Here is a 72,089-nt window from a genome sequence, read left to right as displayed (position 1 = left end):
TGTGTGTGTGTTTAATGAATGCGTCTTTTAAGTCTGTGACAGAACAGGGGAGCTTCACACAGAGGCTTGAAACTACCTTTTGGTTCGATTTTGTAAGATTTTTTTTTAGAAATTCTCTGGATAGTTCTTTATAACTTTGGGATGCTTCTTCTATTTGGCCACGTGAAAGAGCACTGAGAAGCAGCCTGTCTTCCTCCCGGGTTCATGAAGCTCTAGATATCTTCCCAACCACCCTCACCCCACTACAATGGGGCACTATTAATGCAGGCAAGTCTGAGAGTTTAAAAGCGCACTGTTTACTTTTATTACTACTTATGTATTCTGCTGATCTCCTGCCAGGGCTCTGCCGGAGTGCTCAGAAGGACTTCAAACAATAGGCAACATTTCTTTCTAGCATTTTGTGCCACCCTTTGCAAGAATTCGGTTCCTTTACACCCTTCTTCCACTGTGCAGTACTCACTCCCTTCCAGACGATCTGGAGCACAGGGGAGAGATGAGAATGGGGTTGCTCTCTGATGTTGATTGGGAATGAGGTCTAAAGCAATGTCTGCTGCTTGCCTTGGCCTTATGGCCAAGGGTTATATTTAATTTCAGGGTGTTCCTCCAACACAACCAGCACCACATTTGGCTGCCCACGGAGCATCCAGGAAAGGATGCTCCCATCAGCACAAGGACCAGAATCTGTGGGGATGTCTCAGAAAAACACCTGAGGAATATTGAAAGGGTTCTTTCAAACTCCTCAATACAAGTTCTCTTTAAAGTGAGCATTGCACTGGAGGAGGCCTGAGCATGACTCTTGCTTGGGGGAGAGGGAAACCTGACTATGACCAGAATGCTAACGACTCCGAAAGCCCTGTGACTGGGGGTCATTGTAATGGACCAGGAAAGAGACAGGCTCCCAAGTGTACTGAGATTCAGGTGTAGAAGAAGTACCTATTTGGAAAGTTAGGAATCCCATGCTCTGTTCTGAGTAACTAGCATTGGTATCAGATTGGGTTGCTATCTGATATTAAAATGTTACACAGCTGCAGGTTTTACTTTGTTTCATTTATAATATTAGCATATTTTAATTACAAGGAGTTGACGGTGGAAAGTTGCTCCAACATATTATTATTAACTACCAGGTGCATTTTAAAGCACAGAAATGTCTAAAATGTAGATTGTCTGTGAGTGTTAACCAAATACAGCAGCTAATGCTGAATTCCTTTCAACTGAAGGTTTAGATCAAATGCCAATATCTGCTCTTTCTTCTCCCTAGTCTGGCTTCGGAGAATTCCTGTCTATTTGAAGAATGTTGCACTGACAGTATACTTGAGGGTCCTAAAAACATTTTTATTTGGGGGGAGGGGTTATGGTATATGGTGAACTTTGCTGATTTTCTCTCAGAGTGAGCCTCACAACCAATGCTAAAATGAAAATCTGGCTTCTGAAGGAGTTGGTTTACAACTTTCGAACCTGCCTATACAAGATAATATGGCCTCTACCACCACAAATACTTACAGTTATAATAGCATTGAACCAAATCAACACAATTTCCTTAATGCATTATTCACATTGTTAAATGATAGTACCTATCCCCAAAGGGCAGACATTTGCATCATTTAGGTAAAAATGCAAGTAAAGGGTTCAGATAAAGGGGAGAATGGACAAGGGCTTTCTAGATAGATGAGTGTGAAACAAGCAGCTGAATTTCTCTGATGGAAATGTGCTCGTGGCATTTTGGACCTTGATTCGAGTCCCAAAGACACTGTCAAGAGAAAAATAAACACTTTTTGTGATACATTTAATAATTTCTACCTCATTTCCTTTCCTAGGACATTAAAAAAAATGTGAGTTTTTTTTTTCAGAATGAGAGCCACCAATAGTGGCCAGCAAATTTTAGGCAATTTTATGAACTTGTGATTCAAGTGCTACTATTTTGTTTGTGCTACTCTTTATTAGTGATTCCACCAGCCTTTTAATAAACATTTTTGAATTCCTGATGATTTAAAGATGAGGAGGACATTGTTCTGCAGCCTAATTCTCAGTCGGCATGGTATCTCCACTTAGATTTGGAACCGAAAAGGGCTTTGCCCACGGATAAACTCAGTTATGAGGAATCATTTAAAATATTCACTGGCATCTATATTTACTTGAAATGATGATTACTCATCAATGGGATTTTCCCCATAGATGATTAAAGGATTCCTGTTAGATTTTTATCACCATATCATTGGGTACATGTCATTTGTATAGCCTGGATCTTTTCAACCTGAGTAGAACTATCCAGTTTCCGTTGGGTTGATTCTGACTCTTGAAGACTTCATGTGTGTCAAAGTAGCATCATGCTGTGTAGGACTGTCACAATGGGTGATTTTTTTCAGTGGTAAACTGCCAATCTCTCTTCCAAGGTACCGGTGAGTGAACTAGAATCTCCAGCCTTCAGTTTGTAGCCAAGTATGTTAACTGTTTGTCCCACTTGGGGTTGAAGAACTCTGTACAAAGACTTCTTTTATCTCATCTCTGGCCCCTTGAACGGGGTAGAGCCACATGCTGTCTCAATCAGGGATGGAGATGAGTCACCTCCTCAGTGGCTAGCATCAGGGCCACTTAATGAATCATTGAGTCAGAAAGATGCATGGAGAAAAATGCAGTCATTGTCTCCCACCACTTGTTCTACCCCCAAGATAAAAAACAATGACCTCTGAACCTGGAAGACATTCGCAAAGCCCATGGGAATAAGTTGCCTGAAGTTATACCCCAAATCCAGGTCTCTCTAAGAGCCCCACTCACTGTTTTCAAATAATCCCGATGTGTGCTTTATGATGCAGCTAGGCTACTCAGAAGAAATCCAGGAAGCATCACCACTGAAGCCTAGGGTCTGATCAACAAACACTCTCTTTTGGTGGCTTTAAAATGCCTCATGTCCCCTGGAGTGCCAAATTCACCTCAGGAAACCATCACTGGCACATCCGCTTCCCCAGGGAATGCACCTCTCTCCTGGGAGGGGGGGTTCTCACTTGGCCCCTAGGAGTGGAGGGGATGGGGAAGCAGGTGGAAGCACTGAGAAGTGTTAACGCCTAGGAGGGAAGTAGGGCCAAGTGAGGGTGGGTGAGCTCCAGGGCCTGGTTTGCTGTGGCCTGTCCTGGCTGTGATCAGCTGTCATTTCCTCTTTGTGTATGACACTGTGGAACATATTAAAATTTCTCTGGGATGGTATGTTTGGAATTCTTCTGATGCCCCACCTCATCAACTTACTCAGACAATAAAAGCAAGGTTGTAAGCCTTTGAACAGCTGGCAGGCTATATATTTCCCCTCTTTCTTTCGTATAATCTAATTCAGAAAAGAATCCAGTGAGACTGGCAGTGCCATGTCTGGGCACTTGTTTCCTGCAAGCCCTTGCTCCCTCCGTCACCTCTTCCAGCCTGCTCCGCTGGAATCTTCCTGGGTGGCATGTGGCTTTTCTTTTCCTTCTCCCTCACCACCACTCCCACCCCGCCCCCTTTCCCCTTAGCCTGAGCTCCTTTCATTGTGAGCTCACTCTTCCACTCTGCCTGTTTTCCAGACAGCCTGGGTCCTGGTCCTTCAGGGGAGAATAGCCCAGTAGGTCTCCACATCTCCATAGTCTTCCCAAGATGTCATTCTTGGCACCAGTTCTGTTGTTCTGATAGGATTGGGGGGCTGTTTGTAGATCCTAGTCTAAGCCCACTCACAGCCACATGGCTCGGCTGCCCTTTAGGCTGCCGGAGACTGGGTTGGCAAGGACAAGCATACCAGCACAGTGAGCTGCACATCTCCAGCAAAGGGGGGTGGGGGGTGGGGGGGCGGGAGCGCTATGGGAACGCCTGGATGCACTTCGGCCTACATTAAGAGAAATGCAGTGATTCTGTCTGTTTGGGGTGGGGGTGGAGGGGAGACAAGTGACTCAAAACAAAGCTCTCTGGGTCCTGGGGCCCTCCCCTGGCCCCTTTCCGCGTCCTTCCCACGTCCTTCACTGTTCAAAGAGAGAGAGAAAGAGAGACAGGCTTTTTAATTTGCCTTGGAGAGACTTGAATGTCTTTGCAAAACCATTTGATGAAAAGAGGGACGAAATAGATCTTGGATTGAACCACATTGAAAATGCATGGGACCTCAGATATGGGGAAGGCTTTCTTTCTTTCTTTCTTTCTTTCTTTCTTTCTTTCTTTCTTTCTTTCTTTCTTTCTCGTAACAGCAATTTGGTTTATTAGCTGCAAATGGAAGGAACTGGACCTCTCAATTAGAAATTACCATGGAGGAGCCTCAGGTCCCCCCTGTGCAGCATCCTTAAAAGATGCTGCAAATGTCCTTGGGACCGAAACGTACTAAAGTGCACCTACAATGAGCTTTCCTATTTCTTTTCTTTTCCTGGGGGCTTTGGTAGTCCTTTCTGAATTAGCTCAAGTTCATTAAAAGGCTCAAAAGGAAAAAAATTAACACAGCTGAATTAAAATGAGTCTTTTCCTATTAGCTTGACAAGAAAATAAGAGAAAGAAAGAAGAAAGAATGAAAGAGAAAGAGAAGAAAGAACAAACTTCTCGGCCCCTTCTTGGGTTTTCATATGAATTATTCCATACAAGTCCCTGGGCTAGAGGATCTATTTAAAGACGCCTGGCAGCATGAAGGGAGAGGGTAAAAATACAACCACTCTTTTGTCCATCAAAGGTTTTCTTTGGGAGGACATTAAGAGCATTCCTATTTTCCTGTCTGCCCTTGCCAGTGGCTACATTCCAACTGGTAGTACCCACTCCTCACTCATCAGATCAGCAGTCACGAACTTTGTTCTTTGGTTGCAGGCAAAAACAAAGGGCGAGGAACCCCTCAGCAGCCCCCCATGTGTGTGCTGTGTGGTGGGGGCGACTGATAGTTAAATGAATGCTTACTTGGCTTCACAGGTTGCATGCTGCAAATTCACACACCCACACGCTCAAGTTTTTGAGAAAGATTGTGCCGATGGCATGATTTCTGATGCCAACTACCCTCACATCTGCAAAGCTTTTTGCTTCTTTCTCTGGCAATTGTTTGATTGGCACCCTTCATCCTTACTTCCCGCTTCATCAGAGGGTCCCAGAGCATAATGGCTGAGCAGATAGCCTTGAGAGTTATTCCCCCAGACCTTTTTGGATAATAAGAATTTAACATTCTAGATGGAGTTCACAGTCCGGAACAACTATTTTCTTGTTAGGAAGAGTGCTGACTCAGAAATTGCAAAGAATGGGTAACTTCAGCTGGCAATATCTCCCCAGTGCTGATAATCAGGAATTTATCCAATTGGCTTCCATTTCAACCCCATGTCAAAATCTGGACAAAAACATTGGCTTGTAGCTTTAAATGCAGTTCTATAAGATTTGTAATAGATACATATTTTTCCACACAAAATCTAAGAATTTTCCAGCAATTTTCTCTCTTACGGAGTCTGGCTCAATCCCAACTTTTTCTTTTAAGCTGTGATCCAACCAATTGCAGTATCCTTGAAAAATGAAAGGGCAACAGGTCAATATATTCAAGAAAGTTGATGAGCTATCACAAAATGCTTAAGGTAGTCTTTCTACAGTGCCACAAGGTAACAATGACCCTAAACATGGAGTCCCTTTCTATCCTCACATCTATAGAGAACCCAAATAGGAAGTGTACAAACCACAGAACAAGTAAAAAGGAGAAAGAGGAAGGATTTTTTTTATGTTCAAAACTGTCATGCTCAAATAGGACAATTTCAAAGGGAAACTTTCCTTAATTTCAAACATCCCCTCCTAGGAAGGAGAGTTTGAATTTTGAAGTTATCTTCTCTAGCAACATTAGAAAAAAGGTGTTAACTCCTTAACAGGAAAAACAAACGACTTCCTATTATCAAATGTACATAAAATGATGATATATGCTATTCTAATGTGGCTGTTAAGAGTCAAAAATTCAATTCTTAATCAAAGTTTTATCTCCTTTCTTTAAAAAATGGTGGGGATGTTTTATGATGATACATTTCTGTCATCCTCCCCCAACTTAAGGAAATCACTTCTCTTAAAAGTCAAATTCATCTATTGAAGTTTGAAACCCAAAGGCAACAGGAAAAGGTTATTGTTGGAAAAGCAGAAATCAAAAGATGTAACTATAGTATATAAGGTTTAAGCAAAGCCAGATATAGACAGAAAACCAACAGCCCAATACATTCAGGGTTCTTAGCAACACAGGGAAAGTTATTTTTGTGTGACTTAAGCATACCCTTGCCTTTTGGCACAGGTCTGCTTCCAGAAGTGTTTCCAATTGCAAGAGGATTGAATTCAAGGTTCAAATCCCACCATAGTGCAGAAAAGGCGAATTGAATGGGGAATGGAAAGACTGAGCTACTCCTATTGTTTATACCCCATTTCTAACTAAGGGCGCTACAGCTGTTAGGTGAGATCACTACCCACCATTCCAAAACACTGCTGCTCAGGAGATTCAAATACAGCTTTGGAAACACTTTGCTGGACACTTTGAAGAAAAGCCAACATACTCATTTGACTCCAAAGTAGCATTGGCTGCCTCTCTTCTCTGAAGGCTTTGCCACAGCCTTAGAAGAAGCACTAGATCAGACAAGAACTAGCTCCGTGGCAGTTCAAGTGCTTTATGATTTTAGTCAAGAGTCCCCAGAACATCTGGCAACATTTTCTTTTCCAAGGGAGAGAATATATTTATGTGCTTTGGCAGGACTTGAGTTGGGTATCTTATAGCTCTTCTGATTTATTTATAAAGGGTCTTACACGAGGTAAGGGGGTAAACTGTGTGTTATTCCTCACGTGAAAGTCCTTTTGTAGCAGGTGTGTGTGTGTGTGTTTGAAATTAAAGAGAGCTCCTTCTTCAGTAATGTTGCTATTTGAACCAACAGAAAGGTCACTGGCAGATTTTAAACATCAAAAATTATCTTTCTTCTTTCTCAATTATTTTTCCTGTGACTTGTTCACTTTTTAAATATTTTTTTCAAAATTAATGTTATTATTCTTTAGAGCTAGTGAGCATGACAGGGTACAACATTGGTGATAACATCCTGCTTAATAAAATAAAAATAGTAATATACTGGTTACAAGATCAAAAGGAACAATATTATTAATTACAATGTTCTGGTCTTGAGAACAAAAGAGTACATTCTAAAATCAATCACTAGTGGGACTTTCCAAGATTGTTCACTTTCTATTTCAGTCCCTGTGTATGAAAAAAAAAGGAAGGGTATTTGACATTTAGAGTTATTGTCAGTTTGTGGTACTCTAGAAAAACCGCACTAAGCATTTTCTGACACTCCATCACATATCAGTCACAACTTTTAGTGGGGTGGATAGATTTACATAAATAATCTCAATTCAAGGAAGAAAAGACTTCCGTAGAATAGTGCTTCTTATCACATTGGTAATTGGACCTGGTCTTTTCCAATTCCTGCAAGTTTTGTGTTCTAAAAGTTTGTTAGTGATGTCAACCATTAAAAACTTAGAATAAGGATTTCAATAGAAACTACATGCACTCTGTTGGTTCATCCTTAGAAACCTACCACAAGATCCAAGAGCCACACAATGGACAACTCTTTTAGACCCATGTCTTCAGGAATGTGTCTTGCCTAGCCCGGAAGTTCCATCAATATATTACCAAGTTGGGTGCCTTGCTCTTAACCACCTGGACCACTCTGCATCCATGAAGAAGAAGGCAACACTTCTAAGATAAGAAGTTCTAAGCAATCTTCTTCCCTTGAATTTACCCGAAGCATTAAAGGCAGTCCCACTAAGGCATGAGGATCTGTGGCTGAAACGTGGATTAGGAAGAGTGTGGTTCATACATTAGGTGCAGGAGGGTTGAGTGTGGACTACATCATCAAATGACAGAAGTCTAATCCTAGCATTCTGGACAATTAGCCTTTGTCCTTTCCACACTTATTCTTTTTGAAAACTGTGAAACAACACTAAACGTTTTGAGATGGCTTTAACTGAGAAATAGAAACTGGTAAAGTATACTCATTGACCAATCCCTTTTATTATATGCAGCTTATTAATTTCTAAATCATATATAATACATTGCAAGCCCTGGGCCAATTTTTCACTAAGTATAATTTTAAGTCATTCATATGGCCTCACCCTTCAGTGTTGGCTAAAGCTCCACATTAAAAGTTGTTTGTGCTTTTCTACACTCATTAACTCCTTGAGGATAGAAGAAACTGTTTCTTTGGCAATATGCAGCCCCAAACAGGTGATATTCACTGAGAAGATTGGGGAGAATTGAAAGTCTGATACAGATGGCTAAAGCCTTAGAGAACATCTAGAATAGCAGTTCTCACCCTGTGGGTCATGACCCCTTTGGGGGTCGAATGACCCTTTCACAGGGGTCGCCTGATTCATCACAGTACCAAAATGACAGTGATGAAGCAGCAACAAAAATAATTTTATGGTTGGGTCGTCACCACAACATGAGAAACTGTCTCAAAGGGTCAGGGTCGCAGCATTAGGAAGGTGGAGAACCACTGATCTAGAATAAAATATGCATTTTCCAGATGAGGAAACTATATTACAGAGAAGGGCAGTGACATATTCAAGATCACGAAGTCAGTGCTGTGGGTGTGTAGGACTCTGGGCTTGATGAAGCCTTCCTTGCATCACATCATACAATAGTAGAATGCTCTGTGGGTTTTTTTTAATGCAGTGCATTAGCTATTGGGTATTTATATTACATAAATCCAAAATACTAGAATAGAGTACATTAACAACATAGGCAAGCAATTGGCCTAAGGAGCAAAGAATGAAAATTGTAGCTAAGTGGGAGTTTGAATAAAAAGAAAGGTTCCTCTGTTTTTTTTCTGACAATACTTTAAATTCAAGATGTTAAATTTCAGTCAGTCTCAAGGCAGAATCTTCCCACACCTGTCCCTTGCCAGACAGTAAAACTTTTCAAATGACATTACACCTAGGTGGGAACTTTTGACAGCTGACTCCTGTCCAGAGATTACTTCAATTCCCAGATCTCCTATGAGGCTGACTCAACAGCACCTAACAACAAAAATAAAATGTATCCCAAAATTGTGATTGATTGCCGTTTTCTCCAACTATATCCGTCCCTCTTTCCCTTTTGCTTCACCCACTTCTTTCTACCTTCAGCATCTCCACAGCTGATTTCAGTCCTCTCACCAAGTGAGGACTGTAGTACAATCCCAAGGACTTTGTTTTCTTTCTCCCAAGGTGGCACAGTGGGGAAAGTCATTGCCCACAGCCCTTCTTGACTTGATGAGGGCAGGAACGTGTCCCTCTTCACTGACCTTGTGGCAAGTCATTCTTAGTGATTTCTGGGGATGGCAGGCCAGAGGAGGCCAGGGGACTGGCAAGGGTTGCAATTGGATTGTTACCTCTGTCTCTGGGTCAGTCTAGACATGGTTTCGTGGGCACACAACGGTACTGCCAGATAGGAATAATATTCCAAAGCATTCACTGAGTGTGCAGGATATTTTATAAAATCCAACATGCTGTTTACAGTTTATAAATTAAGTGCCTTGGGAAGACGCACCTGACTTATTCTGCAAGGCATGTAGTTGACAAGATCCAATTGCAATTCTTGGAGGTTCTGGGAAGGGGATACTTAGCAATTCACACTCTTTGATTGAACCTAGAATTTGTTGCTTTTTGTATTCTAGTATGAAATGTTACATAGTATCAAGCCTTGTTTCACACTTAATTTTTTGTGTGGCAACTTGAGATGGGCTCTGTATTCTACCATTTACCATATTCCTGCCTTACTTATATCATGATTTTTAAAATTATAGTACACATAGAATTATTCTTTTTATACCAACTCCATTACCAAAATTTACGTGTTATGTGATTAGTATTCCTAGAAATAAAGCAGTGCATGTTGGAAATAATTTGAATATTAAAGGAGTTTATGTGCCCCAAAACATTGACCCAGGAAAACAGCAGACCAAGTTGCTTTGCTTGTGGATTCAGCAAAAATAGATGAGAGCTCTAGGATAGGACTTGACCCCCGTCAGCTCAGATTTGCTAGCACAAAAGGAGGCACATAGTAAGTGCTTATGAATTATTTGTTGCAGGAAGCCATGGGGGGGGTTACCTGCATCTATCGATCCTGGAAATAGCTCCGTGTGGAGGATGTGGATGCCTAGGCCCTGGCTTACTCTGCCAGGCAAACAAAGCAATAATAAGACCATTCTGGGCACATGTCATTTGTCTTAGCCTATTGCTGGAATAACATGTGTGAAAACCTGCACTTTACCCTCTGCCAGGCAGAAGGTCAGTCCAAGAGGGAGCTGATCCGTGGGCACCCCACCATGTTTCCCCCAGGAGGCTGGGTCCTCGGTAAGCTCTGCTATATTATTTCACCAAGGATGACAGGTGGGGCGAGCAGGGCGCCAGTTGTTCTTTTCCACTGGTATCGTTTGGAGGGTAGCTCCAAAGTCGGGCACGCCGGGCTACGTGCTTCTCCTGCTCGTAGGAGCTTCACACTGGAGATGTTAGAATGTGGGCTCTGTACATTAGCCAAGTTCAAGTCCAAGAGACTGTACCCGGTGCATGGAACAGCCACAGGGCTACTGTACTGAGTTCAACATGAGAGTCGTCTTCTCATTCCACCTATCATTCGTAAGGCTGAGGTTCTAAGGCTTGCTACTACATTTTATAACGCAAAGTTTTAAAAGCATTAATACAAATGGCAATACATTTTGTTTTGAGAATTTGCCCAAAGCTCCCACCAGGGAGAGCTGGAACTACTCTAAGATGCCGTCAAGCTGTGCTCTCAAGTGATGTAAACATTTTCTAACTCTTCCTCTGTCTCTTTGTGAGCTCCTTCCCCAGAACTCTGAACATTCCAACCCATCGGGAGTGGAGTTAGTATTGCTCTTTTCTTGAGCTGTTCTTCTCCAACGCGTCAGTGTTGGTGAATTCAATTTGGACACTTTAGGAAAACAAGCAAACAAACCCAGTGTTAGGCTGCAATCATAATTTTACATTTTGTTGTGAGTGCTCTTTCAGTCTTCTGACCGATTTTCACACCGCTGCTTGCATTACTATTTCAGAGTTTATATTAAAAACCGACCCCAAAGTAGAGTGCTATGTGAGCGTGTTGAAATGGAAAAGCTCTTTCATAGTAGAGGTGGGTCCAGCTTCTCGCCTCTAAAAAGAAAGTCAGATTGTAAAGTTGCAAGGTGTGTGCTATTAACAACAATCTCCTCATTAGTATAAACCTCATACTCTTTATTTACCAAAATGTTTTATCTATCTTCCCAAAGGAAGTGAGGGAAATATCCATGCTTGCAATTCAGGATGCTGCTATCCGGTAACAATAGTCCTCCACTGCCATCTAGTCGAGTCACAATCATGGTGTCCTGCTGGCGCCATGGGTTAAACATCGGGCTGCTAACCTCACGATCAGTGGCTCAAACTCAACAAAATTTCTTTGGGAGAAAGATGATTCCCTGTGTACCCTTAAAGATTTACAGTCTCAGGAACCCTACGGAGCAGTTCTACTGCCCAGTAGCTTATCTATGAGTCCACATAGTACGCAAATAAGAACTAAATGATCCCTCTACAAGACATTTGAGTAAGAAAAGGGACTAGCCTGGCTTTCCGTCTCTATAAGAAATTAAAAATAAGATTACTAAAGTAATCATATTAGCACAAACATTCAATATTCATGTACTTAATAATTACTTTAAGGCATACTTTTAAAAAGGCTTCTTAAAATAAAGATTTTGAAGCCGTTATATCCGCAAGTTCAAAACCTTGCGTGTGAAATATCTGCTTTTCTCTTTATCCCTTTCTCAAGAACTCTCTGGGGAAAAGACCTACAGACTGGATCTGTGAAAGAGACCATGTTTTCCTACAGCATTTCTCCGCCAGCTATGAGTTCAGTTCCCATCATCCCCATGTTTACAAAACCACTTGGAAGAATTTAGTCATGGTGAAATTCATGAAGAGGTCAGGAGTATCATAGCCTTTGAATGTGAAACCTAAGGATGTTGTGGTTCTTCATGCTGGGACCTTGGTGACTTGCAGTGTAATATGTATAGGGAATTTTAAAACATACAGTTGAAAAGAGAAACAATAACAACAAGAGGCTCCACTGGACCCTGTGCTGATTAAAAACTGCAAGTTCAAGTGTGATCAATTTTATTGCGATATTTCCACTAATGTGCACATAAAGGACAGTGGAGAAATGCTGTGTGACAATATGGTCACCTTAACTTTAGAATTACCTTCTGTACATGGAGATGATGGTAAATGAATCCGTAGCAATTAGGTGGCAGTATTTTAAAGCACAGGGAAATTCCCTGGATTACAAATTAGGAAACTGAGGCTAGAACAGTTCAAATGACTTGTGCAAAGTCCCCTAGCACAATAATGACAATGCCGGTCAGCACTGAAGTCCAGGCGGAAACCTTCATCACTAGTCCCTACCCTTTCTCCAATTGACCACATTTCACTGAACTTCATGTGCTGAGGGTTTGCTATAGCCAGGGCAGGCCTCTCTCATAAATCCTTTTTCCTCCTGGGACTCTTGCCCTGCCCCAGACCCCACCACCAACACCACCGCATTACACAGTAGCCAACAGAAGCTAGTCTAGAGGCATGCTAGTAGGACAAAGTTAATGCATACACCATGAGTTGAATTTTTAATACTGTTTATTCAGTGAGTGGGAAGTTAAAAAACGCCGTATTATGAACAAAATAACCTGCCTTTTACAGAAATACCATAGAAATATTGTCTGAAACTTTCGTTGTCATTTCCCTTTTGAATTGGATGTAAGGACAGGTCTCCCTAGTTTTCTTAAATGTTTGAAAATATTTTTTTTATCCTCTTTGTCTTCTGATTTGATAAAGAGCAGAGATCTCCAGATCTTAGTCCTTCATTCAAGAGGTTAAATAGACAAAGTCAGTTTCAGGAAAATCACAATAGCATGGCCCAGTTTTTAATGTTGTCTCTGCTCCAAGGACCACTCACTCTTTTGAATTATACCCTGTGCTCAGGCCAACAGAGGATCTGAGGCAAAGTGTGACTCTATTGGGAGATGCACATGTACTCGTGCCTTAGCCGCACTGGAGGCCAGTGAGTGTAATGTGTAGTTCAGATAAAGTCGGTCATGGATGCTGGGTGGCACCGAGCTTGCAACAAAAACAGGATGAGCCAACAGTGCAAAAGTGGAAAACTAGATGGGTAGGTGGGTAGGAACTTGGAAATGGAAAATGTGCTTCCCTCGGGGACATAGTTTATGCTCATTAGCCCTTGTCTGCCTTCCCTCTAGCACTGTGAGCCGATGTTGACACCAAAGCTTACAGAGAAACTGAATCGCCCCTCCCACTCCCATAAGTCAGAAAAAGGATAAGACCACCCAACTCAGTTATGCTGTGGCCAGAACCACATGTTTAATCTTTACCATGGGTTCGAACTTTGCTTGCCCGTAGGAACAAGAACTTCAGCAATTAAAGTCAACATGTGCTTCCCTTACACCATTGTGTCTACCTCTAAATGGTTATGAATATGTAGTATGAGCTATGGGTGGTGGGAAGTCATGCCACGGATAAGAGTTTATGCAAATGATACTCCAAAACTAGTATTCTCCACTCAAAATGAAATGGAAATTTTCTACTCAATACCTCCTAGGTCCCATTACTCTTTCTTGGTAAATATTTCTGGGGAAAATAATTTCTGTTTTCATTCCAGCTGTGTGGCAGATTCTGTGATGGATTGCAAGTGCAAAAAGTAAGACACCATTCCAGCACACAAAGGACAATGACAACCAGGAAGCTTCAGCCAGCTCCTGTCCTTTCCTTGAAAGGAACTGGCTCCTAGGAGTTGAAGACATTTGCAAACGTGTAGTCCTCTGCCTCCCCCTGCTGGTATTCTTGAGAAGCTTTCTCCTCACAACAATGAGAAATCATGTACTAGCTGCCTCCTTTTCTATGCTCTCCCTACTGGCGATAGTGGGAGACACAGACAGCAAAACTGACAGCGCCTTCATGATGGACTCGGATCCCCGACGCTGCATGAGGCACCACTATGTTGATTCTATCAGTCACCCATTGTACAAGTGTAGCTCAAAGGTAAGGCCAGAGTCCCTGGAAGGACTGTAGTCCTGGAAACATGAGAGAAGATGTGTCTTTGGTAGGGGGTGGGAAACCATGACCATAGTCCATCTCTAAGCCACGTGGCCAGTTTGTCGGAGAATCATGTCTTTAGGCTTTTGCATAACACTGTACTTTTGTCATTGTTACTAGGTGTCATTGAATCAGTTCCAAATCATAATGCTCTGTTGCAGCCACTGTGTGAATTGGTCTTTATGGAGGTCTTCTTCACTAACGTGCTACTTTCAAGCAGAATTAAGTACAGCCAGAGTGCGCCGCAGAGGCAACGATAGGGAGAGACCAGTTCCTGGAGAAGGCCATCGCAATTGGCAAAGTAGGGGACAGTGAAAAGGAGGAAGGCCATCCACAAGATGGATTGATACAGTGGCTGCAACAATGGGCTCAAACATAAGAACAATTGTGAGGCTGGTGCAGGAATATGCACAGTTTCATTATGTTGTAAATAGGTGAGCTGTGAGTAAAAAATCAACTCAATGGCACTCAAGGACAACTGCTTTAAAAAGCATGATATCCTCCTCCAGGATCAAGGCTCTTCTGGTAGCATGTTCAAAGTCTTAAGATGAAGTCTCATCACCCCCTTCTTTTAGGGAACATTCTGGCTGTACTTCTTTCTGTTCTTCTGAAAGTTCATAGTATATTCAATATTTTTCACCGGCACCATAATTCAAAGAAACCAATATTTCTTCCATCTTCCTTATTCATTTTCCAGCTTTCATACAATATGAGGAAAATGAAAATGCATGACTGGGCTCAGGCACACCTTAGTGACATATTTGTTTTGATCACTTGAAGAGGTCTTGTGCAGTAGATTTGCCCAATTCATTACGTTGGTTGATTTCTTGACTGCTGCTTCCATGAGCATTTATTGTGGTTCCAAGCAAAATTAAATTCTTGGCAATTTCAATCCTTTCTCCATTTACCATGACACGGGCGATTGGTTCAGTTGTGAAGATTTTTTTCCCTTGGAGTTGTACTCCATGCCAAAGGCGTCAATCCTTGATGTTCATCAGCAAGTGCTTTTTCAGCCAAGACCCATCTGATACCAGAAGTGACATCCCTTGTTCCATGTCCTCTTCTGAATCCAGCTTAAATTTCTGGCAGGCCTGTTCAGGCACCCAGTTTTAATTTTCTTCAGCAACATTTTACTTGGATATTACATTGAGAATTGTTCGATAATTTATGTATTTTATCGGGTTATTTTTCTTTGGAATAAGCACACACATGGATCTCTTTAAGCTGGTTCCTAAGTAGCAGTTTTCCAAATCTCCTGTTGTGGACTGCATCCAGATGTTTAAAGATGTCAGATGCCATGAGTTCCTGTAGCCTTGTCCTTGTCAATGCTTTCAGTTCAGTTTGGATTTCTTCTTCCATTGGTTCTTTAGATGGTCTCTAAATTCAGATAGGATATACACAAGAATGTACACTGGCTTTGGTGGACTTGTTTTATTTTTTTTCAGGTTTAATCTGATTTGCATTTCAGCAAATGATGGTCTGTTTCACAATCACCTAGGTCGATTTTAACTGGTATTGCATTTCTCCATTGTCTCTTTTCACAGATACAGTTGACTTGATTCTTGTGTATTCCAAGGCACACGTGTATTCACACATTTATGTTACTGCTAAACTTTTTTTGCAATGACTTGAAAAATTGATGTTAAAAAAATCTATCATGAGATCTCCAGCATTATTTCTATCACCAAGATCATATTTTCCAAATATCCGTCTTTCTTCCTTGCATCCAATACATCAGCTTGATTCCATGTTTGATTAATTTCAAACTTCAGAAATTGCTAAATATCTCCAACTTATTAATCTTTGATATTAGTGGTTTGTACTTAAAATTGAATTGAAATAATATTAACTGGTCTCTCTTGTAGGTATATGGATATTATCATATTACTGTCAGTTTTGTACTTCAGGATAGTTTTTTTTTACGTGTAAAAAGTTTTCCAAGACAGAATTTTATGATTTTACAATCATGGTCTCTATTGTCCTTTTGTGATGGACTAATTTCCCTCAGCATTGTGTCATACAAGTTCATCTCTGTTATGAGGTATTTTCCAGAGTCATTGTTATTCTTGAAGGTTATGTAGCATTCCATTGTGTGTATGTACCCAAATTTGCTTATTCATTTTTCCTTTAATGGGCATTAAGGTTGTTTCTATCTTTTTGCTGATGTGAATCCAGAGACATATCTTGAAATGTTCTTTATGATGATCAATATTACATCATTCTCCAATTTGTAATTTCATATACGGTAGACTAGATGGTTGTGTTCCATTTCATTTTTGATGGCTTCCAATTTTCCTAGATACATATTGTATAACCTATGTTTGGATTACTGATAAGTGTTTGCAGTTGTATACTTTTATTTTAAGTCATACTACATCAGCAAATGAAGGTCTGAAAAGCTTTAATCCATCCATATCAAGGTTAACTCTCTTTTGAGTATACAGACATCCCCAGTCATGTTCTGAGTGCTTTCCAACCTCAGAGGTTCATCTCTGACCCTGTATCAGACAATTATCTGCTAATATTCATAATATTTTCACTGGTCAGTTTTTCAAAAGTAGTGTCCCAGGCTCTCCCGTTCTAGTTTGTTTTAGTGTGGAAGCTCTGCTGAAATGTGTCCACTATAAGTAAGTATGCTGGTATTTGAAACATCAGTATCATAACATCACAACAAGACACAAGACACAGTATAGCAAAATGACAAACTTTTGTCTTTTGGATTTTGCCACTAATGCTTCTTAATTGACCATTTCCACAATCACCAAGTTTCTCTCCCTCCCACTTTTTTTCTTCCATACCAATTTATTAGGACCTAATCTAGACATCATTACCATTCCATAGTTGAATTATTTCAAGCAGTGTTGCACAAGCACTACCAAAATCGGTTTCAAAACATTTCCTTCCTTCTTGTACTACTTGATATCAGTTCTCATTTCCCTCCCCCACCTCCTGTGACATAACACCCTCCCTTCCCCTCCCCCAGAACTCTTATTCTAGTTGTGTTTATAGATTCATCCATCCTGGGATCACATACTTTAAAAAAACCCAGAAAAATACATAGCAGAGAGTCAAAAAAGCTACCAACAATGACAAAATACAATAGAGATAAATTCTATATGAAGAACAAAAACCCCAGCAAACATTAAAAGCCAGATCAAGCACAAAGTGTATCAAAAGGGAGATCAGATAACAAAGTTTTAGCCATTCAAGTCAGAGATATGCTTTTAATATATTGTAGTCATCTCTACAACACTATATATGATCACCAAGTTACTCATATTGCTCAATTATGGTTAGAGGAAAATCACCAGAGGTTGTGCTTCCCTCTTCAGGCTACTCAAAGCCAATGGAGAGTAGCTCTGGTGGCTTAGTGAGTTACATGTGAGCTATTAACAGGCAAGGTCAGTAGTTTGAACTCGCCTTTGGAGAAAGATGAAGTTTTCTGCTCCCATAAAATTTCCAGCCTCATCGAAGTTAAACAAGCAGCCATCTAGCAGGGAAGAAACAAAGCCCACATGGAAGAAGCACATCAACCTGTGTGATCACAAGGTGCCAATGGGGTCAGGTATCAGGCAAAAGAAGACCCAAAACAAGCAATAGTATCCATGTGAATGAGGGAGATCAGAGTGGAGACCCAAAGGGTATCTGTAGAAAATTGGACAACCCCTCACAGAAGGGTCAAAAGGTAGGGATGAGGCAGCCAGGGTGCAGTATAGCATCAACAAAACATATAACATTCCTCTAGTTCTTTAATGTTTCTTAACCCCACCCCCACTATCATGACCCCAGTTCTATCTTAAAAATCTGGATAGAGCAGAGCATGTACACTGATACAGATAAGAGCTCTCAACACCCAGAATCCAGGACAGATAACCCCCTCAGGAACAATGATGAGAGTAGCAATACCATGAAGGTAGGGGGAAGGGTTAAAGGGGGGAGAAAGAGGGCACCTATCATAATGATTGATATACAACTACCCCCACGTCCAGGGGGATGAACAACAGAAAGGTGGGTGACGGGAGACAGTGGACGGTGTAAAACATGAAGATAAAATCATTTATAAATTATCAAGGAGTCATGAAGGCTGGAGGGTGGGGAGGGAGGGAGGTGGTAAAAAGAGTAGCTGATACCAAGGGCTCAAGTAGAAAGAAAATGTTTTGGGAAATGATGGCAACATATGTATAAATGTACTTGACACAATTGATGTATGGATTGTGATAAGAACTGGAAGAGCCCCAATAATATGATTTATTAACATTAAAAATGTATCTCTAAAGATGTCAAGCTTCAGAAACCCACAGCTCTAGTTTGTCCTATAGGGTCGCTATGACTCAGAGTCCACTGGATGGTAGTGAGAAAGTCAGCAGTGAGGACTAAAATGTGCTGACAATAAAATCATTGCTAAACATAAGACGATGAAGAGTATTTCTCCATGGCTAAGAAATGTATGAGACAAAAGTTTCCTTTTTTAAGAAAAAAAAACGAAGCAGTCAAGTCCTGGTGACGCCTTCAACCTCTAGTAGGAATAAAAAGGGAGAGAGTCAAGGTCTATCATTGAGCAGTGAAATGTAAATCTTGGAGGTTTCATCAAAGAACTGCCATACAACATATTTAGCAGCAGGTTTTCTTATTTACGTTGCATTATTTGTAGTTTATGTGATTGTGGCTTTCACCAAAGTAAAATGATTTCAAAAAAGAAGACAGTCATTTGATCATTTATCATCTTTAATTGACTAACACATTCTAGTTTGGATTAGGCTGCATGCATTTTGGACAAATAACCTCATATAAGTGATGATTTCGTTTTGAGATGAGGTGCATAATAAGGAATGCTATGCTTGGAAGTCCAAGAAAGTGGCCTGCCACTTGGACCACCCAGAAAAGAGGTACAGGGTAGGAGAGAAATGGATTCAGAATCAGACTATTGTCATTTCACTCAAATAGCCACGTGAATGAAATTGGGCTACATGATTAAAAAAATCATTTGTTTATGTCAACTTCAGAGTTTTGCATATTCAACTTAAAGAACCACCCAAATGTCCTCATATGACATTCACTTTTCAAAATATAAGTATAATTATGACTTCTTTTACATCAGTCATAAGAATTAAGGCCATATAAATTAACTTCTCTACATTGTATTTTCTATGTAGCTTTAAATTTTCCTCAATTTTTCTGATTGTAGTTCAATGCTGATGGCTTGTTTTCACATGAGAATATCCAGTGTTTGAGTTAAATTATTTCATCTATGGTATTAAGAAGATCTATGAATGTGGGAGAAAAAAAGATTTTTTTCCACCTAAGAAAAGCCATCTGTTTCTTGTATGTACTTGTAGAACTAAAAGATAAAAGGGGGATTAAATAAACTAACTCAAAGTTTTGCAAGGCTATAATCTCTTTGTGGAAAAAGAAAACGCAAACAAATTGATGAAAACAAAGGGAAGCACTTTTATAACTGTAATGGCTTAGAAATTGCAGGCCTTAGTGAGGTTATTTCCTTCTCCCCACCCCCATAGAAGTAGACAACATTGGCAGTTAGCATTACTATTTTTCCTTGGGTGATTTCTATCTCTGTTGAATTGTTTCCATGATCAAATTATTTTTAGAAAAGAGTTATTGCAAAGAAAGTATCGAAGTGATGGTGGGAAGGAACAGAGATAGAAGCATCTATATAAACTAGAAAATAATCTGGAAAGGTTTGGAGAATTGACGGAGGGCCACCTCTGCCTTGGTGCCGGTGCTAGGGCTGGTGATAGTCTAGGGAGACCAAAGAAAGAGACATATTAACTGAAACTCGGCAAACTCTCATTGCTTGAATGAGAGTCCTAGCACCACACTTTAGTATATGTTCATCCACCTCTGTTTCTTCCAGAAAGCCATGCTAAATAACAGCACAAATGTGAGATGGTAGAAGCGATGTTTGTAATTACATGAGAGCAATCTGTTTTGAAACATCCCAAATGATACCCAAATTCCATTTATGGTAAATGTAAATGGTGCTTGCAATTATAAAATGTTCTTCTTCGGCCATAAAATATGCCCAACAGCATCTTGCCTGCCAAACTCTTTTCAAGATTAGAATTTCCCTACTTATTCAGGAACAAAACCTTTTTTTTTTCTTTTTGCAAAATTCTAGAATTTTTACCTATCAGAATTAGCCTGGTTTTCTCTCTAATGAGTCTCCTTTAATGAGATTGTTCGCCTGTAGAAACTTGGAATAAAACATAGAGCCCCAGCCTTTTGAACAAAAACCACACTAGAGTAGATGAAAAGGTATGTATGACTCCTCAACGCAGTTTCTTCTCTGAAACAACTTCTCCCAGCATCATAGCCCAAATTTGTTTTCTAGCCCCATGCCTATTGCTTGCCTGCCAATTGTAATGATACTTGTATTTCAGCATCTGGCTTTGCCAAAATGAATGAAATGGCGTGTGTGATCCGCAATGATGGAAGGGGAGGTACTTGCTGAAATACCTAATATGTACCAACTGGCTCATACGATATTATATAATTCTTGACAACAAACTCATTATTCTGATCTTACAGGTAAGGACGACAGTAAGGCCAAAGCTTGATGTCATGTAACTTGGGAGTGGCAAAGACTGCTTCTGTGTATTCACCTTTTTACTACGTGGACCTTCATATTGGAGAAGTGAAAGTATAATTTGGAAGCTATTATTTAGAAATCAAGTTATGAGATTCTTGTAATAGCATTAGCACTTTTTAAATGAAGAAGATATAGTATGAAAATTGGGGAAAACTTTTCTGGTAGCCTTCAAAGATACTGTCTTCTTAGCTTAACCTTGAAATTACAGCTAGCCAGTCACAGCTTATCTCTTAATGGTCCAGGAAAGGGCCTAAGAGACTGATTACAATGACTACTGTTATCAACCAGGGAGGAAAGTGTGGTCGCAGACTAGGTGGTTTTCAGTGATGACACCTCATAGAGTTGGATACAAACAATGCTGGGAAGTGACAGGTTCATTTAAAACTATCATAGAAGAGCACATTTCTCTGAAATGGTAAGTAGCAACAACTTTCAGTAGAACTACCTGCCTAGAATGGGCTAGGAAGAAAGGCCTGGCAATCTATGTCTGACAACTAGTCAAAGAAAATCCTATGAACCTCAATGGTCTGATGCTCAAAAAGTCATGGAAATGGTGCAGGAGTGGGGACTGATTTTGCAGTCATTGTTCATGGGGCCACCATAAGTCAGGAAGTGATGCAACAGTGGCCAACAATGACAACAACACCGTCTGTTAAGCAAATAAGCAAAAGATCAGCTATTATGGAAATGGACTGACTGGAGAGTCTTTAAGGGAACTGGTGAATTCCTGGCGTTGAGGTGAGAAAGTTACGTTTTCCAATTCTACATCCAGAATTTACCAAATGTGTGAACTTGGGGCTGGGGGGGAGGGCTAGGGGGGTGTAATTGTTTCGAGCCTCAATTTCTTCCCATGTGAAGTAGAACTTTTGTAGTCATCCAAGGGTGTTCTTATAGGTGCTGGTGATAATATTTACAAACTATTCAGCACAGTGCCCAGCAGATAATAGACAGTTAATAACAGATATTATGATCTTGATTATAAAGTTATAAAATAGACAGGTGTTTAAACTCCCTTCTCTATTTCTGTCACTACTGAGATCTCAATAACTGTAGGGATCTCCTGTAGCCTTAAAGGATTAGGTCAATGAACGTCACTGAAATCTTGTTAAACACTAACACCCTAAGGACTGCTAAGAGGGGGAGAAAAGCAGAAGAGAAACAGATCACACCGTTTGACCTCCCTTCCTAGGTGAACAGACTGCAATGGGACTGGAAGGGAAGAATTGGGGACTTAGGCCAGGAAGGGGCTTGCAGGAACTGAGTTTGGCATAGTGCGCTGGCAAGGCAGATCTGTAACAAGCAGAAATTGAGGTCTGATTTTGCTAAGACTATTCCAGGCTAGGGGCGTAGACCTAGGGCTTGGTTGTCTGAATTCTTGATGGCCACTGGAGCAGGTGAGGAACCTAAATGGAGTCAGCAGTGAAATGAGAGGAGGAAGCAGAGAAGAACCATAAAGAGATGGTGGATTGATGGGATGAATCCTGGGAAATTTCCCCAAAACTGAGGGGGCTGTTGGGATCCCACGCCATTTCTTATAGCTACCTACAAAACTCATAGTACATTATGAAAAAATAGAGGGAATCAGGAATATCAAGTCTATAATCCAATGGGCTACTTGAGAGATATGATTTGATATTTATAAAAAGAATACATTTCGATTGAATATCTGTGAGCATGACTGACTTTGTGGTTAGCAGCTCAACATGTAACCCACTCTGCCACCAGCATGGATGACATTTTCTACTCTGTTTTTTTTTTTTTTAAGTTTTAGGCTTGGTAACTCAGAGGGCTACTCTGTTCTACAGTCACTATAAGTTGAAATTGACTTGATGGCAGGGAATTTAAAAACAAAAATTATGAGGATAAGTTAAAAAATACCTCTCTGGACTTCTGAGACTGTAAATCGTTATGGGAATCAAAAACCTTGCCCGTCTCCCACAGAGAGGCTGGTGCTTTCAAACAGCTGACCTTACAAATTGCAGCCCAGCACCAGGGCTCCTCATACAACTTTATACTCCTTTATTAAGCAAAAATATTAATATATGATGCAATTATTGCTCAACATATCCTCAGTTTAGCTCTATACACATCTAAGCAGTGTTTCCATCGCTTGAACCCTTCTCCAAACAATCCTGGACTGTTCCATTTACACCAGTAAAATGGCAGCTTTGGCTTCCTCATGGGACACTAATTGTGTGCCGTTTAAATACTCTTTGATATGTGGAAACAGAAGTCTGAAAGGACAAGATCCTTGCTACCCTCAAAGAATCAACAGATTCTTTGTGATAATAAAAAAATAGTTCTTGCCACTATTTTTCTGGATTTGTATCACCAGTGAAGTTTTTATACGTCTTCATAATATATCCCTATGATCTTCCTGTGCCCTTTGAGAAAACATATCAAGATTACCCCATTGGAAAAAAACCCAAACCAAACCAACAAACAGAACAGGAACAACAAAACAATTGTCATAAACTTCTGAGCTGACCTCTCTGCTTTTTGTTGAACTGGTCCAATCAATTCCTTGAGAAATCATCATTTTTGTTGCACTTTGGGGAGCACCCCAAAGAGAGTAAGGCAAGTTTGTTACTGAGGGAACATGTCTCCAGCCATCCATTTAAAGATGCTTTGTTTGGAATAGATCCTTAACTATACAAATAGGGATATTAGCAATATTTTGGGGTTTATCCTTATATTATATTCAGGCTCTGTCATCATTGCAAGAGAAGCAAAGTTTAGGAGAAGAAAGTAAAATGTTTTTGCTCCCATAGAGTTTACAAGTAGGAAACGAGAGTACAAAGGGGTGGTCTGTGCGCAAAGGCCTCGTCAGACTAACATAATTCCTGACTAGATGGCAGTTGGAATGAGCTTGGGTTCCATGTGGAAGTATCTTTTGAGGGGAACTCCCCTTTCAACCCATTACATAGGATAATACAGTAAAACTCATGTTCTCACACATTCTTCTAAAGTTCCCAATGCCCCTAATGTTGTTTGGTTTCCTTGTTGCAAAGTTGTATATGACTTCAGCCTAGCACACACCTTTGGGAGAGTAACTTGGACCATGTAGATGAACTGAGTCTTCATTTTTTGAGGGTACTGGTATTGGAAGAAAGGAGACCTGGTGTGCTGGTGTGTTGCCAACTGCAAGGCTGATGGTTCAAGTCCACCTCAGGACAAAGAGGAGGCTGTCTGCTCTCATAACGGTTATAGTCCTGGGAATCTTAAATAAGGTTACTGTGAGGCAGGATCAATGGAAGTCGGTTTGGTTTTGATTTGTTTTGGTGTGAGAAAGGATGGGCAACAAGGATGGGGAAGTGAATGATGATCTTGAGGGAAAAGTGGGCGTTTTAAGGCTTGCCATAAAATAGAGTTCTGTGTGTACAGTGTTCAATATTAAAAAATGCAAGATATGTCTTCTGCTTAATTGAGGTGTATTGCTTTCCTAGGGAGGGGTACCTGGATGATGCAAATGCGTAATGAGTTTAGCTGCTAATGGAAAAAAAAAACCAGGAGGGTTGAGGTTTGTGTATACTGAAAGCCAACTCAGAAGAACGTTCTGAGGATCTGCTTAAAAAAGAAAAGCCAAACCCCAAAACAACAGTCATTGAAAGGCCCAGGGAGCACAGTTCTATTCTAACACACATGGGGTTGCCATGAATTGGAAGCTGAGGAGACAGCAGCTGCTTTCAATTCCCCAGAGCTACAACAGATCACAACAAACTGGATGACTTAAAACAACTGCAATGAATTCTTCCATAGTTCTGAAGCCCAGAACTCCAAAACTCAGATCTCACAATGCAAGTTCCTTTTGGAGGCTCTGAGAAAGAATCTATTTCCCATCTCTCTCCTAGATTGTGGTGGATGCCAGCAATATTTGACATTGCTTGGCATGAAGATATGCCATTCCATTCTCTGCCTACATCTTCCCATCACCTTTTCCTATGCATTTACATTCTATGTCTGTGTGGACTCTTCTTTTTTATTAACCATTTTTTTGTGGCGAGGAGAATACAATTCACATGTCATACGATCCAATAGTTCAATCACATCAAGAAGAGTTATACAATCACTAAGTCAGTTTTGGAATGTTTTCTTCATTCTTGTACTCATCATTTTTAGCTCCCATTTTCTTCCAATTTCTCCTGCTGTACCCCATTATTCAAGTCACTGACAATAGATTTACCTATCCTAGATTTCATATACAGAAAAACTATTTTTTAAAAAACAAAAAAACAGTCATAAAAAAGTAAAACAGAAAACACCCTCAATCAACTGTCTCTATATACTTGCCTATCCTGTGTTTCCTATACTAGAAAGCAACATTCCCCCCCGCAAAAAAACCCATAAAAGTGATTACATAAAAATTAAAGGCCAAAAACAATAATAAAATTAACCAAAGGAAAAAACCCTCTGTCAAGGAAACAATCAGGAAATATTAAAAACTCGAACAGATTTTAAATGGGTCATAAGAGCGATCAAGTGGTCAGGTTTTACATTTTAACCTAATTACATCTGCTGTATTTGAGTTCACAATAGTCTCTATCTGATAGCAAGGTTATTCACATGCTTCCGTTGTGGTCAGAAGGGATTCACCAGAGGACCCTGCAAATGGATTATGCGCTCCCACTGCCATCCACAGCCTTCTGCAAATTGGGTGTTCATAATTTAAGCTCTGATACCATTCCCTCCTTCAGATTTGGATTTATTATTTATCATCCTTGGATCCCCAGGCTGGTGTACTTCTTTCACATGGATTTAGTTGATGCCTCACTTAGATGGTTGATTGTTTGAATCCAAGCCTTTTAGACCCCAGACACAATACTTTTGATAGCCAGGCACCATTTGCTTTCTTCACCACAGTTTGCTGTAGCACCCATATCTTCTTAAGGGCGAGCTCTGAGCAGGGCCATATCATAAGACTTAATTGTTTGGGGCTAGAATTCAGTGTGAGACAAAAATCCATTCCCTTGTCTATGATTTATGCAAATGCATGGTATGTGTCTACTCTCCTTATAAGGACATTTGCCATTAGATTTACCTCTCATCTAGATTATCCAGGATGGTTTCATCTTGTGCTCTTAATTGCACCTGCAAAGATCATTTTTCTCAAATAAATTTACAGTTTTGGATTGCAAGTGGAAGTATCTTTTAGGGCAAACCACTTTTCAACCCATTATTCACTGCCATACAGTTGATGTTGACTTACAGCGAACCTATGGGAGAGGGTAGAACTAGCAAGACTATAATTCTTTAAAAAAAAAAAGGGAATAAAAAGCCTTCTTTTTCTCCCATGGAATGGCTTACGGTTTTGAATGGCTACCTTCCAGCTATCAGCCCAACCCATAACCACCATGCCTCCATTACATGGAATAATATGGCAAAAAGCTTGTTCAAGGGTAGGAAAAGCAAGTCTTCGTTCTGAGGACAAAGGAAACTCTCAGGCATGCCTAAACCAGGAATTTATGATGACTTTAGAGGGCAGGAGAGGAAAGTGGTTTTTGCGATGGCAGGAGTCTTACAACAAGAGGTGTGTGTGTGTGTGTGTGTGTGTGTGTGTGTGTGTATTTGACTCAGAAAGTAATTACGTAATCATGTAGGAAATACCATATAGGGAATTATATGTTAGTAAAACACAGCCAGCAAACCAATGCGAGCTCACTGCCATTGAGTTGATGCCGACTCATGGCGACCTTACCGGGCAGGGTAGAATGGCCCCTGTGAGTTCCTGAGACTGTAACACTTTATGGAAATTGAAAGTCCTCTCTTCCTCCTTCCGCAGAGTGGATGGTGGTTTCGATTTGCAGAACTTTGCAGTTAGAGCCCAGTGTGTAAACCACTATGCTACCGGAGCTTCTGAAGGTGCCGAAAGCTTATTGAAATGTGTATGAAATTTTCGGAGAGTCCTGGGAGTCCGCAAGTCACTGGGAGGGAGGTAGAGTCTTGAAGGTGGAGGAGATATTATCTACCACTGTCACCCCTCTTGCAAGATTAAGTTCTGCATATGTTTGGGGTAGTGAGACTATGTCTCAAGTAGTGCATACAAAAAGGCCCAACCCATATGTCTCTCGCTTGGAAAGTGGATAGGATTCTCAGAGGCAGTTCAATATTGGCCCATGTCTCAGGAAAACGTCTTAATATCAGAACAGGGTATTATAGGGTGTAGGTCAGGAAATTAGTTTTATACATATCTGGATTTGATTTCAGTTCTGCCTTTTTCAAGATATTTAAGTTTGGGCAAATTACTTAAACTGTCTAAAGCCTCATTTGCCTAACCTATAAATTGGGGGTAAATCAAGCACGGCACAACTGTTAGTTGCAATTAATATTATTAGCTAGATGATCACTACCTAGTGAATTAATTACAGCAGTGCCTTTAAAATTTCAGTGGATCTATCACCTTGCTATTCAATGTACGGTAACTAAAATAATATATTCAATGTCACTGCATGTACATGTAGAAAAGGTTGAAATGGTATGTGTTCTGCTGTCAATAGAATCAACAAAATAAATTAAAATGTTAAAAGATTTTTTTTAAAAAGTGTGGACTTCAGCTCAGTAGTATCAATACCAATTAAGATTTTTAAAGGAATACCGAATCTCAAGGCCCACCTAGACCTACTTAATCAAAATCTGCATTTAACAAGACCCTTGGCTAATTTTCATGCACCTTGCAGTTTGAAAAGCACTGGCCTAGAAGGGGTTTATTAAATGGTAAGATCTGAGTAAGGCACAACAGAGGCTGAAATGTGGAATATCAAGAGGGTACTTAGAAAGCAGATATTTATTCCATTGCTCACCACTCACACATGTACAGATCTTATTCTGCACCTCATTCTCTCCACTGCCGCTTTACTCCTTCAACACATGGACAAAAGACAGAGAAGGATTTTTTTACATACTGTTATTGGGGGCCCTTACATCTCTTATCACAATCCATACATTCCTCCAATGTGTCAAGCACATTTGCACAAATGCTGCCATCATCATTGTCAAAGTATTCTCTTCCCACTTGAAGCCCTGATATCAACTCCCCATTTCTTTCCCCTCCTCCCCCACCTGCCCTCACTCATGAACCCTTGATAAGTTATAGATTATTTTTTCCATTATCTTACATTGCCCTCTGTATCCCCTCACTCACTTTTCCATTATTCATCCCCCCTGGGAGGGGCTTCTAGTGATTCTTGTGACCAATTTTGCCTTTCTCCCCCCACCCTCCCCTAATTCTCTTGGTATATTTGCTGTCATTGTTGTTCCTGAGGGGTTTATCTATCCTAGATTCCCTGTGTTTCAGGCTCTTAGCTGCAGCAGCATGCACACTTTGGTCTAATCAGATTTGTAAGATAGAATTGAGGTCATGATAGTGGAGTGAAGGAAGCAACAGAGGTAGAGGAACGTTGTGTGTTTCATCGGTGCTATACTGTACCCTGACTGGCTCATCTGTTTCCTGTGACCCCTCTGTGAGGGGTTGTCCAATTGTCTACAGTTGGGCATTGGGTCACCACTCCATGCCCCTCCCCCATTCACCTTGGTTATGATTTTATTCTGGGTTTTAGATGCCTGATACCCGATCCCATCGACACCTCATGACCACACAGGTTGGTGTACTTCTTCCATGTGGGCTTTGTTGCTTCTGAGCTTGATGGCCACTTGTTTATCTTCAAGCCTTTAAGACCCCAGATGCTATATCTTTTCATAGTCGGGTACCATTAGCTTTCTTCACCACATTTGCTTATGCACACGTTTGTCTTCAGTGATCTTATCAAGAAGGTGGACACCCACTGATGTGATTTTTAGTTATTTGATGTCTAATAGCACCTCGTGTTCAGCCAAGCTGGTGTGCTTCTTCCATGTGGGCTTTGATGCTTCTCAGCTAGATGGCCACTTGTTTATCTTCAAGCCTTTAAGACCCCAGACACTATATCTTTTGATAGCTGGGCACCATCAGCTTTCTTCACCACACTTGCTCATTCACCCATTTTGTCTTCAGCAATTGTGTCAGGAAGGTGAGCGACAGAGAATGCTGGATTGTTAGAACAAAGTGTTTTTGTGTTTGGGAGTTCTTGAGTTGAGGCCCAATGTTCATCTGCAACCTTAATTCTTAACATATAGATATGAGTATATAGTTCAATTCATTTTATATATATATATATATATATATATATATATATATATATATATATATATACAGGACTGTATTTAGGCCTCTATAAATGTCCTGTTGTTCTTGGTTCATTCCTCTATTTCCTGTTTACTTCCCTCTTATCTCATCATCATGTTCGGCCTTCATTTGGGTTTAGTAATTCCTCGCTGCTACATTGCCCTTGATTGAGCCCCACTAGGCATCCTATGACCTTCCTTCCATTGATTTTAGTTCACTTGTTGTTCCCTTGCCCTGGGTTGGTCCTCACACCCCTTACTTTCTCCGACTCCCCTTCTCCCGTATCCCTCCCACCCCCCAGAAACACTGGTTCAGTTCTCTTCATCTCCAAATTATTGATCCCACCTATCTTATCTAGAAAGACATGCAGATACATTAATAAGTGCAAAAACCAGGAAAAGTCAGATAAAACAACAAAGGAAGTCAAAACCAACAAAACAATAACAACAATGTCAAAAAGCAAGAACAAAATAGCAATAACAAAAAGAAAGCCACAGACAAAAACGGAAAAGTCTATAAATAGTTCAAGGTCTGCTTGTTGGCCTTTAAGAGTGTTTTCCAGTCTAGTCAATGGGGTGCCACACTCTATCTCCCAAGTCTCTTTTTGGTATTCCCCGGGAGTTTCATCACTCTGCCTCCCCTGCTGGTCTGCTGCATGCCCTCAGTGCCTTGCTCCAGTGAGATGGGGACAGACCGTGCACAATTCCCACACTGTGTCTCCAGTACTGTCCCCCGCAGTGTCTTGGGTCAGTTAGGGACACCATGTCCCGTGGTGGGGCCGGTCCTACAGCCCTCCACGTGCGTTGTCTGTTCCGAGCAGGAACATCATCTTTGAGGCTTGGTGGGCCAAGATGTCCTCTACTCTCTTTCCATCCCTTTGCAATGTTCCCATGTGCTCTAATCTGATAAGCCACTCTCCCCAAGCTTTAGCCCAATGCTGTCCTCTGAAGTGCATTCTTCTGAGGGGGTGGGCTGTCCATATTGTTGGGATTGGGCCGGCCCCACAGTTTTCTTTATTGCTTCCCTGGTACATGCCAGTATGTTGTATTTACGTCTTGGCGCATGAGGTTGAAGTCTGGTCTCTCTCCCTCTCCTGTGGAAATATAAACAATACCCTTCCCTTGGGTTGATTAGTGCCCTGCTCTGTCCCTACCCATGTCTTTTTCTCTCTCTTTCTTTCTCCTCTTATTTAGTTGGCTGCCGTATGTATCCCTGGATTATGTTTGGTCCCCGCCATAGTTGCTGGACCTCACCCCACTATTGTATGTATATAGCAGCTTTCCCCCTGTGCTCTGGTTATTTTTTTAAGCTTACCTCAGTGGATGTATGCTGTACTTGCCCTTTGGTGCTTGACATACTTCACTTAGCATCATTTCCTCCAGTTCTTTCCATGCAGCAATGTGCTTCATGCGTTTACCATGGCATTTTAAGGACGCGCAATCCTCCATTGTAGGTATGTACTATACTTTTTTTGATCCATTCATCTGTTGATGGAAATTTGGGTTGTTTCCAATTCCTTACAATTGTGAACTGTGCCGTGATGAACATTAGAGCACAGATTTCTGTTCATTGTTTGTTTCTTGACTCTTCTGGGCATATGCCCATTAGGCCGGGATTGCTGGGTCATGTGGTAGCTTGATTTCCATGTTTTAGATATCGCCAAATCAATTTTCATAGTAGCTGTACGTACCTACAGGTCCACCAATAGTGGACGAGAGTTCCTATCTTCCCACGGCCCCTCCAACACTTGTTGATTTATGGTTTTTTGAATTAGGCTATCTTTGAGGGTGTTAGATGGTATCTCATAGTTTTTTTCAATTTGCATTTCTCTTATAGTTAATGACTGGGAACACTTTCTCATATGTTTATTGGCCATTTGGATTTCTGCCCCTATGAATCTTCTGTTCAGGTCCTTTGCCAACCTCCTCAGTGGGTAGTTAGTTTTTTTCTTATTGTAAGCTTGCAAAGTACTGTAGATTTTAATAATAAGTCCTTTGCGTGATGTGTCATTGCTAAAGATGTTTTCCCTGTCGGTGGGCTCTCTTATTACTCTCTTGGTGAATTCTTTTGATGTACACAGGTGATTTATCTTCAGTGTTTCCCACTTGTCAATTTGACTCCTCTGTATTTGTATCCTTCCCTATTTCTGATAGCCTATGTATTCCTGTGCCAAAGTTCTCAGGTTTGTCCCAATTTCGACATTGATGGCCCTAATTGTTGGGGGTTTATCTCAAGGTCCATGATCTGCCTTGAGTTTATTCTTGTGCATGGAGTGAGATAAGTGGGTCTTGCTTCACTTTTCTGCAAGTAGATATACACTTTTTCCAGCACCACTTATTGAAGAGGGCATCTGCTTCCCATTCAATATTTTGGGGGCCCTTATCAAAAGTCAGTTGTTTCTATGCTGATGTTTTTTATTTCTGGGTCCTCAGCTCTTTTCCATTGGTCTGATTATCTGTCATTATACCAGTACCACACTGTTTTGACCACTCTTACAGTATAATACATGCTGAAGTCAGGTAGAGATTACCTCCCACTTTGTCCTTTTTCTTAAGGAGTTCTCTGCTAATTCTGGGCTTCTTCCCTCTCCATATGAATTTGGTAATCAGTTTTTCCAATTATTTGAAGAAAGATGATGGTAATTGTATAGGGATAGTATTAAACTTATGTAGTGCCTTGGGCAGAACTGAAATCTTGCTATATTGAGTCTTCCAATTCGCGAGCATGAGATAGTCTTCCATGTGTTGTGGTGAGTCTTGGTTTCTTGTAATAGTGTTCTGTAGTTTTCCTTGTACAAATCTTTTATTCTTTTTAGTCATGTATATCCCTAGATATTTCTATTTGTGCTTGGCTGTTGTAAAGGATACTACCTTTTTAATTGCCTCTTCTGTGATCTTTTCTGATGTGTATAGCAGTCCGATAGACTTCTGTTTGTTGATCTTGTATCCTATCACTCTTCCATATTCCTCTATCACTTCCAACACTCCACTTGTGGAGTTTCAGGGATTTTCGATGTATAAAATCATATTGTCTGACAGTAATGATAGCTTGGCCCCTCCTTCCCCAAATACCTTTTATGTCTTTTCTTTTTCTTATATTGTTAGCTAGGACTTCCAGTACAATGTTAAATAGGAGTGGGGACAAGGGGCATCCTTGCCTGGTCCCCTTTTTCAGTGGAATTGTTTTAATCTTTTCTCTATTGTTTACCATGTTGGTGGTTGGTTTTTCATATATAGCTCATATAATATTGAGAAATTTTCATTCTATTCCTATCTTGTTGAGTGTCTTAAACAGGAATGGGTGTTGGATGTTGTCGAATGCTTTTTCCACATCTATCGATATTATCACCTGGTTCTTATAACTTTTCCTGTCAATGTGGCGAATAATACTAATGGTCTTTTGTACATTGAACCGTCATTGCATCCCTGGTATGAATCCCACTTGGTCATGATGAATTTTTATATGATTTTGTATACTATTGGCCAGTATTTTGTTAAGGAATTTTGCATTGATGTTCATTAGGGATATTGGTCTGTAGTTCTCAATTCTTGTGGGATCCTTGCCTCCTTTAGATATTAGAATTATACGACCTTCATAGAGAGAAAGGATTTGGGAGTTTTCCATCTTTTTCTATGTTCTGGAAGAGTTTGTGTAGGGTTGGTGTCATTTCTTCCCTGACTGCTTGGTAGAATTCTCCTGTGAAGCCATCTGGCCTGGGTTTTTTTGTTGTTGTTGGTAATCCCTTGATAACTTTGTCTATTTCTTCCATTGCTAGGGTCTGTTGAGGTTCTTGACATCTCTCTGGATGGTCTAGGGAGGGATTGTTTTTCCAGGTATTTGTCCATGTCTTCCAAATTGTTTAATTCATTGAAGTAACGGCCTTTGTCGTACTGTGTAGTTATCCTTTTGATTTCATTAGGGTCTGTTGTAATTTCCCTTTTTTTCATCCCTCCTATTGAAATTTGTTCCTTCCTTTCTTTGGTTAGATTTGTCAGCAGTCTATCAATTCTGTTAAGCTAAATTTTCCCGCATAGTTTTCATGGTTTCCCTTTCCTGTATTTCAGCTTTGATTTTTATTATTTCTGTCCTTTTGCTATTAGTAGGATTGTCCTATTGACTCTGCTCTAATTGGTGTAAGTTTTGTGACAGCTTATCAACCACAAGTCTCTCTTCCTTTTTGAAGGGTGCATGTATTACTATCAGCCTTCCTCTGATAAATGCCTTTGCTGTGTCCCAAAGATTTTGGTATGCTGTATTTTCATTCTCATTGGTGTGTAGAAACTTCCTGATTTCATCTCTGGTCTGAACCAATACCCACTCCTTTTGCAATAGAGAGTTATTAATCCTCCAATTATTTTTCCTTATTTTCTTGATTGTCCTTTTGTTGATTTCCAGCTTTATGCCACAGTGGTTGGAGAGAAGTCTGTATAATCTCTATGTGCTTGAATTGTGTCCCAGCTCATGGTCTATCTTTGAGTATATGCCATGTGGGCTCGAAAATAATGTGATTTCATTTTTTGCATTTGGGTGGAAAGCTCTGAACATATCTGTCAGGTCAAGTATTCCAATTGTGCTGTTTAGATCTGTAGCTTCCTTGTTGAGTTTCTTTCCATTTGACCTGTCTTTTTCAAAGAGTGGTGTATTAAAGTCACCTACTATAATTGTTGAGTCTGTGATTCCTTTTTTCATCTTTTGGAGTATTTGATTTATGATTTTTTTCGGGGAAAGAAAGATTTTAATGTTGCTTCCAACTTTAGGATGTGAAGTATAGATTGAGAATCTTTCTGTGAGGGAACTTGTGTGTTTTAGAAACATCAGGAGTTCAATACTGTTTTATAGTCTCTGCTTTGCAGACAGGGGACATTCGAAATTAAAAAATCCTATTGTGACAAAACATATCTAATGAAATTTTTGCAATTCAATGATATTTACAGTGACCATGTTGTTTTACCATGCTCACTATTCATTTCCAATATTTTTCATATGCTATAACATAAACTCAATACTGCTTTAGCTATAATTCCCTGAGCATTTGACCACAAGATTAGATAAGACTTCAGTAAGCAGAGACAGGGAGGAATAACATTCCTGACGGAGAAAATATGTATGATGGCAAGAGTTGGGGAAATTCAGGACAGTTCCATGGGTTTCTAAATATTGGGCTTGATTGGAATAGGGAGTGGGTAAGGAAAAGAGATGTGAAATGCAAGTCAGGGAAGGCCTCAGTAGCTGTTTAGAATTCTGGATTTTATTCTGAAGGCAATTGGAAGGGCAACAACTAAAGGGATACATGCTATGCATTTCTTTTTCAAACAGTGGATAGACCACTTGAGGTGGTCTCAGGTTCTTCAGTGCTGGAGTTCTTATCATTCAGGAAGTAGAGCAGGAGGTTCTGGAAACTTTTAATGGAAATACTGTCGAGTTACCACATAAACAAATGGTTCTACATTGCTGACTGGGACATTTTACATAAAGTGCTGATTGTCTCATAATTGAAGGTATAACTTTGGTTGTGTGTATATTGTTTGTTTTTAAACTTTAAATTGTGAATTGGGTGGGGTTTACAAATCGATTGTTTACAATTGTTTATTCAAGAACTTAACTTATCCAATCTCCCAATAGTTTGCCCTGCCTTCCCACTTGTCTTCTCCTTCCACTTGTAAACTATTAGCTTCCCCTTGTCTACCCTCTAGTGGTTGGAGTTTAACACTTAGCTTCACCTTCCCTCCTTTCCCCTCCGGCCCCAGGTAAGCATCAAATTCTATTTATTTTAGTATGAAAACTTTGTCTTGATTTTTCCTTTATAATAGTGTTCTCATACAATATTTGTCCTTTTACCAGTGATTAAGTTTCATATTACTCTTTGTCGGTGCATAGCATACCATTGTTTATGCACCAAAGTTTGTTTATCCATTCTTCCACTAATGAGCATTTAGGCAGTTTCCATATTCTTGCTTGGTGAAGAGTGGGTGTGCATATATCTGTTCGTGCTATGGCTCTTTCGTCTTTAGGGGATATACCAAAGGGATTGCTGGGACTATATTTCTATAGTATATACTATATTTCTTTAATAAATACTATATTTCTATTCCCAGGTGTTTGAGGAAGCACCACACAGATTCCCCCAGTCATTGTACATTTCATAGTCCCACCAACACTGTTTGAGGGTTCCAATCTCTCCTCATTCTTTCCAATATCTATTGTCTCTTTGTTTGTTTATTCTTAACCTTGCTATCAATGCTCCCTTCAGTTGCTATCTCGTCATTGTTTTGATTTGCATATCTCAGATGGCAAGTGATTGTGAGCATTTCTTCATATGTTAGTTGGTCTCCGGATGTCTTAGTGAAGTTTATATTCATATCAACTGCTCATTTGTTGATTGTTATTCAGTTTTTCTTAATGAGTTGTTGCAATTTTCTATAGACTTTAGAGATTTGTCCCTTGTTTGATGAATTCTTCCCACGATTTTTTCCCTCAGTCTGTGAGTTCTTTTTTTCACTCTTTTAATAAACCTTTTGATACACATAAGCATTTAATTTTTAGAAAGTCCCTGTCATCTATCATGGCTTCTGTTGGTTGTATGTTTTCCTTTGTGGCAGTGTGTTTATGCCCTGTATTATAATTCTGGGGTTAATATTTAGGTCTTTAAGCCATTTTGAGTTCATTCATATATATGGTTGACGTATAGTATCTGCTTTATTCTTCTGAAAATGGAAATCTAATTTTGTGAACACCATTTGTTAAAAAGACTGTCTCTTCTCCATTTAATGTATTTTAGCTATATGTTGAAGAGCAGTTGTCTGTAGGTGGGTGGATTTATTTCGCTGTTTTCTATTCTGTTCCATTGGTCTACCTAGCTAGCTACCATGTACCAATATTAGGTACTGTTTAGGTGATTTCTTCTTCAGAGCTCTCTTCTTTTTGAACATTGATCTCGTACCCATTATACTGCTGAATTTTCCAATGATTTCCAAGAGTTTTCTTATCAAATTTTGGAGTTTTCTACCTATAGAATCATATCATCTGTGAATAGAGAAAATTTTACTTCTACATTGCCAATTTGAGTGATTTCAATTTCTTTTGATTGTCTAATAGTTCTGGCTATGATTTCCAGCACAATACTGAGTAAGAATGGTGCCCAATTCCCTTTTACAGGGGGATGTTTTCAGTTTCTCCCTTTTGAGTAATATGTTAGCACTTGATTTTGAATATATGACTTTATTCTGTTGAGAATTTTTCCTTCTAGTTATATTTTGCTGAGTGTTTTTGACAGTGATATATATTGGATTTTTTCAAATGGCTTTTCTGCATCAATTGATATGATCATGTAGTTATTATCCTTTGTTTTATTGACATGGTGAATTATACTGGTTGCTTTTTAAATATTGAATCATCCTTGTGTATCTTGTAAGAATCCTACTTGTTAGGTCAGGTTGACTAGAGAAACAAATCCAGAGACACATATATGTATAAGAAACAGCTTTCTATCAAGAAGTAATAATGTATCAATGAAATTACCCAACCCAGTCCAATTCAAGTCCATAAATCTGATACTAGTCCATAAGTTCCTCTTCAGAATAACAAAGTCACATGCGATGATACAGAATGCTGGAAGATCCCAGGTTGGTGGTTGTAGAGCTGTGTAGATCCAATGGTGGTGGCCACATCACAAGGGCTTACACAGGTCTCACTGAGGCTCATCAACAGGAAGGTGAAGGCAGAGAGAGAGAGATGCCAGCCTCCAGAGAGCCATTTATGTCAGGTGCACATCCAAAGGAGATCATCAAGCTGCATCCTGAATGACAGGCTAACCCCACCTTTATCTTCGTACAGGTGCCATGTTGGCACACAAAAAATGAACTATCACACTGTTTTCCATGGGTTGACTTCTGAGTGGTGGTGTCTTGTATGCTGATATCAAGAGTCTTTCATTATTGATTCCCTGTTCAAAAACTCCTCTTATTATTTTTTGTAAAGTTGTTCTTACTTTAACAAATTTCTTTATTTTCTCCTAATCTGGAAATTTCTTTTTCTCCCTCATATTAAAAGGATAATGTTGCTGAATGTGAGATTCTTTTAATTTTTTTCCTTCCTCTTTTAAAGTATTTTATAATTCTATTATTGGTAGCATTATTCTTCAAGCTTACTATTATTTTGTTGTATGGTTTCTATTTTTTCACTTACTTTTTTCCATAGCTATTTATTTTTCTCAGTTCAATGAAATTACCTGAACATAATTCTTCTGAATCATTTTCTGGCATTCCAATACCTTTTTTGCCCCTCTATATTGGTCAATTGTTGATGCCAGCCTTTCTTGCTTCTTATATCTGCAACATAATGATGCAACTGTTAGAAGTGGGAGGCTGTCTGAGTCATGTGGAGACAGTTGATTCCACCAAGTGGTGCGAGAAAGAAATAATAAAAACAAAAAAAAATCAAAGAAAACAGTAGCTGGCATCCCTCTGGCAGTTCATGTGGGCTTTCACCTCAACCACAGAGAGAAGCTGGTGAGTATGTAGCCGGTATCCTTTAGTGCTGTTTTCATGGATTCCCTTCTCAGCCATGGAGAGCAGTGGGGGGTGGTCTCTGCTGTGTGCCATTGAAAGCAGTGGGGAGTATTTGACCCATGTCCCTCTAGCCCTGTTTGGGTGGACTCTGCCCTCAGCCATTGAGAACAGTAGGGAGTATGTGGCCAGTGATCCTCTAGCACTGTTTGGGAAAACATTACCTTGGGAAGCAGTGGGGAGTATATGGCTGATATCCCTTTCATGCTGTCTGGGCATGCTCTCCCTTAAGTCACAGAGACAAGCAGGGAGTATGTGCCTTTTGTGCAGTCTCAAAGGTCTAAGAAATAATAATTACTATAAGCCCCACACCTACACTGTCAGCTCCAAGCTATAGGCAGTTGCCTGGCAGGAAGGAGTGAATAAGCTCACCCTTAGAGTCTGTTCAACTGGAGCAGTAAGAAAGGACTCACCAAAAAGTACAAGGGAAATGTTTCACTCTGACTCTGGACCTTCAGGCCATTTGTGAAAATGTGGGCTTTTGCCCCCTCTGAGTTCTCAGGACCCCTAGAGAAATGGGGCTATTTTGGCCTCTGCTCCAACAGCATATTGGTTGGTAAGGTGACTCATCTGTTTCTCCCCTTCTGTCTGCACATAGAATCATTTCATTGGTTCAATCCATTTATCTTTTTCTCCTGAGATTCCACACACATGGTTTTTCTTCCATGTTGGTTTTCTCTGTACTTGTTATAGAGGGGTTTTGTAGTGGGTTAGGCTAGGTGGACATCTTAACGGGAAGCCTGTGTATGTGCTATTTGGATATGATGCATCACCTGTTCTTTGGCTCTCTTCAATTAAGTCTGTTGGGACAGCACTTCTCTATCCACTCCGACTGAGACTGGATCTCTTACATTACATTTTTAGAAGGTGATACTTTGAATAACTGCTTAATCTTCCTAATAGAGGATCTACATTAGAGATTAACTAACTTTTATAAATACTGAAAGCGAATGTGTCAAGTAGCCCTTTCCATATACTGGTAGATGTGTGAAGAATGAATTGAGAAGACCTTGACATTTCTCTATTATTAGAGGGTTGGGTTTTGCCAATGGCATAATCTTTCAAAAACTGGTTCAGATCATGTTTGTCTCACATATCAATGTGAAGAGCAGGCACGATAGTAGAAAAAGCTTTAGTAACATTAAATGGCTTACATTTGCCACTTTCTCTCTGCCTCTGTGATCTTTCAGAGAAAATAAATCAGTTGATCTGGTCCAACTAAGTATCAACAAAGTCATGCTGGTTGCACCAACTACTAATACCAAGGATAAAGAAATTGAAGGTATTTACCAACAACTGCTTTCTTAAATCAATTAAATCAAAATACATTGATAATTACTGATGATTGGAATGTAAATGTTGGAAAAAAAGAAGAAAGATTATTAGTTGGAAAATATGGTATTAATGATGGAAATGACCCTGGTGATAGAATGACAGAATTTTACAAGAAGAATGGTTTATTCACAGTTAATACCCCTTTTAACAGCATAAACAGTGACTGCTATGGAAAGAAAATGGAGAAAATTGATACCATTAGTTAGAATAAAACCAGGGGCCAAGTGCAGAACATACCATCAATTACGTATATAAACGTTCAAAAAATGTATTTTCATTTTACTAATTGTTTTCTTGACAACTAGACTATATAATTGTACAATAGTTGACAATGAAGAAAATTAAAGCAATTCTATAAGAGCCAATGTACAATTTTAAATATATCCTACCTGAATTTAGAGGCCATCTCAAGAATAGATTTGATGCATTGAATTCTAATTCAATGACCAAACAATTTATAGGATGATACAAAGAATATAATATATGATGTAAGCAAAAGGTCATTTAACAAAAAGACCCAAATGGATATTAGAAGAGATTCTGAAACTTAGTATCAATGGTAGAATACAGTGAATGGAAGACTTAATGAAATAAAGAGCTAACAGAAGATGTCAAAAGATGACTCAAGAAAATAAAGGATTATGAAAATATACAAAGATCTAGAGTTAGAAAACACAATGGAGCTTGGAAACAATATAGATGTTTTAGTCTTACTCCCAAGAATTTTGATTCAAGTAGTCTGAGATTTGATTCAATTGGCTTGTGTGCTGATGTGTGTGTATATATATATATATATATATATATAATCATACACGCATATTATTTTGTTTAAGCTTAATTTTTTCAGAGCAGTTTTTAGTTTACAGAAAATTTTTCAGAAAAAATAGAGTTCACATATGCTTTTTCTCCCCTGCAGTCTCTACTAGTGTGGTGTGGTTCACTTGTTGCAGTTGGTGAACTAATATAGATACCTTACAAATTAGATCTAAGGTTCGATCTTTATATTGTATGTACTGTGGGTTTTGACAAATATATGTCATGTATCCACCTTGGCTTTTTAAAAGTGTCCTAGGTAATCATTTTTCTTAAATAGCCTTATCTGCTTTTATACCCAGATCCTAGAATTTGTTTGGCCAGTTGTCTCTCAGCTTGTCATACCGTGGTGGCTTGTGTGTTGCTGTGTTGCTGGGAGGTATGTAATTGGCATTTTAAATGCCAATAGAATCACTTAAGTGAATAGATTTCAGTGGAGCTCACAGATTAAGAACACACTATGAAAAAAAATAGCTGACTGTCCATTTTGAGGAATTAGTCATCAAAACACTGTCAGCTTCAGAAAGCCTAATGAACAGAAACATAATATTGTCAGAGGTACTGCCAGAAGGTGAGGCCCTCAGGTCTTAAGGAACCAAAAATATGACTGCTGAAGAACTGCATTCTTCAAAGTAGAGTTCACCGTAATAATGTGAATGAAGTAAAGCCTGTAGAAGTAATGCCTTCAGGGCTTTCATTTGTTGATGGGGGTGTGACTCAAAATTAGAAGAAACAGCTGCAAAAATCTACTAATAATCAGAACTTGAATGTATGAAATATGACTATAGGAAAATTGTAAGCCATCAAAAAGGAAATGGAACACATAAAGATCAATGTTTGAACCAGTATTGTCCATTGTGAATTATAAAATCAATATGGCTTACAATGCTGAGAATGACACAATCGAGGAATATCATTGCATTCATCATCTAAGAGGACATTACAAGATCCTTTTGGAGTGCAATGTCAGTGAAAGGATCATGTATCTCCAAATTCAAGGCATACAACAATTATTCAGATTTATTCACCAATCCCCAAAGCTAGTGATGGAGAAACTGAAGAATTTCTTCAGTCAGAAACTGATCAAACATGCAATCAAGATATCCTTTCTCAACAATGCAAAAGGCGACTGTGTATGCAGACTTTTCCAGATGAAATTCAAATAAATATTGACTGAATCTGTCAGAAAAGACAACGGAGATGCTCAATATCAGCAGCTAATACCAGTTCAAAAGCTGACTGTGGGACAGACCATCAATTGTGCATATTTAAGTTCAGGTTGAAGTAGAATATAATGAAAACTAGTCCATGAGAGGGAAAATACAGCCTTGAGTATCTCCGACCTGAATTTTGAGAACATTTAAAGAACAGGTCTGCTGTATTGAACACTAATGGCAGAAGACATGATGAGTTGTGGGAGGGCATCAAGAATATCGTTCACAAAGAAACCAAAAGGTCATTACAAAAAAAAAGAAAGAAAAGGTTAAAGTGGATGTCAGAAGATACTCTGAAACTTGCTCTTAATCATAGAGTCGTTAAAACAAATGAACAAAATGATGAAATAAAAAAACTGAACAGAAACTTTCAAAGGGAAGCCTGAAAAGACAAAGTAAAATATTATAATGAAATGTGAAAAGACTTATTGTTAGAAAACCAAAAAGGAAGGCCAGGCTCAGCATACCTTAGCCTGAAAGAACTCAAGAAAAAATTCAACCTTTGAGTGGCAGTATTGAAAGATCTATGGGCAAAATACTGAATGATACAGGAACCATCAAAAGAAGATGAAATGAATACGCAGAATCACTGTAGTAAAAAGGAACAATGGACATTCCACCATTTCAGGAGGTAGAACTTGAGCAAGAACAAATGTTGAAGAAAGAAGTACAAGCTGCAGTGAAAGTATCAGCCAAAAACAATACTCCAGGAGTTAATGGAATATCAATTGAAATGTTTCAACAAGCTGATGAAACACTTAAAGGACTCAATCATCTATGTCTGGAAGACAGCTACTTGATCAAATGACTAGAAGAGACCTATATTTGTACCCATTACAAAGAAAGGTGCACTAGGCCTGGTTGACTAGAGAAACAAATCCAGTGACACTCATAGGTGGAAGAAAGAGCTTTATATAAAGAAATAATTATGTATCGAGAAAACATCCCAGCCCAGTCCAACTCAAGTCCAAAAGTTCGATACTAACCCATAAATCCCTCTTAATATACCTATTTTTAAAAATTGGGAGTCAATACACACATATTCCATAACTAAATCACATCAAACGGTATTATATAATTGCTACCACAATCAGCTTCCAACCATTATTTTTCTTCCTGGACTTCTTGACATTGTCTCCCTTTTATAGCACCACCACCATTGTCCCTCCCACTCCCCCTGAAACTCTTATTCTACTTGCTGTCCCTACAGGTTCATCAATCCCAGGTTTCAGTACAGAAAACATATTACACAAATTCAAGAGGGTGACCCCCAAAGCATCAGTCCCTCTTCAGACTCACACAACCACGTGCAATGATGCAGAATGTAGGAAGGTCACAGGATGGTAGATGCAAAGTCCCATGGATCCAATCGTGGTGGACACATCTGCAGGGCTCTAGTAGCAACCAGGGTCCTCCAGTAGGAAGTTGAAGGCAGAGAGAGAGAAGGAGGTTCCCACGATCCTCCTTATGAGAAGGCCATGCACACAAGAAGTCACTACCATGCTGTGACCTGATTGGCAGTCTAGAATCCACCCTCACACGTTTATATATCTTCAAGTTGACATGAAATTACCTAACTGTCACAAAAGATAACTCAACAGAAGGCTCCATTATAGAACAATATCATTAATACCACAGGCAAAAACATTTTACTGAACATCATTCAACAAAGGTTTCAGCAGTACATTGACAGGGAACTGCCAGAGATACAGGCCAGATTCAGAAGACAATGCCAGATGGATCTTGTCTGAAAGCAGAGAATACCAGAAAGTTATTTACTTGTGTTTTATTGACTATGCCACGTCATCCAACTGTGTGGATCATAACAAACTATGGCCTTGAGAAAAATGGGAATTCCAGAATACTAGATTTTGCTCATGTGGAAACTACATGGATCAAGAGGAAATTCTGAACAAAGAAAGGGAACATTGAATGGTTTAAAATCAGGACAGGTGTAGTTCAGGGTTGTATCCTCCAACTATACTTATTCAATTGGTAACTTAAGCAAATAATAAAAGAATCTGGATTCTAGAGAGAAAAATGCAGCACCAGGATTGGAGGAAGTCTTATAAACAACCTTTAATATGTAGATGACATAACCTTGCTTGCTGAAAGTAAGGAAGATTTGAAGCACTTGCTGATGAAGATCAAGGATTGCAGCCTTCAGTATGGATTATAACTCCATGTAAAAAAGATCAATATCCTTACAACTCGACCAACAAGTAATACCTAAAGAGTGGAGAAAAGATTGAAGATGTCAAGGATTTTGTCTTGCTTGGGTTGACAATCAATGTTCAAGAAGCAGCAGGGAAGAGATCAAATGAAGCACCGAGTTGGGTAAATCTACTTCACAAAACCTCTTTAGCGTGTGGAAAAGCAGTATGTTACCTTGAGGACACAGGTGCATCTGACCCAAGCCATGGTATTTTCAATGCCCTTTTAAGTATGTGAAAGTTGGACATGGAATAGGGAAGACCAAATAAGAACTAATACATTTGAATGCTGGTGCTGGTGAACACTATTGAAAGTACCACGGACTGCCAAATGAACCAACAAATCTGTCCTGGAAGACCTAACACCAGAGTGCTCCTTCAAGGCAAGGATAGTAAGACTTTGTCTGACAGATTTTGAACAGGTTGTCAAGAGAGACCAGTTAGTCCCGGAGAAGGATGTCGTTCTTGTGAGAGTAATGGGGCACCAGCAAAGAAGAAGGTCATTGAGAAAATGGAGTGACACGGTGGCTGCAACAAATGGGATCAAACAGAACAACGCGGGACTGTGCATTCTTTTGCTGTGTTGTACATAGGGTTGCTATGAGTCATAACTGACTCAATGGCACCTAACAACCAGACTGTAATTTACTGAGATGTGTACACAGAACTTCCACACCACGTTAACGATTAAAAGGGTTATTAAAGAAGGTAAGGCTTACATTAAGGCTTTAATGTAAATGGGAAATGCTCACAATATAGCTGCGCATCAGGACAGGTTGCAATGTTCTTCCAGGATTGTTAATAATACATTTCCGAAAGGTACAACACTCCACTGTGAGCTTCAACGCTAAGGTACTCAGCTCCACTTCTGTGATTTAGCAAACTCAACTCCCCCAAATAAAACCCCAGAGGCACCCCACTCCAAACCAGTCTCTAGCACTCCAAACCAAAGCGCTGGTTTTATTTGCTCCATTCTCTTGGAAGTCCTCCACTCTGTTTCATGCTTTGGGTCCTGGTTCTGCCACTGCACCTCTAACGTCACAGCTGTCTTCTGGATCCAAGAGGTTCACTGCTCAAGTGTCTCAAGGTCCGGGGCTTGTGCTACTCCTATCTCTTCCTGATGGTAAAATCCCCTCTGCTGCTTCTCAGAGGACTCATTTTATACCCAGTGGGGCTGTGTTCCAATGAAGCCTGTTCACAAGCACTCACAGGTGAATCCTATCAGTATCTGTGTCTTCCCTCTTTACCCAGATCCATGCAGGGACATGCCATTTGGTGAGAGTTACAGAGACTTTGGCTGGAAGAGCCACATCAAATAACTGAATGCCCATGTAGTAATTCTAATGTGCAAGCAGAATTGACAGCCATTGGTCTAATTGAGCACAAAGTTGTCAGGGCCATTTTTGGAGTATTAAGACCTGTCAATAAGATTACTCGGTGGTAGAAGTGTCAGCTTCCATGCGGAAACCTAGTTCAATTCCTAGCCAAATCACTTTGAGTACAGCCACTACCTTCCTGTCAGTGAAGGCTTCCATGCTGCTATGTTACTAAACAGGTTTTAGCCAAGTTTCCAGACTCAGATAAACCAGGAAGAAAGGCCTGACAATCAACTCCCAAAATTCAGCCAATGTAAACCTGATCTTACCTGCGCTCTAAGGTGGAACTGATGCAGGACTCACTTATTCACTGCTATTAAGTCAATTCCGATTCATAGTGACTCTATAGGATGGGTCGAATTTCCCTTGTGGGTTTCTGAGACTGTAACTCTTTAGGGAGTAGAACGTTTTCTTTTTCTCTCACAGAGCTGCTAGTGGTTTCGAACTGTTGACTTTGGGGTGAACAGCCAAACACGTGCATAACAATTAGGCCACCAGGGCTCCCTGGTGCAGGAGTGAGCGGTCAGCATTTTTGCCCTGTTTCGCATGGGATGGCCATCATTGGTGGACCTCTTTAATGGCAACAAACAACAGGGCTCTTCAAAGGACACTGTGGTAACCAGGCTAAGGTTTTGACATTCTGGCCCGCTAACTGATTCTTTGCTCTCTCCTCAGATGGTGCTCCTGGCCAGGTGTGAGGGGCACTGCAGCCAGGCATCTCGCTCTGAGCCCTTGGTGTCTTTCAGTACTGTCCTCAAGCAACCCTTCCGCTCTTCCTGCCATTGCTGCCGCCCCCAGACCTCCAAGCTGAAGGCATTACGGCTACGCTGCTCTGGGGGCGTGCGACTCACGGCCACTTACCGGTACATACTTTCTTGTCACTGTGAGGAGTGCAGCTCCTGAGACCCGCTACCAAGTGACTTCTAGATGCGACGGTTTCCCTGGACAAGGCCTCTCAACCAGCTAGGGAAGGACTGGGAAGATAAGAGTTAAGGCATTAAGAACGGAATTCCCACAGGATTCTGCGTATTCTAGTAATAAAGACTACATGCTTCTTGACACAGAGATACTCGGGGAACTTCGTTTTGGTTCTCATTTTCGTTACAATTTCTTTTGGTTTCTTTTCAGATGTAGGCATTTCCCCCCTTGGCTCTGAATGCTGGTTGGGTTTTCAACAAATCAATGTTAGTAAGAAAATATGGTACTCATGCAAGAGTGTGCCTGGCTGTCACTGTTTGGTGCTTGTGGGGAAAGAATTCACTTTGGAAAGCAAAAAGCTCAAATCTCTCTGGAATATCTTCTGCTGCTTCTTTTATTTGGTCACTTTGGTTTAGGGTTGTCATTGCTGCTAAAAAGCTACCAATTTCAAATTTCCAGGCACCAAACATGTGGCTTTCTTTAGCCACGATTACTCCTAACTATCTAACTGATAATAAAATAACTAATAACCAAATTGTCTTATATCATGTAGGAACTCTGGACAGCTATAATTATTATTTGTAATTGACTTTTGGAAATTAAAAGTGACTAAAAGAATTTTCCACCTGAAGGACCTTTCATATAAATATAGTAAAACTTTGATAAAGGACCATACTTGTAGAGCCATGCACAAATGTGGGTCTTGCAGAGACTAAAACAGGCATAGATGTTTTAGCAGCATGGAGAGTACATGAAATTCAGCCATGAAATTAGACAACCAAGTATGAACCTATTTGGTGCTGTGCTGCTATAGCTTCAGCCATGCTGTGGGCATCATTCTCTAACATCCACTTGTCCATGTAAAGCTTGGTACCAACATGGTAGGCTAATTCATCTTCTGGATATTTGGCTCAAATATATATGCATATTTTCATCCATGAGGCTCAAAATTTGAGTTATTCCCATGTTTTGAAATAAAAAGAGTATCTTTAAAATTTCAACTGTTTTTTATTTCTTTGTCAAGATCATGCATGCTGTGGACTATACAATATATACATATACATATATATAACTCACTAGTGCTTAGGCACCCCTGTTGTGTAGAATGGTGCAAACAAAGATGGAGATAGGATTCTACAATGCATGATGAGAACTTTTTATTTAATCAATATCCTGAGAGGTAATGGAGCCTATGAAAGGTCAGGCATTGCCCTTTTGAAATGAACACAAAAATCTCATCATTCTGAATTCCTTATGTTTGAGAATGAAATAAAGACATCACCTCCTTTTCAATCTCTTCACATTTCTCCAAAGAGTTTATGTCTCCAAAAGTGAAGTCTAAGGAGCCAGCAGAAGAAATAACCATCTACAAATACTGGTGTCTGTGCTGCTGACTATCCAGTGATATGATTCAAGGATTCTACTTTTAGGCATTTCAACACTAACACAGATTTGACAATTCCGTTTCCAGGGCAACGTTGACACTATGCTATCCTGTTTAACCCGAGATGCTGGTGCTTCCCACTGTTAGTACAGCCAGCCCGTGAATTACTTTTCCTGTACAGATGATGGCTTTGTGCGTTCTTTGACCCAGCTTTCACACCTTTTCCCCCCCAGAAAGCTAGCAGTGTTAAGTTTGTATTGTGGCTTTGAAACTAACGCTATTAAATCAAGACCTTGACCTTAGTGTTTCTGATGACAAAACAAGGAAGGAAATCCACCAAATTGGAGGTTTTCCTCAATTTCAAATATGAAATAGTGATATGTACATTAAGAAAAATTTTGTCTTAAAGGCAATTTAATACTGAAAGTTAAATCATTATAGTTCTTAATAGATTATTAAAAGGCATTAACTACTGGCCATATTTATGGCTGATCTTTCATGTCACTAATCTAAAAGTAAGAATAGCAATACTTGACTTAAAGTATCTAATCCTGGCTTTGAAAACTCAATCTCTTTTGAGAATGTACAACATAGTTCCCAAATGCCCCTCTTTACTACCTTACTAACAATTTGCAACTAGAGTGGGGAATTAGAAGACTTGTGTCTTTCAAATTCTCTGGAAGCCATTGAAAGTATCCCTTCAAACCTGATTACATGGTCATTTCCCCCATGGAGATGAGCAGACTATAGCTTGTCACTGCGGGGGTCATTAGAAATCATCCTTCCTCTTCCGTCTATATATTTAAATAAGTAGTGGAGGCTTGAAGAAATACAAGAACTTGGCTGAAATCACATAGTTAGTCTCAGATGTAGACCTAGAACCCATGTTATTATTCATCAACCCCTGAGTACTTTCCTCCCTCCAACACTTGACAGTGAAAAGAACATCTCTCTCTTCAGAATTCTTAACATTCTGAGAGTGGATAATATACTGGAAGAGTTTGGTGGGATAGGTTAAAGTTTAATGGGGCATGCCAAGGATGAGAAAGAAGGAAAATGAGTTATATTTTCACTAAAGACCTAAAAATAACCTTGGGAACTGAGAACATTCGGATATTATTAGATATTAAACTACTATGGAGTTTTTAGTATGTCTTATAAAAACTAAGCATATTTAGTCTTATTTTAATGTCTACCCCTAAGGATTCAGACAGAACCAAATGAAAACATTGATCAACTAAAAACATTACTCCTAGGATTCCTAAGGAATGTTAACTTGTATCTCCCATTTACTATGCATGAGAAAATGGAAAATAAAATATATCATAATCTTAGTAGCATAAATGTTAGAAATTGGCATGACAGGCCATTGTGGTAGAGGAAAAACCTATTGTTAACTGATATTACATTAATCATTTATAAACATTTATAAGCATTTAATTGTTGTTAGTTGTTATCAGTTCTGCTACGCCTCATGGTGAACCCATGAACAAAAGAATGAAGTCTTGTCTGGCTCCACATCATCTACAGGATTGCTAGCCTGATTGAATTCATTTTTGCCTTCCAGCCTAAGGGACTCATCTTCCAGCACTGTATCTGACAATGCTTTGTTATGACCCATAGTGTTTTCTGTTACCTGTTTTCCAAGTCTGGAAGCGCCACAGAATCCTGTCCAGCCTGGTTGACACTGCTGCTATTTGAAATGCTGGTGGCATAGCTTCTACCATCATAGCAACATGAAAACCATCAAAGTAGAACAAGCGGACAGACAAGTGGCGGGAGAATTTAATAAAATGTGTTAGCACTGCAGTGAAAGATAGAAGGATGTATGGACTTAATAGTTAATTTTCTTGAGATCTGGTTCCCAGAGCACGCTATTTGATGATTCACTGAACACATCATTTTGAATTAGGTAGAGCAGGATGCACACACATTGTGTCTAGAGAGCTGTTTGGATATATCGATTTCTTCATTGAGGCCTTAGAGGATTCATAGTACCAATGAACTTTTGGTCCCTTCTTCTGAAACATCCATACGTCAGCAAGTGAGCTAATATGCAAAATCAAATGCCTAGGGAGAAAAGACTGGAAAACCTTCGATCATGAAAGGAAGCCACATCCTGCTTTATGATCCCAGGGCACAAACTCATTCTGTTAGACAGACAAATCCTTTCCTTTAGGCAAGCGGTTCTCAACCTGTGGGTTGGGACCCCTTTGGGAGCCCAATGAACCTTTCACAGGAGCCGTCTAAGACTATCAGAAAACACATAAATATTTCACTACATATTGTTTTGTGATTAATCCCTATGCTTTAATTATGTTTAATTATGTTCAATTTGTAACAATGAAAACACATCCTGCATATCAAATATTTACATTATGATTCATAATGTAGCAAATTTACAGTTATGAAGTAGCAACAAAATTACAGTTATGAAGTAGCAACAAAAATAATGTTATGGTTAGGGGTCACCACAACATGAGGAACTGTATTAAAGAGTTGCAGCATTAGCAAGGTTGGGAACCACTGGTTTAAGCACTAAAATAGTGGAGAGGTTTGCATCTGGGAAGGGAGGGTCTGTTCGTAGCTCTGTCACTACACTCCAGGAGGAACCTTTTATTTGGCAATAACTGGCAGTTTCCAACACATAAACTTGAAACTACTCGTTGAAGAAAGGCATTTTGCCAAGAGTATATCAAATATCAAAAATTTGATGAACTTTTATATTCCTTTAAATATGTACTATACTAATTAACAAGGAAATGAGCTAACTGTGGAAAAGACCATCAAGTTTAGGTTGAAACTTAAGAATATTAAGAAAAGTCCACAAGAATGAAAATACAACTGTGAATATATCCCACTTGAATTTAGAGACCACTCCAAGAACAAATGTGATGCACTGAACATATGATACATTGAACACTATTGTGAAATGACACCAAAGACTTTATATATAAAGAAAGATAACCATTATTAAAAAGACAAGAAGGAAAGAGAATGCCAAATTGGATGCTCTGATACATCCTCTTGAATATAAAATAGTTAAATCCAGTGGAAAATGATTGAAAGAGCTCCAGAGGACATAGTATTATCGATGAAAATGTACAAAGACCTCTAGTTAGAAAATAAAAATGAAAGACCTCACTCAACATTTTTCTATCTGAAATAACTGATGAAATCTTGAAGCCTAGAGTTTTAATATAGAAGGATTCCCTGAGCAAAATATTGACCAACATAGGAAACATCAAAGAAGATGGAAAAAATACATACAGTCACATTCAACCATCTCATGAGGTAGCATATGATCACTAGTGGGTGGCACTAGAGGGAGAAGATCAATATGCACTGAACACATACATTGGTGAAAAACATGGCTCCAGTTACTGACTGTATACTATCTGAGATGTCTCCAAAAACAGATGCAATTCTGGAAGCACTCACTGGTCTATGCCAAAGCCAACTGACTGGAAGACCTCCATATTTGTACTTATTCTAAAGAACAATGATCCAAAAGAATGTGGAAATTATTGTACAGTAACATTAATATCACACACATACAGAATGCAAAAACAACCTGCACATGGAAATGATTCTGAGCCCTGGAAGCCCCATAGGACAGGGTGGACCTGCCCATGTGGGGTTCTGAGACTGTCACTCTACAGGAGTAGAAAGCCTCATCATTCTCCCTCAAAGTGGCTGGGGGTTTGGAACTGCTGACCATACAGTTAGCAGTCCACACAATCATGATGCCACTAGGGCTCAAAAGAAGCTACATCAATAGAAAACTGCCAGAAATGTAAGCTAATTCAGAAGAAGACTTAGAAGGAAGGATGTCATTGCTGTTATCAGAAAAAAATAAAACTTCATTGAAAGCAAATAATACCAGAAAGATGTTTACCTTTGATTGATTGACTATGCAAATACATTGTATTGTGTGGATCATAAAAAGTTACGGATGATATTGTGAAGAATGGGAATTTCAGAATGTTCAACGATAACAATACAGAACCTGTACAAGAGGCAGCTGTTCGTTCTAAAACATGATCCTACATGGCTTAAAATCAAGAAAAATGTGCCTCAGGTATGTAGCCTTTCCCTGCATTTATTTAATCTGTATGCTGAGCAAAAACTTCAAGAAGCTGGACTGTAGGAAGAAGAATGCAGCCGCAGAATTGCAGGAAGATGATTCACTAACAATCATTGATACATAGATGATACAATCTTGCTTGCTAGAAAGGCAAAGGACTTGAAGCACTTACTGAGGGAGATCAATTATCGGCTTCACTATAGGCTATACTTCAATATAAAGAAAACAAAAATGCTCACACCTGGACCAATAAGCAGTATCATAATATATGTAGAAAATTATTTTTTCAGGGATTTAATTCTACATTAATTCACACTCCATACCCATGGAATCAGCAGTCAAGAAATCAAATGACATATTACATTGGCCAAATATGTTGCAAAAATATTTAAAATATTAAAACAAAAAGATGTCACGTTGAGTACTACAGTATGTCTGACCAAGTCACCTCATATGCTTGTGTAAGATGGACGATGAATAAGGAAGACTTAAGAATAAATCATGCATTTTAATAATGTTGCTGGCAAAGAATATTAAATATGCCATAAACAAATAAATATGTCTTTGGAAAAGGATAGTCAGGAAGTCCCTTAAAAGCAAAGATAGAAGAATCTGTCACAGATACTTTGGGCATGTTAGCAGAATGACATCATGCTTGATTAGTGTAAAAGAGGAACACCTCCAACAAGATGAACGGATACAGTGGATATAACAATGGGCTCAAGCTTAGCAATTGTTGTGAGGGCAGTGCAAGACTGGGCAGTGTTGTGTTCTCCTGTACCTTGGGTCTCTGTGAGTCAGAATTGACTCTCAGCACCTAACAGCATACTGATGAAATGTTCTGATATCTTTTACCACACATTTACCAGAGTATAGATATTTAACTTGATTATGGGTTCCATTAATTAAAGACCTCCCCCTATATTAATGCATCTTCATATGTTATAGAGAGAACATTTTAAATTTGGTGACAATGAATATGGGCTGATGATAAGGATAAATCCACTGGACTGCTAAACAAAGACTTGAAAGAACAGCGTGGAAATTTACTTTCTAAAAATTAGTCATTGACTACCCTGTGAAGCACAGTTCTCTTTTGGTACACATGCATTGCCATGAATTGGAGTTGATTTGGTGACAACTCTATGGTGAGAATGGTAACACAGTGGCCAGATGCACTGCCAAACCCTTTACAGTTAAGCCTCAGCTAAAGAGAGCTACCTCGCCCAATATTCATTTCAATGGTTGGTGGAGGCAGGAATATAATGATCTGGCCAGTTGACTTGAAGCTGGACAACCCAAATGGGCTGCTTGCCCCAGAGGTCTCCGTCAGTTATCTGACCGACAACTGTGCTCTTTTTCCTATTCAATCCTACTTTCCTTTCCTTTCCTTCTAGAAGTGCTGATCCCTAACAAATATCATGACCAACAAATTCCCTATCAGAACCAAGTTTACAGTAAAAGTAAATACTGTTCAATACACAACCGTTCAATAATGGTGGTCTAGGAGTAGATGTGTGGATAGATACTCCGGCTGAATAGGTGTGGGAGGAAGAGTGGGAACATACCCACATGTATATATAAATAAGGAGTTCTGGTACCTTAGTAGTTAAGCATTGGCCCTCTTACAACCAGGTCATCAGTTTGAAACCAGCAGCTGCTCAATGTGAGAAAGAGGAGGTTTTCTGCTCCCATGAAGAGTAACAGCCTCAGAAACCCACTGAGGAAATTCTATCCTGTGCTATAGAATGTCTGGGTCCAGAATGTCTCTGTTGCAGTGAGTTTGGCATATTTTTGGTGTGTATATAGGTTTGACAGAAAACAATGTTACATGGGTATTTATCTTTGCTGAAACTATATCTATAGATGTGATGGAGCACTCAGGGAACAAAGTCGTGAAAACTTCCTGGGCATAACCAGGTTCCTTGGAGAAATGAGTCACTGGACCTAGGGTGGCGGGCTCAGGACCATGGTATCAAGAGACATCAGGTTAATTGATGTAACAGTCCACAAAGTCTATATCCACATTGATGAATAGTGACTAGGGTCTTAAAGAGCTAATCCACAGTGTAGCAATTGTTATCTCTCTGTCCAGGGGATAAAAGAGGGGTGAAACTTGAAAAGCACATGAAAACAGTGCCGTAGACTAACGGACTACTGAACATTAGTCTCCATCATTCTGAGGCCAGAGAAACTAGACGATATATGGCTACCAGTTCCAACTGCTCTAAAAGGGATCATATGAGAAGGCCCCAGATAAAGCGGGAGAAAAGTATGAAATGAAATTCATAACCATGAAAGAAACTCGGCTTGCTTGTCTAAAAGGTATTAGTGGAACCCCTAAGACTGATCACCCTTCGAGTCTGGTGCAGAACTCACTTCTGTGGCTCAATTTTCAGTCAAACACTAGAAAAGTCTTTAAGGGTGATACTACTACTAATGAAATAAGCATGCCCTAGAGAAATTGACCAGATGGGACCAAGGGGCCAGCATTTACCCAAGGACAAAATTAAGAAGGGTGACGAAAGAAGGAATAATGGAAACAGGAATCCCAGGGAGGAGGTGGGATGAGTGATGTTATATTGAGGGGATGGCAATGAATGAGATGAAACAGAGTATATGTAAACTACCAAATGTACAACTCATGACCTGCTCTCTAAATCTTCCACATTCTCTCTCTCTCTCTTTCTCTCTCTCTCTCTCTCTCTCTCTCTCTCTCTCTCTCTCTCTCACACACACACACACACACACAAACACACACACACACACGTGTTTAAAAGCCCTCTCCGGCCAGTCCAGGGAAAGGCAGTAATTTTCTTAGGGGCTTGTCTAGATGTGTCCTTGATGAAGGTCACCATACTGGGGGTTGAATTGTCAGTCTCACCCTGGCTTCCTTCATCAGAAATCCCTGGATCACTCTTATAAACCCTTGTATGTGTGTGTGTGTCCCATTCATGGTCTCCTTCCTGCTTCCATGTGCCACCTGTAACTGTGATGTATTGATCTGCCATCAATCACGCTTTTGTGACAGCTTCTTTTGACCTCCTATGTCCCATTTGAAGTGCAGTATCTAAACAAACCCTTGGACGCCATTTTAACTTCATTTGGTGGCTTTTCTTAGCTGGATGATGTGTCTGTAGCTTTGAGTTTCTTTGTCTCTTTTAAGACATAATAAACATTCTCTTTAAATGAAAAAAAAACTTTTAATAAATCTGAAATAAACAAAAACCAGTTAAGCCTGCAACAGTGACTTTTAGTTGCCTTTCATTGTTTGCATTGTGTGACCTATAAAAAGGAAGCAGTAAATTATTTTTGGACTTACCTGTCTGATATCATATTGTGGCCCGTGGCAGTTGCGTAATGCAGTGTCAACTTGAGCGAATGAATGGAATCTATCCTGTCAATCAGGTCATAGCCAGTAAGGTCTCTGTGTGGGCATGGCCTTGTGCCCAGGATCCTGGGAACTCCCGTCTTCCTCTCTGGAGGTGGAACACACATTCTCTCTGCTTTGTCTTCCTGCTGACACGACACATGGAGCCATGCTGATCCCAGCCAGAGCCCTGGACCTGGAGGAGCCACGTGGAGAGCTACGCCAGTACTGAAATGCTTCCACTACAACTAGATCCACAAGACCTTCTACTCACTGGCCTGTGATCTTCCTACATTCAGCATCATTGGATGCACTGTGTGAGTCTAAAGAGGAATTTATGGACTAATATTGGACATATGGGCTAGCATCAAATTTATGGACTTGATCTGGACTGGGCTGGTATGTTTTCTCAATATAAAATTGCCCTTTCATATAAAACTCTTCCTTATACACATATGAGTGTCATTGAATTTGTTTCTCTAGTCAACCCGGACTAACACATGGTGTATGATATTTTATAGTTGAAATCCATATTTTGGCCTACTTTAAACACATAGTTTAATAAGTATGTACAAGCACTTAGTATGTGTTGAATTGTATAATAAATGTTGGAGATACTGAGATGAAAGAGTCATATCCTGGCCTTTAATTTGCACAGGCAAGAGGGTGAGATGACTACACAAAATACAATTATGACATAAAACAATAATCCATTAAGCAGATAATCTTGTTTTCAGTTTCAAAACTGCTATTTTTTATAGTAAGGAAATATCACTTTTCATAAAACTATTTGTACCTTGAATAATAACCGTAGCATTTGTACAGCACTATCTCATTTGGTTTCTAAAATATTCTCAAGATATTCCAAAATACTCAAAGGTCACCTTCTGAATTCAAAGCCTGCTTTATTAGCTATTCCAACACATACATCCTTGTTTCTAAAGGGTGTGTAGAAATGGAGATGATAACAAAACCACTTTGTGTTCCTGACATTCCTCATTAGTAAACTATGATCACAGAAAGAGAGGAGCTTTTTTTAGAAAATCATTGCTCTAGCATGAACTTCTGCAAATAATATATTCTAAATTGTATATGAAATTGTATTAGTCTGGGTACTTTTGGAACCCAGTTGGAACCTTGTGAAGCCTGCATCCATAAGCAAAGTCAAATCTGGAGAGGCCATCCATAAAGTCAGCAACAATATGCACCAGTTCACAGGCTCAAAATCTCCATCTGTCCGGGTTCTGGTCAATTCAATGTGGGCTGCCTCACTCAGCCTCCACAGGGTGCCCACTGGCCGCCTTGCCTTTAGACCATGGGCTCTCACCAATATTCAACAAGGCTAGCCCCCTCAGGCTAGGTCATGAACTTTAGACCAGTCAACCCGCTCTGGTCTTCTCCTTTTTTCCTGTAAACCAAGTCCACAGGTGTCAGTAGCCAAACTCAACCAGTCTCTTTATTGCTGCATTTCTCCCACTTCCACTCAACAAGTAGATGCAGGTGGTCACCTAGCAAGCATATTAGTCTGCTCTCAGGATCCCTTTAACATTCAGTCTTAGAGGGGAATTTTCTTCATGGTTTCAGATTTTTTCCCGCTTCTGGCAAAGACCATTGGTTCTGGCGTATGCCAAAGCACTGGGTGGGGCCTATCTTTTCAAAGCTTTTTTTACTGGCATGGCCTAAACCCATCTAAAGATCAAATTTTAATTGCTGAGAGCAATTGGGCTTATAAACTTTCTATTTTCGTACTTCCCATATTTTTCCCAGGAAACAGCCGAGTAAGCACTGTGACTTAACTGACCTCTGGCTAGACAAAGAAGAAAAAGTGCCATGAGGGAGAGGTCAAACAAACATCTACTCTCCATCTTATGATTTGTTTCTCCAGTACCGCACTCCCAAGGTATCATAATGTGATAGTCTGGGTACTTTAGAGAAACAAATCCACAGAAACTCATATATAAGAGAGAGTTTTATATAAAGAGTAAGTGCATATCAAAGAAACATCCCAACCCAGTGCTGCCCAATCCCACAAGACCAACATTAACCCATTAATCCATATGTCCAACACCAATCCACAAAGTCCTCCTCCATCTCACAGAACACACACAATGACGCCGACTGCAGGAAGAAAGCCGAGTCAGTGGATGTATAAGCATCTCAGCGCTGGCAGGGGTCTCCACATGGCTTCTCCAGCACCCAGGGCTGCATTGGGGTAGGTCCATGTGACTTCTCCTCAGGGATGTCTTGCAGGAAGTGAGTGAGCCTTGCCAACTGGCTAAAGTAGCTGCACCCTGGTGCGACCATCACAAAGCAAGAGACCTGAGAACTCCAAAGGTGAGGCTCACTGAGCCCTTGATTCCGCCGCCCTTCAATTAACCCACATGTGTTTATCAGCCAGGTTGGCACAATAAAGTACCTCAGAAATCAATGCCATTTAGTTAGTACCTATAATATTTAGTTAATTAGAATCTTTGTTTAGTTAGAATCTATAATTCTTTCACTCTAATTCCCCAAGTAGTTTCAACATCCTAATATTATATCTACATGTAAAAATTTGGATAACACCTGGAAATTATTGAGAGTTGGAAGTGGTCCTCTAGGAGCAGTTTGATTTTTGTGGCATATTGCCTTCATGAATGTCATCATTGTTAATATTGATTATGAGGTATAATGTGAACAATGATAGTGTCTATGAGGAAAACATTGTGCTTAGTACTTCCCATGATTTATCTCATTCAAGATAATTGAATTTATCTCATTACCGACAACATGAATATAAACTTTTGGTTCTAATAACTCAAACTTCTATTTTTCTATCCCAGAATACTTTTTTTTCCTAAAAAGTTTTATTGGCACTAATCTGAAAGGAAATTTGGAGGAAATACAGTCTGTCCAACTCTCCCTTTTTGGGGAGATTTCTTATCCTTTATCTCTTCATTTTCTGACAAGTGCTCACTTCATTGATCAATGATGTTTGTATGTGTTATATTGTGTCACCAAAAGATACACTGAAGATCTAACTATAGTACCAATAAAGTGACCTTGTTTGGCAATAGGATTTTTTAATATGTCGTCAGTTAACAAGTATGTCATATTGGAATAGAGTGAGTTTTACTTCTATGTAAATGGAATCTTCATAAAATAAAGGAGATATATAGGAGAGGAAGATGATCATGTGAAGATGCATCTATGCACCAAGAAACTTGGGGACTACCAGATGCTGGAAGAAACAAACAAAGAAAATACCCCTAGATACTTTGGACAGATATGATCCAATTCATGTGTTGATTTTGATTTCTAACCTCCAGAACTGTGAGATAATTAATTTTGCTTTTGAAACAGAAATATCCAATTGTGGTACTTTGTTATGACAGTTCTTGGAAACTAATGCAATTGACACTTTCCAATATACAATGCAAAAAAAAGCAAATCTAAAAAAGGAAGGGGTTCTTTACTATTGTTGAAACCAACATTCTATGATTTCTTCCAATTTCCTACTTTTCCCTACCAACTCATTGTTCTCAGCATATATATCATATCTGCTTAGCTTCAATGAACTCTGTGGTCAGATTGCTTGCTCTGCTCTTTATTTCTTGTGTGATTTTGGGCCAGGCTTTTCTGGACCTCCAGTTCCACAAGGGTAGGATAAGGTTGATAATAATATGATTATGCTTCATGGTATTATTCTGAAGATTAAATGTTTTAATACATGATAGAGAACTAGAATAGCACCTAGTACCAAGTTTGCACTTTAATAGTATTAGTTATTATTTCATTCTGCTTTCATTGTTTAAATGATTTGTAACTTCTCTAAGGCAGTTTTAGTTAAGTTAAACAGTATCATTACCTGTAGTTTCTTCTCAGAAATGTTGTGTATTTTTAGAGACCAAGGATTAATGAGTAGTTAGCAATGAGTGCAGAGAATGGTGGGTTTCTTTGGAGGACACTGGATTTGATGAGGAGGTTTTGGTAAAAGAGTGTTGACAGTTGCACAGCATGGCAGAGGTGATGAATATCATAGAATGTGGACATTTTGTGATAGAAATTTTATCACAATAAAAAACCAAACAAACAAAAAGCCACTTTCTTAAGATTTGTTATATTAGTCTGCAAAAAAAAGTGTTCATTTTTTTCTTTAAGCTTACAGTACTACATTGAAAGGAATACATTGGAATTGGTTCTTTTATGGCTTCATTTCCAGTTTCTACCAGGGTTAGTTAAAAAGTATTGCTATAAAATCTTAGAACCTTTTACTAAATAAAAATATCAAAATGCTGAGTATAGCTTCTATACAGGTCTATAAACTTGTAAGGTGTGGCTTCCATCTTTTTAATGCTTTCCTGAAGAATTCTATTAGCTTCAATTTACACCATGTCAAAAGGGTAGCTTTGGCATCCTCAAAGGATACAAATCGTGTTCACTTGAAATTTTATTTGAGTTTTGGGGATGCAAATACGTTTAAAGGGTAAGACCAGGACTGTAAAGTGAAGGGGATAAGGTTTCTCAATGAAATTCTCATAGGACCACTATTCCTGGTCTTCAAGATTGAGCAGGTGCATTGTATTGATGGGGAAAAAATTATTGGCACATTTTCCTGGTCTTTGCCTCACCAATGCAGTTTGTCATTTTCTTGAAACTTCTTTATAAATCCTCATGCTGGTCCTATATCCTTTGAGAAACTTTGTCAATATTAACCCTCTAGAGTCCTCCAAAAATGGTTGTTGTAAACTCCTGAACTGAACTCTTTGATTAGAACTCATCTGTGAGATCTTCCAAACCTTCCTTAAAATATTTGATCCATTTATCAACTTTTTTAAATGTGAGGCGACATTCAATTATATTTGTTGCAATGCTTCAGTGATTTAGCAATATAATAATTTATAATAAATAACTTATAATAATTTAATATTAGCTCTAACCTACAAATCTCCACACAAAACATATCCCGTTTACAAGACATCCTAACGGGTTTAAGAAAAGTGCATTACTGGGAGACTTGTCTGCAGCCATCCACCTATCATAGAGACATATGTTAACATATTTCATTTGGAATAACCTATGCATGTATGAACTAGTTCCCGAGTATCAATCCTTTTGTAGTTAGCCTCATACATTTTGCCTTCAAAGCAACAAATTTGTAGTCTTCTTTTCTTTCCATAATATAATTTTTCTCAGAAAAACTACGTCTTCCCACCCAATTTTCAACAACTCTTTTTTCAGGTATGAAATAATGAGTCTATTTTGAAATATATCCTGAGGAGTAAACTGGCAGAAAACTTCATAAAAGTAAATACTTTGGATGAACTATCTGGAAGAAAAACAACGGGACCAACAGTTCCAGAGGGACTTGGGATAGGGGGAGGTGGGGAGGAAAGGAAGTGGTGTTAACAAACACAGGGACAAGGGAACAACATGGAACCCAAATTGGTGGAGAGGGGGGAGTGGCAGGCCTGGTAGGGAATGATCAAGGGTAAGGTTACGTAAAGAAGAGGTATGGCTGTAACCCAGGTGGGGACGGAGCATGGTAGTAGGGCAGGAGGAAAGTCAAGGGAGATGAAGGAAAGAGCTGGGAGTCAAAGGGCATTTATAGAGGTCTAGACAAAGACATGTACATGCAAATATATATATGAGGATGAGGAAATAGATCTATGTGTCTATATTTATAGGTTTAGTATTAAGGTGGCGGAAGGACCTTGGGCCTCTACTCAGGCACTCCCTCGATGCATGAATACTTTCTTTTATTAAATTGGAACTCTACGATGCTCACCCTCCCGACACAACTGCTGAAGCCAAAGTGGGTGAACAAGTAAATGTGGTGAAGAAAGCTGATGGTGCCCGGCTATCAAAAGAGATAGTGACTGGAGTCTTAAAGGCTTGAAGATAAACAAGCGGCCATCTAGCTCAGAAGCAACAAAGCCCACATGGAAGAGCACACCAGCCTATGTGATCACGTGGTCCCGAAGGGATCAGTTATCAGGCATCAAAGAACAAAAAACCCATATCATTGGGTACACACCTCCATCATACGATCGTAGAGCACAAACGGGTACATAAGCAAATGTGGCGAAGAAAGCTGATGGTGCCTGGCTATCGAAAGAGATAGTGTCTGGGGTCTTAAAGGCTTGAAGGTGAACAAGCGGCTCTCTAGCTCAGAAGCAACAAAGCCCACATGGAACAAGCACACCAGCCTGTGCGATCACGAGGTGCCAAAGGGACCATGGATAAGGCATCATCCAAAAAAAAAAAAATACCATAGTGAATGAAGGGGGAAGTGCAGAGTGGAGACCAAAGCCCATTTGTCGGCCACTGGAGATCCCCTCACAGAGGGCTTTTGGGGAGGAAGTGAGACAGTCAGGGTGCAATGTAGTACTGATGAAGAATACAGCTTCCCCCCCAGATCCTGGATGCTTCCTCCCCCCAACTACCATGATCCGAATTCTACCTTGCAAGACTGGATAGAGCAGAGGTTGTACACTGGTCCATATGGGAGCTGGAGGCACAGGGAATCCAGGGTGGATGATACCTTCAGGGCCTGGGGTGTGAGGGGCGATACTGGGAGAGTACAGGGGGAGTGGGTTGGAAAGGGGGAACCGATTACAAGAATCTACATGTGACCTCCTCCCTGGGGACGGACAACAGAGAAGGGGGTGAAGGGAGACTCCGGATAGGGCAAATATGACAAAATAATAATTTATAAATTATCAAGGGCTCATGAGGGAGGGGGGAACGGGGAGGGAGGGGAAAAAAAGAGGACCTGATGCAAAGGGCTTAAGTGGAGAGCAAATGCTTTGAAAATTATTAGGGCAAAGAATGTACAGATGTGCTTTATACAATTGATGTATGTATATGTATGGATTGTGATAAGAGTTGTATGAGCCCCTAATAAAATGTTTTTAAAAATCATAAAAGAAAAAGAAAAAAGTAAATACTTTGATAATTTTATAATAAAAACCACCAGATGCTCAAGGAATATATGCTTAACTTCAATGAATAAGGATTATAATAAATAGTGTACATAAGAGTATCTGAGTCATCTTTATAATAATTTCCATTTTTCAAAAGAGTACAATTATCATTAGGATAATTTATACACTTCTGAAAATAGTACAATTATTAAGGCACATAGTGTAATATATAAATCATTGCTAGCTCACTATATTTCCTAATTTCCTCAAGCATCAGCCAACCTGCCAGTCAGGGTTCCTTGAAGGAAGTGTTTTATTTGAACAAGAAAAAAAAATTAAATAAAATTCAGAAAATTAAAATTTTATGTTATGTAAGTTAGTGCTATCAAAAAGAAGCATAAAATAGCAGGTTATTTTCTATTTCCTGAATTCACTGTGTTGTCATTAGCTGCTGAGGAGGTGGTCGTCAACTCATGCTGCAGTCCTACCCCACCCAGCCCACGAGCACTTGCCGACCAGAGAGTTGTAATATTGATTGTTTTCACTGACTATTTTTTTTAATTCATCATCAAATTTTTCTTTTTAGTCTATCTTAGTCTGAAAATCCAACTGAAACTTCTTCAGCATCATAGCCACACACTTACCTCCACTGACAAAAGGTAGTGAGATGAGATGCATTGGCTGGGAAGAGAAGCCAGGTGCTCATATACCAAGACAACAAACTTACTGCCATCGAGTAGATTCTGACTCATAGCAAACCTATAGTACAGAGTGGAAATGCCCCCTGTGCCTTTCCACGAGTGTAATTATTTCTCCCAATGCAGACCTTTCCTGATTTTAAAACTCACGACATCCCCTTGTTCTGTTTTCACAACTGCTTCTTGATCCATGTATAAGTTCTGTGTAAGCACAATGAAGCGTTCTGGGATTCCCATTCTTCTCAAGGATATATATAACTTGGTAGGATCCACACAGTCGAATGCTTTGTCATAGTCAATAAAACACAAGTAGACAGCTCATGGTGATCTCTGTTTTCAGATATGATCCATCTGATGTCAGCAATGATATTTTTTTCTTTCACAACTTCTGAGTCTGGCCTGAACCTCTGGCAGCTCCCAGTCAATGTACTGCTGCAATCATTGTTGTATGATTGTCAGCAAAATTTTATTTGCATGTGATATCAATTATATCATTCTATAATTTGAGCATTCTGTTGTGTCACCTTTCTTTGGAATACGTAAAAATATGGATCTGCAATGATATTCACTACAGCAAAATGCGGAAAAACCTAGACTTAGAAAGCCAAAAAAGAAAAAGAGGCCAGTGTATTTCACAATGAAAGAACTCATAAAAAAATTCAAGCCTAGCGTTGCAATATGAGAGATTCTATGGGTAAGATAATTCCTACATTATTCCTGGTTCTAATTAGCAATAGATATTTGCAGCTGTTTCTTCTCATTTTGGGTTGTGCCCCCATCAGAAAATGAATATCTCTAAGGCTTTACTCCTGAAGGCTTTACTCCATCTCGTTATGGTTGAGTCTACATTGAGAAGTCAGCTCTTTCCATATCATATCTTGAGTGCCTTCTGACTTGAAGAGCTCATCTGCTGGTACTATCTCTGACAAAGTTTTGTTGTCATTCATGAGAATGTCAGTATCTGACAATTGTTTACTTGCTATAAAAACGATTTTTGTGATGAATTCCTCTGAAGTGGAAAGCCTATTCCTTCTTTATAGATTGTTCTTAGTCAGGAAGTTCTGCTGAAACCTGTTCACTTTGGGTGACTCGGCTGATATTTGAAAGTACCAGTGACATAGTCTCCAACATCACAGCAACGCATAAGCAACTGTCAGTACAATAAACGGACAGATATGTGGTGCTGAAATTTCATAGATGTTCTGAAATCCCCCAAATATAATGGACACATCTAAGAACAAAGACCAAGGAAATGGGTCTGAAAATTAAGAATCAACCTGATTGGACAGTCAGGAGGTATTTAAGAGATGTTATTCCCAACAAGAATTTTTACAGTAATCATTTGAGAGTCCAGAAACTTGAATGCACCCCTATCCCTGTCACTAACTGATGATATGGTCCAGAGAAAATAATTTATGCTTTTTATTTCTTGATTTCTTATACTGTGAAGGTATGGTTCTGTACCATAGATATTCTTTACACAACCACACTTTTAAACACTTACCCATTCTGAAGGAACAGGCAAAAACCCTTTTTCTATTGTATTTCCACCACCAATAGATTTTATAGTCTTAAATGTTGAACTTTTCCATTTTTATTTTTGTTCTTTTCAAGAATTATGAATGCATGATGTTATCAATAAATGATTAAAATAGGTCTACTCTCATTAAAATATTGTTTTAACCAGTCTCAAAATGTAATTAATTTTATTGATACATAGGAGTTACACTAATAAAACTAGAATGTGGTATATTCCATTAAAAATATGTTCATGTGTTCATTTAATTTCTTCGTACCTGACTCTTCTTTTCTTCACTTATAAGAAAATCTGCAAACAGCAGATGGTTGGAAAGAGATTGGGGTCTTTTTATATAGTGTTCTGGTCAGCCAATTCTTTGCTTTTGTGCATTGTGGTCCTGGATATATGCCAAGAGTATTCAAGGGGGAAAAAAACAGAGAGGAGATTTTAGCCAGTGTGTTCATCAATAATTAAGTTGCTTAGTTGCCAGGCCATCAACAGAAAAAAAAATCAAATATCCTGATGGCAAAAAGCAGCCTGTGCTAAAAGCAGAAGCAGGATCACACAAATGGAAGGCTTGGCTGATGGCAGATTTTCAAGAATTACAGAGTAAAGAAAGCACTTTGAAATATGAAAGCCAAGGCACAGGGCTGTGTGTCAGCAGAAACTGCCCACCATTTATTGTGTCAGAGAATCTGTACTCTATTGCTGGGACCTGTCCTAATGCTCCAGAAGGTTGTCTTCCTTGTCCACTATGTTGCCCTAGAGAGGAGAATCTAATTTTCAGATGAGAGGCCAGTGGACTAAGTCACTCATGGACTATGTACTCTGCATCAAATACTATGCTAACAAGGAAAAATACAATATTTAATTGGTTGATATCAACAACTTTAAAGATTTTTATTGTTAGTCCAATGTGACAAATAAGGAAACCAAAACTTGTTATTTTTAGCTCTAGAAGAGTCCATGCACACAGAATAAAATGCTGTCCAGTTCTTTTCTAGCCTCTCCATAAATTATAGATCATACTATTTTGATTCATAGGATTCTCTTTCTTTTTTTAGCAGGGGGAGAGCCAAGCCTTCCTTCCTAGTCTGTCTTAGTCTGGGAGCTCCAATGAAACCTGTTCAGTACCCAAGCAACAGGTAAACTTTCACTAGTAGATGAGTAGTGGCTGCTTTATGAGGTGCTGCTTTTGTTGAAAGTTTCTCACATGAAATTAAAAATAATAATAATAATAATAATAATAAAAATGAAAGTCTTTTACATGAAAGGTGACAATCCAGAGAAATGCAACCAGTAAGGGTCAGGAGTAAAATTTGGACACAGATGTCTCTGCCTCCTAAGCTTCAGACTCCTTTTCTATGGGTTCACACACAAGGAACATCCCCAGTGAGTTACTGCCTCAGACGATGTGGGTCAGAATACAAAGTAAATCTTTTTTCTAAAATTCTCCTTTACACCAAAGTCCTTTGAAGATCAGCACTTATAGTAGCAACTGGGTTTTTAGAAGTTTGTGTTTGACATCTGAGGTGCAACTAGTTGTCTCTTTCTGTCTGAAATAAAAAGAGTGAAGAAAATCAAAGCTATATGAAAATATTAGTCCAAGAACCAATGCACTGTGTAACCTCAGCCTTGAGGATCCTGAAACTAGAAGAACTACCATTGCTGACAACTCATTCTGGACGGAATCACAATAGAGGCTACTGGATAGAGTAGGAGGAAAGTGTGCAACAAAACTAAAAATCATAGAAAAGACCACATGTACCGGTCTGATAGAGGCTGCTGGAAGCCCTGAGATTATGGCTCCTAGACAACCTTCAATCCTGGAACTGACTTCACCACCATGCTCTAGTTTCAGCCACACAATTGTTGTTAGGTGCCATAAAATCAATACTGACGCATAGGAACCACCATGTGTGACAGAATGAAACATTCTTTGGTTCTATGCCACCTTCACAATGGCTGTTATGTTTTAGCCAATTTTTACATCCACTGTGTTATCCCACTTCACTGAGGGTCTTCCTCCTCCCAATGATAACTTTGTGACGTAAAGTATCATTATCTTCACTAAATTCTTATTAGCTTCGCTCTTATGGCACATTCTGCCCTTAGAACACAAGTACTTCCTCCAAGAGAGATTTATTCTTCTGGTAGTCCATGATGCTTTCAATATTCTTTAATAACACCATAATTCAGAGGCATCAATTCATCTTTGGTCTTCATTATATGTTTTTCATCTTTCACATTAATATGAAGTGACTGAAAATACCATGGCTTGGTTCAGGCGCATCTCAGTCCTCAAAGTACTCTTTGCTTTTCAACATTTCCGAGAGGTCTTTTGTGGCAGATTTGCCCAATGAAATACATTGTTTGATTTCCTGACTGCTGCTTCCATGAGCATTGGTTGCAGATATAAGAAAAGTGAAATCCTTGGAAATTTCAATCTTTTCTACATTGATCATGATGTCTATAGGTCCACTTGTGAGGATTTTCATTTTCTTAACATTTAATTGCAATCTATAATGAAGACTATAGTCGCTGATCTTCACCAGAAAATGCTTTAAGCTTTCATCAAGGAAGGTTGTGTTATTGGCTTATTGAAGTTTGTTAATGGTCTTTTATCCAATCCTGGTGCTGCATTATTCTTTATATAATTCAACTTCTCAGACTATTTGCTCAGCATACAGATTGAATAAGTATAATGAAAAGATAAAAACCTTAATGGACACCTTTTGTGATTTTAAACAAAGTACTATTTCTTTTTTCTGTTCCAACCACTTCCTCTTGGTCCATGTAGAGTTTCCTCATGAGCTCAAGTAAGTGTTCTGGAATTCCCATTATTTGCCATGTTATCCATCATTTGTTATGATCCACATGGTTGAATGAGTTTGTGTAGTCATAAAACACATGTAAACAAATTTCTGGTATTCTTTGCTCTGAGGCAAGATCCACCTAATGTCAGCAATGATATTTCTTGTGCCATATCCTCTTCTGAATAAGGCTTGACTTTTTGGCAGCTCCCTGTGGATCTATAGTCAAATGATAGGCAAGGCCCTTACTGCCATTGATCTGTTGCTGATTCTAGTGACCCTATAGGGGTAGAATTTCCCCTGTGGATTTCCAAGACTAGCTTGTTACAAGAGTAGAAAGCCCTACCTTTCTCCTGAGGACTGGCTAGTGGTTTCAAACGGCTGACCTTGTGGATCACAGTCCCATGCACAACCACTATGCCACCAGGGTTCTATAGGGCAAATAATTACACCCGTGAGGTGCACATTCATTAGAATAATCAGCCATAGGAGATCAAGAGAGCATAATCTTCCCAGGGGTAAAATTCAGGAGGCAGGAAAGGATGGGAGAGAAGGCTGAATGGAAATGGTGAACAGAGTGGAAGTTAAATTGAGGGCACTACAGTCAATGTCATGAAACAAAATGTGTGTAAATGATTGAATGAAAGACCAATTTTTTCATCTTTTGTCTTTCATTTGGACAATTTCTTTATTAAATACTTTTATTGGGGGCTATTACATCTCTTATCACATTGTGTCAAGCACATTTGCATGTATGCTGCCATCATCATTTTCCTCTGTAAGCTTTCACTCAAATCACAAAATATTTAAGCAAAACTCAGCACCTATTTCTGAAAGGTTTTGGGGACCGCTATTATTTCTATGAATCTGGGGACCCCAGCCAACCATTAGGGTCCCTGGAAACTTCTCAAGAAAATTTAAATCAGATTTTCTTTGTCCTTAAATCCGATAGATTTAGGTAAAACATAGATTGACTTGGTTTAAGAACTCTGTAATACAGACCACTCTGGATCTGGGATCATTTTATTCAGCTCCTTATAATAATATGACATAAAGATAAGGGACCAGGCCATCTATGTATATTTCCTACAACCCACAATGAAACATCAGATGTTACAAGACTCTTAGAGAGACAATCTAGTTAAATGTCCTAGTTTTTAAGGGAGCAAACAGCGAAGCAGGAATGACAGTCTAACCTCTAGGCTTCAGCCTAATGGCCGCATGAATCCGTCCGGCCCTTTTCCTATGTTCATGGCCAATATCAAACCGTATCTATTGGCAGAGTGAATTTCTTGAGCAAAGAAATTATCAGACAATTATAAAATAATGTGGCTTCTGAGAAACATGGCCTCATGTTTTACCTCTTTAAAAGAGACTCACCACAGGCAGCACTCATTTGTCTGACAAAATCTACTACTTCATTCCAGATAGGCATGATTCTTTAGAATATCACAGCCCAAAATGATTGATCACTACAGTACAGGGCCTTTTGAGCAGCATTCACACTAGCATGACATTTGATACATCGCCTTTAGATGGTGCTCATGTACTACAAATATTCTTTGTGTTCAAATCAAGAAGATGGAAAAGACCTGTGTTGCCAGAACCTTGCAACCCCCCTCAATATGTACTTGGAGGCATGTTTATAAAATGAATTGCTAAGGCTTCAGCAGCCACAATAATATTTTGCTAATGATAATAATACCCACTTATTCTTGGCATGTTCCCTGAAATCGGGCAATCTGTCAGTACTTTAAACATGAATATGTAGCCTCAGAATTCAGATTATTCTTGGGTCTTCCTACACTAGCTGGAGCTTGTGGTGGTCTTGGTTCATAAGGTCTGGGTTGTAACTAGATTTTGTGACAGAGCCATTCATGTGGTAAGACACTTTTCTTCAGGAAAGCCTCATTTATTCAGAAAGGACTTGCAAATTCGATCATCATTCTTTTTATCTTTCTTAATTGCTTGAAAAGAGCGCGCGGGGGGGGGGGGGGGGACGGGACACAAAACAGCATAGAAGTCTTTCTACAGCTGCTTTTGTGTCTTGATTTCTTTTATACACATTGTGAGCTCCCAAGGGCCATTTGTTTCATAATCCTGCCAAAAGAGACAATGCTTGACTATCCAATATTTCCTTGTCAATACCTCGGGTGACAGGCTGGGTCACAGTTGCATTGAGAAGCCCTGGACATTGGTGAGGTTTTCTATGTTATCATTGTTTTTATTGTTTTATGAAATTGTATGCTTCTTATAATTCTTCTGCAAGTTTCAAATTTTTTTCAAATAAAAAGGTTTAAAAATAACTCTTTGTTCATCTATGGGACAGCTCTACCCATGTGGGAGCTGATGTAGGTTCTGTAAATAGGATGTCAAGCTTAGTGCTGGTTGTGTGTGTGAATGTGTATAGTGAATATATGTGTGCGTGTGCGTATCTGAGTGTATGTGAGTTTATGAAAGTGTGCATGTGAGTGTATGTGTGTGTGTGTGTGTGTGTGTGTGTGTGTGTCAGTGTACCTATTCTGATGAGAGGAGAAGGACTGAGAAGCAGAGAAAAAGTGAAAGTCAGGGGGAAATGAAATTCCCATTCAGGTAATCTGATGAGAAAAAGTTCAGCAGAGTCAAGATATAATTATTTCAATGTTTTAAAATTCTATACATTGTAAACAATTCACTTTGTCCATAAAGAATATGCAAAATTTCAATAAAAATCATGTAAGAACATAGAATTAACTATAAAGGAGTGGAAATCTTTGGAAGATAGGCTCTGTCCAATGTCAGTCATAGCTTTCAGAGTAATTTTTAAACCATTTTATTTTAAAATAACTTGAAACTTGCAGAAGAATTATAAGAAGCGTACAATTTCATAAAACAATAAAAAACAACGATAACTCTCTTAATATTGCAAAACATGGACAAAACTAGAGAACATTTTGAACTCAATCTTATAAGGATAAATATTTAATATCACAATTGTTATAAGCACAACCAAAAAGTAGGAAATATGGTTCATACGTCAAAAGATGGGATTTTGATGCTTATGAGGAGGACAGGTGTGGGAAAAGAAAAGGGAGGGAAGGAGTGGGATAAAAAGTGGAGAGTTTGACAGGAAAAAATAATTAATAACAAATAAAATATTTTTAAAGAAAGAAAAGTACAAAGAATACCCATATGCTCTTCACCACTACTCATTACTTGCTAATATTCCGGCAACTTTGATGATTTTCTCATCCTCCCCTCATATATAGGCATTTCACTTTTCCCGGAACCATTTGAGAGTAAATGGCAGCATTACATCCTTTTATTTCTAAATACTTGACCATGTTTCCTAAGAATATGAAATGTTTTTTATAATTTATATTTATGTAACTAGTGTAGATTATCAAAATATTGAATTTTAGCATCGTTAAAACATATTAAATGATAAAACTATATTTTTGTATCTAATATAGCCTTGGAAAGAATGAGAATCCCAGGACACTTCCGGGAGCTCATGCAGAACCTGTACAGGGATTAAGAGGCAGTTGTGTGAATGCAATCAGGGAAAACTGCATGGTTTCAAATCAGGACGGGTGAGCATCAGGGCTGTATCCTGTCATCATACTTATTCAATCTGTATGCTGAGCAAATCATTAAAGAAGATGGATTGTATGAAGAAGAGTGTGGCATTAGGATTGGAAGAAGGCTTATTAAGAACCTCTAATATGTTAATGACACCACCTTTTGTGCTGAAAGGGAGGAAGGCTTGAAGCAATTACTGATAAAGAGCAGGGATTGAGGTCTATGGTATGGATTACAACTTAATGTAAAGAAATTCAAAATCTTCACACCTGGACCAATAGGTAACACACTGATAAACAGATGAAAGGACTAAAGTTGTCACGTTTTCATTTTGCTTGCATCCGCTGCAATCAATGCTCATGGAAGCAGCAGTCTAGAAATCAAAAAGTGTTGGGTAAATCTGCTGCAAAAGACCTTTTTAGAGTGTTGAAAAGCAAAAATGTTACTTTGAGGACTAAGGTATTCTTGAATCAAGCCATGGCATTTTCTTTTTGTCTGCAAAAAGGATTTTCCCTTGAAATAAAATATACAACCCAAAGAACTCAAAGCCTGGGGTAGTCCATAGGATGGGGGAACCCCATGAAGCCCATTTTGATGTAGGGATCTGCCCTGGACACCTCCACCCCACATCTTTGCTGAGGATGCAGGGTCTGAAAGCCAGGCATTTCAAAGGGGAAGGTGATCACAGCTGCAGGCCATCACCTGCATGGGGGATGGCAGAACCCCAGACGGGCAGAATCCTTGGAAATCATGGCCCGCCCACTGTCCATTATACAAATGGACACACGGAGGCCCAGACAGAGAAGGTTATGCCCAAGGGCACACCAAAAAAAAAAGTGTGTTTCAGAACTAGAAACACCTGGGCAGCCTTTGCAAGGGGTTAGCTGTTAATCTACTCTGCACAGGAGATCTTAAGACCGCCGAGTGGCTGACCCCGTGCAGAGAAAAGGGCTGTGGATTTCAGGTACCAGCCCCTGCTCTCTGGTCCCTAACCTCAGTGAGGTGGCTGTGCAAAGATCTGAAATAGGGATGCGGTTGTGAACTTCAGGACCTTTTTTTTTTTTTTTTTTTTTAGCACCAGAAGGTGGAGCTCTCCTGCCAGCCGAGCTTCTTGAGGCTTTAGGCAGCGAGTGGGGGCGGAAGGGCGGGGAATGCCGCTTGGAGGCCCAAATCTTAAGTGCGAAGGGGAAAGATGAGGGTAAAAGGAAAAGCCATCCAGCCTCCTTTCCCCACCCCCACCCCTGGTTTAAAGAGAGCACAGGTGGGACATCAGCGTTCTCTTCCTGGATCTGCTTTCCCCAGAAGCGCTTTTCCTCAGGCTGGGAGGCAATGAGCAGCTCCTTGTTCCTGAAGTCCCACGAGGCAGTCACGTGGAACGCGCCATGCTGGTTAGAAGCACGGTGTACTCCAGGAGGGCAAAGACGGTGTCTACTCCAGCCTCGCATTACATGTTGTGCCCAAAGTAGACAGCCATTGCTGAGAAGAAGGCGATGAGTTGATGACAAAGAACCTGTTTCCAGCTGTAGGGCTTTCACTCAGTGTGCTTCTTGGTCAGACACCAGAGAATGCAGGTTAGGAGCATGTACCTGAGGGATGAGGCAATGGATACGATGCAGTCTTGTGGACGCTGTTATCCTCGGAGGAGGAGACATAGGTGAACACAGGTTCTCGAAGACGTTGAGGCTGAACTTGAGGCGGCAGAGTGGGCGGTAGCGGGGCGCGGGCAGGCACAGCTGAGATAGTAGTTCCAGTAGGTAAAGGCCTTCATGAAGCCGGGCGAGGAGTGCAGGATGATGCAGAAGCAGCACCGGTAGCGCTGAGGAACCTCCTCAGCGGATGATTGAGCTCACCAAACGCAGGTAATTGGCACCCTATGGTGTGTGACCTGGTGTGTGGCCCTTGTCTTTTTGAAGTGGAAGAGCAGGGACCAGAGGACATGGAAGAGAAAGGCCACAAGTGGAATGCCTTGGTATGTTCAATAGCCTCATATGCATGTGAAAGTTGGTTATTGAATAAGGGTTGCTGAATAAGAATAGATGCATTTGAATTATAATGCTGGCGAAAAATATTGAAAGCACCATAGAGTCCCCAAAAGACAAACATTTCTGGCTTGAAAGTTCAAGTACTGCGAGAATGCTCCTTAGCCAGGTTGAGGAGACTTTGTCTCGTGTACTTTGGGAGAACAAAGTCTCTGAAAAAGAATATCATGCTTGGTAAAAGTAGAGAGACAGTGAAAAAGAGGAAAACATTTGACAAGATGGATCGACACAGTGGCTATAATGATGGATTCAAACAAAGCAACAGATGTGAGAATGGTGCAGGACCGGGCAGGATTTCATTCTGTTGTACATAGGATCATCATGAGATAGAATCAACTTGATGGCACCTAACAACCACAACAATATACACTCTACACAAAAATTTCACCAATTGTCCCAGCAGTACCAT

At 39.6% G+C, this 72,089-nt stretch overlaps 1 protein-coding gene and 1 pseudogene across 1 annotated transcript; one reads left to right on the top strand and one right to left on the bottom strand.

Annotated features, from left to right (window-relative positions):
* Positions 1 to 13,691: 13,691 nt before the first annotated feature.
* On the top strand, positions 13,692 to 45,689 carry NDP (norrin cystine knot growth factor NDP). The gene is made up of 2 exons (XM_075539298.1): positions 13,692 to 14,052; positions 45,062 to 45,689. The coding sequence occupies exons 1-2, from the start codon at positions 13,879 to 13,881 to the stop codon at positions 45,287 to 45,289; spliced, it is 402 nt and encodes a 133-aa protein (XP_075395413.1). The 5' UTR covers positions 13,692 to 13,878; the 3' UTR covers positions 45,290 to 45,689.
* Positions 45,690 to 70,552: 24,863 nt separating this feature from the next.
* On the bottom strand, positions 70,553 to 72,089 carry LOC142433325 (acyltransferase PGAP2-like; annotated as a pseudogene).

The sequence above is a fragment of the Tenrec ecaudatus genome, chromosome X, assembly GCF_050624435.1.
Source record: "Tenrec ecaudatus isolate mTenEca1 chromosome X, mTenEca1.hap1, whole genome shotgun sequence".
NCBI classification, from domain to species: Eukaryota; Metazoa; Chordata; class Mammalia; order Afrosoricida; family Tenrecidae; genus Tenrec; species Tenrec ecaudatus.
The sequence above is the reverse complement of the archived record's forward strand: the minus strand, read 5'-3'. Positions and strand labels throughout refer to the sequence as shown.

Coding starts and splice junctions, on each gene's coding strand:
- NDP (XM_075539298.1), top strand. CDS start 13,879: ATGAGAAATCATGTACTAGCTGCCTCCTTTTCTATGCTCTCCCTACTG. Junction 14,053..45,061: donor TGTACAAGTGTAGCTCAAAG/GTAAGGCCAGAG, acceptor CTCTCTCCTCAG/ATGGTGCTCCTGGCCAGGTG.